Source organism: Bufo bufo, chromosome 5, assembly GCF_905171765.1.
Source record: "Bufo bufo chromosome 5, aBufBuf1.1, whole genome shotgun sequence".
NCBI lineage: Eukaryota > Metazoa > Chordata > Amphibia > Anura > Bufonidae > Bufo > Bufo bufo.
This window is the reverse complement of record NC_053393.1, coordinates 400,363,151-400,435,239: the sequence shown is the minus strand read 5'-3', so window position 1 is coordinate 400,435,239 and position 72,089 is coordinate 400,363,151. Positions and strand designations below refer to the sequence as shown.

Sequence of the window (72,089 nt, the reverse complement as noted above, 5' to 3'; positions counted from 1 at the left end):
AATCGGACTAGATGTGCTGTCCTGCATCTTCTTTTTCATGGACTTTTGAAGGTCACATCAAGCAATCACGCAGCCCGTTGATTTTCATTGCATTCTGGTATCTTGATGCTCTTGCAGTGTAACTATAGCAGTGTTCCATTCCTTCTCAGTTACTATTGTCACACAGTGTCACTTCATAGGGACTTGGATGTTTTTAAATTGGACAGAGCTGCAATGCTAGACAGCCCATGGGCCAGAAATCTGCTGTTTTTGGACAAAAAGAATACCTTTGGATTTGTTGTGTTCAAGTATTGAAAATTTTTAAATACTTCTAAGATTAGCAACTAAAGAACATTCAAAATTTTTAGAGGCGTGATCGAGTATGAACAAACTGTCTTGTGGTCATAGACAGTGGCTTACTACTACTCCAAGCATAATATAGCGTAGGTTGACGCATAAAAAAATAAAAACGATATCTACATAAATATCTCTCTCTTTTGTCTCTGTATGTGTATGCAGTCTTTGGTAAAGTGAACCAGCCCTTATGTATAATTCTGTTTTCTATAAGTCCTCAGTGACAGCACCTTTATATGTGATATCATCCCAGTGACATCATCACTTGAGGAGGGGCCAACACCCCTTATGATGACACAACCACTCCCTACCTGTGACATCACTTTCTGTTCTGAAGCCTTAACAGGACACATGAGCCAATGTTCCTGGCAGTACCCATTATAACATTTCTGTCATGTCACTACCCTTGTGATGTCATTAACCTTTTACATTGGTACTCTACAGGGAACCCACCAGCCCATTTTCTTTCCAGGTCTCTTAACATCAGTTGTGGCACTGTCCCCCAACTCTCACTCATGGCATCATCATCATTATTTATGAAGTCAAAGATGATGCATCATGCCCACCCACCTCTTTGTACAACTACAACACTGTCTAGCAGCCGTGGGTCCTAGCATTCAGTTTATTTATGCTGACATTCTTTGATGATGTCAACAGCCCGCTCCCTTTACATTATGATGTCATCAACCTTGTGACATCATCGTGTGCACTGCAGGGGACTAAATGAGTCAGTGACCTATGCCTCAATGACTTCACACCATTAGAGAAATAACCTACAAGGGGATTGCAGTGCCTCCAGCATGGGACACCGTTCCACACAGGTGCAGCTGTCAAGCAACAGCAGGTCCTGTTGCTCATTTTTAAAAAGTGACACCTGTTATGAGGTCAGTACCCACCGTACCCCCACCTATGACCTCACAACCTGATTCAGGGTCACTTTTGGAGCCTATGATGTAATTATCCCTGTTATGTCACCAACCTTTTGACTTCAGTAGCAGTGTGACATCATATGCCTTGTATGACACAATGTTACCTGTAATATAATCATCTGTAACCCCCCCTCTCATTCTGGAGCCTGGAACGGGGACATGTCAGGCAATATCACTGACTTTACCAATTGTGATGTCCTATAATGTAATCAACAGAAGAGAGAGAGATGCAGGGCGCTCCCCTAGTATTATAAAGCAAAGGTTAGGTGATACATCTACACCAATAATGGTTCCTTAATAAAGGTAGTTGTGTGCAACGAGCACAACACAGGATAACAGCATAAATCCTCCCAAACAGTGGGGAACCAGGCCGCTGCACCTACCTGCTGAAAACCTGAGGAAGGCTGCGGTTTGCCGCTGAGATGCATAGCTTGTTTTATCATTTTATTATTTTAATAAATATTCCATAGTGATACCAGTGCAGCGCCCATGTTATCCCTACTGTTTTACGCATGTCTCTTTGATAATGTCTTCAACAGTGACACCACCTTATAGAGAATGCACCATGCTACATCAACTGTCAGTTTTGGCACTCATTTTATAGGACTGAAATCCCTTTTGTTTTTGGGCTTTAAAGGGGACACTTCAGACAATGTTACTAGCAGTGCCCATAATGAGGCCGCCGCCCTTGTGAAGTAACCACCCTGTGACATCATCAGCCCTGTGACATCATCACATGGCCGGAATCCTATAATAGTAGTCATACACACTGCCTATGCTACAATAGGGTGCTTTGTGAAAGTAGTGTTATACAATATTAAAGTGCTGTGCAGTGCTGAGTCCCTAGGGGCGGACTGGATTTAGACCCTACAGCTGTCTAAAATGTGCGTTCAGCATATAAGCATATGTCAGAGGTTTCACAATTTGACCTCAATTTTTTTTTCTCTACTGTACGTAGTTGTTTTTTTAACCTTTGACCTTTACCTTTGACTTAAAGGGGTTGTCCGTGTTCAGAGCTGAACCCGGACATACCCATAATTTCACCTAGGCAGCCCCCCATGACTTCACCATCGGAGCAGTTCATGCTCCGATGCTCTCCCTTTCCCTGAGCAGGGCAAGGGTTCTTTTATTTACTATAACAAACTGCCGGGCGGAGGATAGCAGTGGGCCAAACGAGCGTTCTGCAGAAATAACCCAGTATAGTGCACTCATCTTACCTTTACCAGGAATCCTCAACATAAAGCCTGTATGAACATAGCCTTACATCCTTACATGCTGGCCTTGTGATAAGATTGGTAAGCTATGCTTGCTAGAGCTTACTTACAATACGCACTACATTATATTCTTTTCCTTGGACTGAAATTAGACCCGCATGGTCCAGTGTGTAAAGACACTCCAGGGTACTTGTATTCGAAAGCTCCTCAATCAACTCTTTGGAATCTAGATGCCCCGTAGGCACAGCTTAAAATTCTCTTGAGCTATTGTTGTTCAGAGTCAATTTAGCGTATCTCTTTAATCCAAGCAGAGGATGACTTAAATCACAACATACAGGGGCAGATTTATAAATGTGTCTACTCTACACCAGTTTTCGGTCGTAAATACAACAAATGTTCACTTTCTATAAAGCCCCCCTCCACTTTTCCAGACACATACAAATGGATCAGCAAAATAGTGCATCGCTTTATAGTCTCAATTAATTTATTTGTATTTTTTGCCACTTTTTCATTTACAAAAGTGATAATAAATCTTGTGCACACTGCATGGGAGTGGTGCAGACAGGGTGCACCGGTATTAACCCCTTAATGACCTGCGGCGTACATGTGCGGCGCAGATGTCTGTGACTTAAGGACCAGCGCCGTACATGTATGGCGCTGTGATCAGGCGGGTCCAGGAGATTTGCCCACCCGATCCGCGGCAGGGGTCCAGCAGTCACTGATAGCCGGACCCCTACTGCATGCGCCAGCATCGATGCGGCGCATTAACCCTTGATGTGCCGCGGTCACCGCTGACCGCGGCACGTGCAATGTCCTTGCGGGGATCGGAGCTTCCATCGGGCCCCGCGCTGCTGTGACGGGGACCCGATGGCAGGGAAGGCAGCCCGATGCCTTCCTTAGGCATCGTGGCTACCTTCCGTGACAGCCTGTGAGATCCAGCCCCCTGGATCTCACAGGCAAACAGGCTGTAAGTGTACTGTAATACACTTACAGCCAATGCATCACAATACAGAAGTATTGTGATGCATCATAAAGGGGATCAGACCCCCAAAAGTTGAAGTCCCAGAGTGGGACAAAAAAAAAAAGTGTAAAAAAAAAAAAAGTGTAAAAAAAAAAGTTTTACAAAAAAATGAAAAGTTTCAAGTAAAAAAAAACTAAAAAAACTTCCTTTTCCCAAAATCAAGTAAAAAAAAACAACATATTAGGTATCTCCGCTTCCGTATTGACCGGCTCTATAAAAATATCACATGACGTAACCCCTCAAATGAACACCGTTAAAAAAAAGAAAAAGAAAAACTGCTAAAAAAAAACATTTTTTTGTCACCTTACATCACTAAAAGTGCAACACCAAGCGATCAAAAAGCTGTATGCCCCCCAAAATAATACCAATCTAACCGTCACCTCATCCCGCAAAAAATGATATCCTACCTAAGACAATCGCCCAAAAAATAAAATAACTATGGCTCTCAGACTATGGAGACATTAAAACATAATTTTGGGGGTTTCAAAAATGCTGTTATTGTGTAAAACTTAAGTATATATAAAAAAGTATACATATTAGTACACCGCGTCCGTAACAACCTGCTCTATAAATATACCACATAACCTAACCCCTCAGGTGAACAAGCGATCAAAAAGTCATATACACCCTAAAATAGCAACAAACAGTCATCTCATACTGAAAAAAATGAGCCCCTACACAAGACAGTCGCCCAAAAAATTAAAAAAGCTACGGCTTTCAGAATGTGGAGAGACGAAAAAATATATTTTTTTCAAAAATGCTTTATTATGTAAAACCTAAACAAACAACCATATTTGGTATTGTCGCGTCCGTAACAACGTGCTCTATAAAAATACCACATGATCTAACCTGTCAGATGACCGTTGTAAATAACAAAAAATAAAAACGGTGCCAAAACAGCTATTTTTTATTGCCTTGCCTCACAAAAAGTGTAATATAGAGCTACTAAAAATCATATGTACCCTAAAATAGTACCAACAAAACTGCCACTATGTCCCGTAATTTTTAAAATGGAGTCACTTTTTTGGTATTTCTACTCTAGGGGTGCATCATATGGGACATGGCAGCTTAAAATCACAGTGAAATCTGCTTTCCAAAAACCATATGGCGTTCCTTTTCTTCTGCGCAATACCGTGTGCCAGTACAGCAGTTTACAACCACATATGGGGGTGTTTCAATAAACTACAGAATCAGGGCAATAAATATTGAGTTTTGTTTGGCTGTTAACCCTTGCTTTGTTAGTGGAAAAAAATGATTAAAATGGAAAATCTGCCGAAAAAGTGAAATTCTGAAATTTCATCTACATTTTCCATTAATTCTTGTAGAACACCTAAAGGGTTAACAAAGTTTGTAAAATCAGTTTTGAATACCTTGAGGTTGTAGTTTCTAAAATGGGGTCATTTTTGGTTGGTTTCTATTATGTAAGCCTCACAAAGTGACTTCAGACCTGAACTGGTCCTTAAAAAGTGGGTTTTGGAAATTTCAAGATTTGCTTCTAAACTTCTAAGCCTTGTAACGTCCCCAAAAAATAAAATTGCATTCACAAAATGATCCAATCATGAAGTAGACATATGGGGAATGTAAAGTAATAACTATTTTTGGAAGTATTACTATGTATTATAGAAGTAGAGAAATTGAAATTTGTAAATTTGCTAATTTTTCACAATTTTTGGTAAATTTGGTATTTTTTTTATAAATAAAAATAAATGTTTTGTCTCAATTTTACCACTGTCATGAAGTACAATGTATGACAAGAAAACAATCTCAGAACGGCCTGGATAAGTAAAAGCGTTTTAAAGTTATTACCACATAAAGTGACACTGGTCAGATTTGCAAAAAATGGCCTGGTCCTTAAGGTAAAAAAATGCCTGGGTCCTGAAAGGGTTAATAATTCTTCCCATTGTATACATATATTGGCCTATATTTACTAATTTGAGTGCACCTACTGTAGACCTTGTTGTAAATTGCGCCATAAATTTGCCGCATCAAGTTGTAAAAAAAAACATTGCGCCTTGCTTGATGAGGGGCACTGTTTAATGGAAAAGGATGTAACATTTTGCACCAAAATTGTGTTGAAATTCTGGTGTAAAATTGTATTGCAGAGTAAGTGAACATTTATCAATGTCTTTATGAAACAGTAGTGGCGATTATTATTTTTTTTATTATGGTGAATGCTCCATAATTTGCAACTTCTTAAGGGGTTGTGTCACGTCAGCAAGTGGCATTTATCATGTAGAGAAAGTTAATACAAGCCATTTACTAATGTATTGTGATTGTCCATATTGCTTCCTATGCCGGATAGATTCATTTTTCCACAGCATTATGCAATGCTCGTTTCCATGGTTATGACCACCCTGCAATCCATCAGCGGTGGCCGTGCTTGCACACTATAGAAAAAAGCACCAGCCTATGTGCGCTCCCATGGTCTCAGCCACCAGAGGTCGGGATAATTTAGCAGGAGAATGTTGGGAAGGAAGTGCTCCTTCCAGGCAATCACCTACTCGTCAGTGATTTAGATGCCTACACAAACGATTCAGTTACACTGCGAACGAGTGTTTCACTCATTCATTGGGTAATCGCGAGCACCTACACTGCCTGATAGATGCTAACAAGCCGTTCGCGATTATCTAGCAAATTCTCGGCTGGTGTAAAGGACCCTTTAAGTGTGTATAAAGTCAAAAAATAAAATACAAAAATTGCCTCAATTGTGAAAAAACTATAAAAGCTCATGCAAATGATTATATTATAACTCCATTTTGCCTGGTGATATGGCTTTTATAGAGGTGCATGAGGTCTCTGCTGTACCATTATATGCTTTCGATTTTATTCGGAGGTTCATGGAGGCTTGTAAGCTCCACCACACTTATTTTTTTTTTGTATGAACAGACGTATTTTGCCCCATAATAATTGCTCCTGGAGGAGAATACCTCTGTGCTGAGTCCAATGGGGTCTGTACAGCATAGTGCATGGAAGTTGTATGGAGTCCCACAGGCTCTTTTCACAGAACTCTGCCATGTATATGAAACCTTATCTTCATCACCACAGCCAATTCTATAGGCACGGGGAAGGCAATCCCACCAAATAACTACAATTACTATAAAGAAAAGCCACAACTTATATTATTGTCATTACAATGTCCTAGGTGATTGAGGATGAACACATTCATGCTTTTTTCTTCCTGTTTCTTCTCCTGCTGAGTTTTCCTTTTCTTTCATTTAGACTTTTGTTTTCACTAGCATTAAGAAGCTTTGGATAAAGGGACCTGATTTTACCATATCAGAAGAGCTCTCACTATGTGTTCTGAGTGCCCTCAAGGAGGCGATTAATTAGAATTAAATCCAGAGAACTGATCACTATGAAAAAAGTAGAAAGTTGACGTCATGTTCTTGTATGTAAGAATTTTCAGTAAAATAAAGTTAAGATACAAGCTGAGCCTGACACCTTAAACTTTAAGGCCCCCTTAATGGAAAATAATTGAATTCTTTAATACAGAATGCAACGTATAATGTCAATTGAGGGTTAAAAAATAATAAAAACATAACTCACCTCATCCACTTGATCGCGCAGCCGGGATCCTCTTCTTTGTTCTTCTTGAAGGACCTACAAAAGGACCTTCGCTGACGTCATCGTGCTCACCACGTGGTGAGCGCAATGACGTCAGCGAAGGTCCTTTTGCAGGTCCTTCAAGAAGAACAAAGAAGAGAAACTCGGCAGTGCGATCAAGTGGATGAGGTGAGTTATGTTTTTATTATTTTTTAACCCTCAATTGACATTATACTTTACATTCTGTATTAAATAATGCTATTCTTTTTCATTATAACCATGTTATAATGGAAAATAATAAAGTAAATGGGGTCCCGGGTCATACATCCCTTGTCTCCTTAGCAACCATGCGTGAAAATCGCACAGCATCCGCACTTGCTTGCGGATGCGATTTTCACGCAGCCCCATTCATTTCTATGGGGCCTGCGTTGCATGAAAAACGCAGAATATAGAACATGCTGCGATTTTTCATGCAACGCAAAAGTGATGCGTGAAAAACATTGTTTATGTACACAGCCCCATTGAAAGGAATGGGTCAGGATTCAGTGTGGGCGCAATGCGTTCACCTCACGCATTGCACCCGCACGGAATACTCGCCCGTGTGAAAGGGGCCTAAGGGTTTTCTGCTTTGAACAATCCATTTTTGTTATAAGGTATTACGAAGTTGTCGGTGATAGCACATGGGAATCAAGAGGATTACATCTGCTGTAGGGTCCGTATTTAGATGGTCTGGGCTGAGATCTGTATTTGTTTAGGATTTTTGCTCTGGGATCTGTATCTATTTAGGGGGTCTGGGGTTTATGCATTTTGGGAGTGATGAAGAGGGTCATATGAACTATTTTTGTAAATCAAATGGTGTAGCTTGGATGACCCAAAGCTCATGCATGGATGGGTATTAATCAGACAGTGGAAAATGTATATATGTGTTGTGTATTATTATGAAAGCAGCATTTATTCCAGGGTGCTGTACATATGAAAAGGGTATAAATACATAATACAGAAACAAGTACAATAGGCAGGAAGACGATAAGTTACAAACTAGTACAAAAGAAGAGAGGACCCTTCCCACAAGAGCTTACAGTCTGCAAGGGAGGGAGGAAGAAGAGAGTAGGTGAGAGTAGAAGGGTAGAGGGTAGTGTATAAAGATATGTACATTTGAAAATGATCTTGGTAGACATATCAATAAAGAAATAGATACTGTGATGTGGAGCAGTGATACTACACTCACTAGCAGAATAGCTTCAGGACTAGGAAGAAGGGCATTAGAAGCATTTCCTTGCTTCAGGTTGCTATAAAGTGGACATGTAAATAAGAAAGGTATGTGGTATTGTTTTGCTAAAGTGGCTGCTTGGTGGTAAAAAGGCTGTTTATTTAGAAATTGCATTCTCCTAACTCCTCCTGTAGAGCCATTGTAGTTACACAATGAGGTGTGATCTTCACCCTAAGATGATTAACGTAATAGAACAAAGGCAGTGAAATTCAGGGTCATTACCATTTAAAATAGCTGTATCTTACCTTTAGGGTGGTTTCACACATAATGTTTTGAGGGAAAACAATGTTTTTTGTAACATTTTTCCTTCACTTTACTTCATTTTTTTTATGTGCCGCAGCCAGATTTTTTTTCAAAATGCAAAACTCTTTAGATATGGCATAAACGTCTGTATGAAAATAAAAATGGCTGTAAAAAAATGCATGAAATTCAAAGTGTTTTTTTTTTTATAATCCAGAAAGAAACGTCACAAAAAAAGAGTGCGTGAAAACATCTTAGGGCCACGTTAGCCAAAACCAAAAGTGGATAAAAAAGCACAGTTTGCAGGGAAAAGGACAGCTAACTAGCAACAACTATTAGGAGCGGATGGCTGCCTCCCTCTTTGAACCACTAGAGGCAAGCAAGATTTTGCGGGAAAGTCTTGTGAGAGCGAGTACTTCCTTATGAATTTTTTCTCTGTGGTGGCATGATGGCTGTTCTCTTCTCGTTAACCTGAGACCAAAACTAGCAGTGAACAGCACAACTAGATTTAAAGGGTTTCAGACTGGTTTATTAAAGGGGTTGTCCCACGAAAAATATTCTACAGTTTTCAAACCAGCACGTGGATCTGAATTCTTTTGTAATTGCATGTAATTTAGCATAGCCACTGAGTTATTCAATAAAATGTATCTGTATAGCGCCTCCTGCAGTTCATTTCTTTTCTTATTTCTTTGACAAGCTCACTGAGAAGGCCGCACATGCTCAGTTTCATCATTCAACTGCCTCCTGAGCTGTGATAGGGAGAGCTGAGACACGCCTCCTGGGCTGCAGCAGAAAAGACACTCCCCTTGAGCTGTCAGCTTGATATAAATGTAGCAGAGCAATGAATGGGGAGATCTCTGGATCCATGTGAGGTACAGGGCTGGCTCGAGCTTTGTTAGAAAGAGGTTGTAGTGTACTCTATGATGTCTGATTTTCATTTTTTACATTAGTCATGGGATAACCCCTTTAACTGAAAACCATAAAGACCAGAACAGTGTAGCTCAATTAACAGCTAAACATGTAATCTGAACAAGTGGTATCTTTTTGAATTGGCAAGTTTGTTTAAAGTCATTTATCCCGAATGGTTCAGTGACTCCAACACATTGTTATTCTCCACTTCTTGGATTGGGGTTGAGGTTGAGGGCCTTGTTTCTGGCTCCTTTGTTGGCGTAAGAAGACACATATATATAAGTCCTAACTAATATTCCCTTCTACCAACAGGAAACATAGATGGGTAGGGTATTGGGAGTCTGATGCTAGATGGCAGTCCCTATCCCTAGAACAAATATAATTTGCAGATCATGTATTCCTGCAAACTGTGCTTTGTTGTTTGGGAAATCAGCCATATAGTAACAGGTATTAGGTAGAGTAGCACACACCTGGTGGTAGCTCTCATAAATATTAAGTGTTCAATTTCCAATTGAGAGTGTGTTCGGGAGACCATTTCGCTTCCTTTAATATTGTTGCTAAGGGAGCCCTTTAGGCAGCTGCTTGTGAAGAAGAAGATGCTCTAAACTTAGGCGTATCTATGTCAGCATTTTTCACGGTGAACAGGATCCACCACTGCTTTTAGCCTTGCAGCGTGACCTGACGTTCTCCCAAGCACACATGCACCCAACACTGCAGCACTTGACTGGGTCCTATCAATACCATCTATACAAGCAGTATGAGGCACTACAAATGATATATTTGGAGTCCTAATCCGCCTTAGGCTACTTTCACACTAGCGTTCGGAGCGGATCCGTCTGATGTTTCATCAGACGGATCCGCTCCGATAATGCAGACGTTCGCATCCGTTCAGAACGGATGCATCTGCATTAAAACTTAGAAAATTTTCTAATTGTGAAAGTTGTCTGAGCGGATCCGTTCAGACTTTACATTGAAAGTCAATGGGGAACGTATCCACTTGAAGATTGAGCCATATAGTGTCATCTTCAAGCGGATCCGTCCCCATTGACTTACATTGTAAGTGTGGACGGATCCGCTCGCCTCCGCACGGCCAGGCGGACACCCGAACGCTGCAAGCAGCGTTCAGGTGTCCGCTCACTGAGCGGAGCGGAGGCTGAATGCTGGCAGGCGGATGCATTCTCAGTGGATCCGCCTCCACTGAGAATGCATTGGGGCCAGACGGATGCGTTCGGGGCCGCTCGTGAGTCCCTTCAAACGGTGCGCACGAGCAGACACCCGAACGCTAGTGTGAAAGTAGCCTTATCTCTATATTACTGGAGCTGTTTTGCATACATTCAGAGAGCACATCCGCACTGGGATCTTCAGTGAATGCTACATATTGATGTATCATCTATATGTGAGTCTTCTATGGACCACCAAGAGTTCACATCTTAAGGCTCATCTATCTTTGGAATATGCTGCCACTGATGGATTAGCCTTTGGAGACAAGCTGACATACTTTATCATATATACCATATGGACACTGACATTAATGTGCACACAGAACCTGTCCTAATCACACACAGGACAAGTTACTTCAGAAGGCGGAGGTAAAGAGCCTCCTCTCTGCTCTGCTTGTCAGGGATTATCATCCTGAATACATCTGATAAGATCTTCAGCTGAATCTCTGGAGGAATGGAGTTCATGAAGTACAGAGAGGAGGAGGATGTGGCTAATGAGCAGCAGCTCTTGTATGTAGTTCCCATTACCACAGTCTGTACTTCATGTCTCCTCATGAATTCCATTTCTTCAGAGATCCCTGACAAGCAGAGCAGAGAGAAGGGTGAGGCAGCTCTTTAGCTCAGTGTTCTGAAGTAACTTGTCCTCCTGTGTGATTAGGACAGGTTCTGTGTGCACTAATAGGACAGCGGCCATGCTTTTTCTCCTAATGATTGCTCCTCCGACAAAACGGACTATAATAACTAATGAAAGGCATTTGGGAATATGTTTATAATAAAGTAATGTTTAAGTATTTTCCTTTTCTTAATTCCCGGAGAACCCCTTTAAGGGAGTTTTTTCAAATCAGATTTCAATCAGGTCTTTTAGAAAGCCCATATGTCACGGCGGACAGGATTTCAGATACACAGATAAACCAACCAACAAGTTTCTAGGCGAGAAGCTGGGGAACAGGTCACCTCCTAGTAAATCCCTAACTGCTCTCCCTATTCTGCTTTGCCCACATTCAGACCTTGAAGGTAGGAATAATGTGTCCTCGTGCCTGGGCTGAGAATACCCTAAAATCCCTGAGATGGTGAAAGGGGAAAAGGGGCAGCCTGCTCCCTCAGAACCAGGAGGGGACAGACGTAACACAAACAGCCTAGACAGCAAACCACAAAAAACAGAAACCAAACTTATCTTATCTGAGCCGGAACAGACAATCCTTCCTTCCTTGCTTCCAAGGCCAGACTGATCTCTATAACCCGCACGGAACACTGGGAGTGAGTATAATTTAAACCAATGACCCCACCCAGTGCACCTGAAGGGAGGCGGATCCAGCACGACTCCAAAACAAAACAAAAAACTAAACACGTGCTGCCAATCTGGCCGACCTCCGCACATAGTCAGAGCAGGGCATGACACCATAGATATGAGTGGGGGCCACATGCTCTTTACAAAATGGATGCTGTCTCGTGGTTTTTATCATCCTTGAACTGCACGGAGTATAGTTTTCCTATGTACTCATTGGAAAATAAAAGTCATTTTCTGTAATTGTTGACACTGTGTTGCGCACCACATACATAGTATTGGTTGACTAAAAAATGGCTAATGGATAAATTCTAAAACAAATTATTAGTTTATAGTCACATTGTGCAAATAATCATTATTATGACCTTATTCTGCAGGAAGGAGAGACACGGAATAAGCCTGTTGTACTTGCATACAAATAAGCAAACATTGCTGCTACAAATAATTTTGAACTAAGTATTTTTGTAACAATAGCCCACTCCTATTATCTCTGCTGACTGCCTTTCGAAGTTAATTAGGAAAGTCTATACAAGTCTAACATTCATTATTGCAATTCAAGTTCATGTAAATGAACAATGCAGTATCTAGTGAGACTACAAGGAATTCAGTATCTAGTGAGACTAAAATGCACTTTCTCCAGTACAAAAATGTCACTTGTACACAAGAGGCAGAGGTATGGGCTTTTTTCTAAAGGATTTAGCTAAAATGGTGAACATTCAAAAAACTCAGGACTGAATAATACTGCCATACATTAAACTCATATTATTTTTTTTTGTGTAATTATAATCCCTATCCTGCCATATTGCCATACATTATGTTATTAATAATTTTCGTTCAGTAGATTTAGCAAAAAACGTACTTTTATGATATGCTAATTATCGCACTGAGGGAGTGCTGAGGAGGCGAGCCTCCTTATCTAAGAGCGCCTGCGCTGAATCAACACAGGCGCGCGATTTTTGAAATGCTGACAGGGCTGGCCGGAGGAGGAGATCGCGTCTGGCTCTGTCAATCAACAGAAGGAGGGGGCGGTTTTCTGCGGCTGCTACCAGCAAGTAGACGCCCTACTTGCTGGTAGAAAGGTATTTAGCATATCATAAAAGTACGTTTTTTACTAAATCTACTGAACGAAAATTATTAATAACATAATGTATGGCAATATGGCAGGATAGGGATTATAAGTACACAAAAAAAAAATGAGTTTAGTGGGGTGACAGAAGGGCTTAGTGCTCTCTTCTCTGCCAGTCTAAGGCCTCTTTCACACTTGCGTTGTCCGGATCCGGCGTGTACTCCACTTGCCGGAATTACACTCCGGATCCGGAAAAACGCAAGTGTACTGAAAGCATTTGAAGACGGAACCGTCTTCCAAATGCGTTCAGTGTTACTATGGCACCCAGGACGCTATTAAAGTCCTGGTTGCCATAGTAGGAGCGGGGGAGCCGTATACTTACCATCCGTGCGGCTCCCGGGGCGCTCCAGAATGATGTCAGAGCGCCCCATGCGCATGGATGACGTCATCCATGCGATCACATGATCCATGCGCTTGGGGCGCCCTGACGTCACTCTGGAGCGCCCCGGGAGCCGCACGGACGGTAAGTATACTGCTCCCCACTACACTTTACCATGGCTGCCAGGACTTTAGCGTCCCGGCAGCCATGGTAACCATTCAGAAAAAGCTAAATGTCGGGTCCGGCAATGCGCCGAAACGACGTTTAGCTTAAGGCCGGATCTGGATCAATGCCTTTCAAAGGGCATTAATTCCGGATCCGGCCTTGCGGCAAGTGTTCCAGATTTTTGGCCGGTGCAAAAAGCGCAGCATGCTGCAATATTTTCTCCGGCCAAAAAACGTTCCGTTCCGGAACTAATGACATCCTGATGCATCCTGAACGGATTTCTCTCCATTCAGAATGCATTAGGATAATCCTGATCAGGATTCTTCCGGCATAGAGCCCCGACGACGGAACTCTATGCCGGAAGACAAGAACGCAAGTGTGAAAGAGCCCTAAGATAGTTGAGTAGTTAATACTTGCTTCTCTGGAAGTCTATGGTAGCAAATACCTGCTTACTTGGTGAGCTACAGTAGTAGAGGGGTAAATGATTGCGTCCCTGAGTTCTAGGATAGTGTAAGGGTTAATGCATACTTCCCTGGAGGTCTAGGCTAGTGAAGGGCTTAATGCCTGCTTAGTTTGAGGTTTACGTTAATGCCTGCTTTCTTGGTCTAAAGTAGTGGATGGTTATTGCCTGCTACCCTGGTGATCTAGGGTTGTGTAGTGGTATTTTGTATCACCTCATTTAAATGACCAAACTCTCATTCATCAAATGAAAGCATTGCTGCTGTAGAAACCTAAAATCATGGTTTCTAGGCAGCAGATTGTCCTGTGTAAACTGCGATCTGCTGCCAAAAAACAACAGTTTTCTGTGTGGATGAGTGATTGCAGTCACAATCACTTGTCTCCATACAGCTGACATGATTGTTGCATGTAAATGCGGCTCTCACCTCCTTTGATTATCAGGTAATGATTGGGAATGAATGTTTATTCCCAGTAATTGCTTGCTTGGCCGGCACGTGTAAAGGTACTTTCACACTAGCGTTTTTCTTTTCTGGCGCTGAGTTCCGTCCTAGGGGCTCAAATCCGGAAAAGAACTGATCAGTTTTATCCTAATGCATTCTGAATGGAGAGTAATTCGTTCAGGATGCATCAGGATGTCTTCAGCTCAGTCTTTTTGACTGATCAGGCTTTTCAGAAAAACGTAGCATGTGGTATTTTTACCTCCGGCCAAAAATCCTGAACTATACAGGCTAATTTATTGAGAATGAATGCTTGTTGCCAACAATTGGCCCAAAAAAACGTTCGGTCTACCAGGGCCCTCAGCCTCAGGCCTCTTGCACACCAACGTTGTGCATCCATTCCGTGCATTGGGGACCGCAATTTGCGGTCCCAATGCACGGGCAACATCCGTGCGGCGGCTGGGACGGATCGAAACCCATTCAACTTGAATGGGGCCGTGATCCGTCTGCACCACAAAAAATTAGAACAAGTTCTATTTTTTTGCTGTGCGGAGGCACGGACAGAAACACCACGGAAGCACTCCGTAGTGCTTTTGTGGGGTTCCGAGCCGTGCTTCCATTCCGGATCTCCGTGATTGCGGACCCATTCAAGTGAATGGGTCCGCATCCGTGATGCGGAGTGCACACGGGTCGGTGCCGTGTATTGCGGACCCACCGTATGCGGGTCGCAATACGGCCACAGGGACACACTGCTCGTGTGCAAGAGGCCTCAAAGTGTGCCAATTAGCAAGTCAGCCAAACCAGAGCTTTTCAAAAATGAGAGCTACAAGAAAGATAATACTGCCTTATACATTACAAACCAAAAGACAACACTGCCCCATATTGGTCATTCAAAAGAACTGCACCTAGCACTGCATTTTGGGATGCAAATTGGCTGAAAGTATGTACAAACCGGATTCCAAAAAAGTTGGGACACTAAACAAATTGTGAATAAAAACTGAATGCAATGATGTGGAGATGGCAAATGTCAATATTTTATTTGTAATAGAACGTAGATGACAGATCAAACGTTTAATCCGAGTAAATGTATCATTTTAAAGGAAAAATATGTTGATTCAAAATTTCACGGTGTCAACAAATCCCCAAAAAGTTGGGACAAGTAGCAATAAGAGGCTGGAAAAAGTAAATTTGAGCATAACGAAGAGCTGGAAGACCAATTAACACTAATTAGGTCAATTGGCAACATGATTGGGTATAAAAAGAGCTTCTCAGAGTGGCAGTGTCTCTCAGAAGCCAAGATGGGTAGAGGATCACCAATTCCCACAATGTTGCGCAGAAAGATAGTGGCGCAATATCAGAAAGGTGTTACCCAGCGAAAAATTGCAAAGACTTTGCATCTATCATCATCAACTGTGCACAACATCATCCGAAGATTCAGAGAATCTGGAACAATCTCTGTGCGTAAGGGTCAAGGCCGTAAAACCATACTGGATGCCCGTGATCTCCGAGCCCTTAAACGACACTGCACCACAAACAGGAATGCTACTGTAAAGGAAATCACAGAATGGGCTCAGGAATACTTCAAGAAACCATTGTCAGTGAACACAATCCACCGTGCCATCCGCCGTTGCCAGCTGAAACTCTACAGTGCAAAGAAGAAGCCATTTCTAAGCAAGATCCACAAGCTCAGGCGTTTTCACTGGGCCAGGGATCATTTAAAATGGAGTGTGGCAAAATGGAAGACTGTTCTGTGGTCAGACGAGTCACGATTCGAAGTTCTTTTTGGAAATCTGGGACTCCATGTCATCCGGACCAAAGAGGACAAGGACAACCCAAGTTGTTATCAACGCTCTGTTCAGAAGCCTGCATCTCTGATGGTATGGGGTTGCATGAGTGCGTGTGGCATGGGCAGCTTGCATGTCTGGAAAGGCACCATCAATGCAGAAAAATATATTCAGGTTCTAGAACAACATATGCTCCCATCCAGACGTCATCTCTTTCAGGGAAGACCCTGCATTTTTCAACAAGATAATGCCAGACCACATTCTGCATCAATCACAACATCATGGCTGCGTAGGAGAAGGATCCGGGTACTGAAATGGCCAGTCTGCAGTCCAGATCTTTCACCTATAGAGAACATTTGGCGCATCATAAAGAGGAAGGTGCAACAAAGAAGGCCCAAGACGATTGAACAGTTAGACCTGTATTAGACAAGAATGGGAGAGCATTCCTATTTCTAAACTTGAGAAACTGGTCTCCTCGGTCCCCAGGCGTCTGTTGAGTGTTGTAAGAAGAAGGGGAGATGCCACACAGTGGTGAAAATGGCCTTGTCCCAACTTTTTGGGGATTTGTTGACACCATGAAATTCTGATTCAACATATTTTTCCCTTAAAATGGTACATTTTCTCAGTTTAAACTTTTGTTCCGTGATTTATGTTCTATTCTGAATAAAATATTAGAAGTTGGCACCTCCACATCATTGCATTCAGTTTTTATTCACGATTTGTATAGTCTCCCAACTTTTTTGGAATCCGGTTTGTATTTAAGGATTATTTTATGTTTCCGATGTTCAGACTGATCTGTTTACAAACCTCTGGTATTCTCTTGACAAACTGAAATTGTCCTCCCTCTCGAAATATGGTCTTATTTTCCAAGATCGCATGAATGCCATCCAAGTCATCAACCTAGTAACAGAATTTATACCTCTGCTGGCATACCCATCTGTAACTGTAAATGTATGTGCATCAAAATTTTGCTTAGGCTACGTTAATTGTAGTTTAGTTGAATACTCAAATATTTAAAATGGAAAGTCTGACCACAAACTTTACCAAACCTCTGTATATCAGTTCATACAGTGATGGATTTATATTTTTTGAATCATGCTGTTTATTTATAAAGATTTTTCAAACCATTGGGAGGAGATTTATTATGGTTGTACACCAGAAACTTAGAAAAGCCACAAAATTAGCCTTTTTTTCTTTTTAGCTTTTTCTGATGCCCTTGGCACCTTAATGAAACGTGGGCAGGAGGAGGCAGCCCGTGGGAGGAGCTCTGCGGTTCAACCCATGTCCACCAGAAAACATCCACACATTACACCAGATATCTACTCCAGCTCCTGGCTGGAGTAGATTTAAAGAGTCTTTTTGAGATTCTTATATTGATGACCTATCCTCACGTTAAGTAATCAGTATCAATTCAGTGAGGGTCTGACATCCAGAACCCGCACCAATCAACTGTTTGAAGCGGGTCAGGCACGTCAATGAGCGTTGCAAATAGCACACTTGAAATGAACTCTGGACCTGCTCATTGTAATTGGGATAATGAGGGAATAACACACACCTGGCCATGGAACAGCTGGGAAGCCAATTGTCCCATTACCTTTGGTCCCTTAACAAGTGGGAGGCACATATGCAAACTGTTATAATTCCTACACCATTCACCTGATTTGGATGTAAATACCCTCAAATTAAAGCTGACAGTCTGCAGTTAAAGCACATCTTGTTCGTTTCATTTCAAATCCATTGTGGTGATGTATAGAGCCAAAAATGTTAGAATTGTGTCGATGTCCCAATATTTATGGTCCTGATTGTATTAGGCCTTTTTCACACTGGCGAGTTTTCCGCGCGGGTGCAATGCGTGAGGTGAACGCATTGCACCCGCACTGAATCCTGAACCATTCATTTCAATGGGGCTGTGTACATGAACAATGTTTTTCACGCATCACTTGTGCGTTGCGTGAAAATTGCAGCATGTTCTATATTATGCATTTTTCAAGCAACGCAGGCCCCATAGAAATGAATGGGGCTGCGTGAAAATCGCATAGCATCCGCAAGCAAGTGCGGATGCGATGTGATTTTCACGCATGGTTGCTAAGGAGACGAAGGATGAGCGACCCGGGTCACCATTTAGTTTATTATTTTCCATTATAACATGGTTATAATGGAAAATAATAGCATTCTTTAATACAGAATGCAAAGTGAAATGACAGTTGAGGGTTAAAAAATAATAAAAACATAACTCACCTCATCCACTTGATCGTGCAGCCGGGATCCTCTTCTTTGTTCTTCTTGAAGGACCTGCAGAAGGACCTTCGCTGACGTCATCGCGTTCACCATGTGGTGAGCACGGTGACGTCAGCGCAGGTCCTACTGAATGAAGATAGAGGGTCCTTCTATTTTCATTCAGCAGGAACTGCGCTGACGTAACCGTGCTCATCATATGATGAGCGCGATGACGTCAGCGAAGGTCCTTTTGCAGGTCCTTCAAGAAAAACAAAGAAGAGGATCCCGGCTGCGCGATCAAGTGGATGAGGTGAGTTATGTTTTTATTATTTTTTAACCCTCAAGTGTCATTTCACTTTGCATTCTGTATTAAATAATGCTATTATTTTCCATTATAACCATGTTATAATGGAAAATAATAAAATCTACACAACACCTAACCCAAACTTCAGTGAAGAAGTCCGGGTTCGGGTCTGGGTACCACAAAACGCATTGCACTCACGTGGAAAAAAACTGAACATCGGAACGCAATCGCAGACAAAACTGACTGCAATTGCGTGCCTACTCGCGAGGGTTTCCCGCAATGCACCCTGAACGCATCCGGCCCTCACCCGCGACGGCCATATGAAGGGGGCCTTAGAGTAGAGTGTCTGTTAGTATTACATTGACAGGCATAACACTGCAATAAAGAAGTTCTGTAGTTTATTAAGGACTTCAAGAAATAGCATGGTCAAGTCCCTGAGTGTTAATAAAAAATAATAGAAAATTGAATAAAATGTTTAACCCCTTGGTGACCAAGCCTATTTTGGCCTTAATGACCAAGAAAGATTTTGGAAATCTGGCATGTCACTGTAGCATAGAATAACTACGGTACACAAAGGCTTTGCAGATCCAAGTAAGGCTACATGCACACAACTGTTGTTTTGGTCTGCATCCGAGCCGCAGTTTTTTCGGCTTGGATGCGGACCCATTCACTTCAAACCGTTGCTCCTTTCCGTGGTCCGCAAAAAAAAAATAACCTGTCCTATTCTTGTCCGTTTTGCGTATCCAGCATGCCTCATCGGTGGCGTATTCGAAGTCTCGCGTATGGCCATTCAGAGCTGGAAGGGGCGGGCTTAAAGCAGCAACTCCGTGATTCAGTGATCGCACGGAGCCACCCCAGTGACTCCAGGTCACGAATTTCAGACATGTCAGGTACATTTCATAAAGCTGATTTCTTCAAAATGGCTAGAAATCCAAAAAAAATAGGAACTGTATGATGAGAGCAGTATTAACATGTATGTAATTAGTTACATAGTGCCGATCTGATGACAAGTTTCCTTAACGCTACATACACACGACCGTTGTGTGTTTTGCAGTACGCAAATCGCGGATCCGCAAAACACGGACAGCCTTTAACCCCTTAAGGACCGGGCTCATTTTCACCTTAAGGACCAGGCCATTTTTTGCAAATCTGACCAGTGTCACTTTATGTGTGAATAACTTTAAAACGCTTTGACTTATCCAGGCCATTCTGAGATTGTTTTTTCGTCACATATTGTACTTCATGACACTGGTAAAATGGAGTAAAAAAAATTATTTTTTATTTATAAAAAGATACCAAATTTACCAAAAAAACAAAAAAATTATCAAATTTCCAAGTTTAAATTTCTCTACTTGTATAATACATAGTAATACCTCCAAAAATAGTTATTAATTTACATTCCCCATATGTCTACTTCATGTTTGGATCATTTTGTGAATGCCATTTAATTTTTGGGGACGTTAGAAGGCTTAGAAGTTTAGAAGCAAATCTTGAAATTTTTCTGAAAATTTCTAAAACCCATTTTTTCAGGACCAGTTCAGGTCTGAAGTCACTTTGGGAAGCTTACATAATAGAAACCACCCAAAAATGACCCCATTTTGCAAACTACACCCCTCAAGGATTCAAAACTGATTTTACAAACTTTGTTAACCCTTTAGGTGTTCCACAAGAATTAATGGAAAATAGAGATAAAATTTCAAAATTTCACTTTTCTGGCCGATTTTCCATTTGAATCCATTTTTTCCAGTTACAAAGCAAGGGTTAACAGCCAAACAAAACTCAATATTTATGTCCCTGATTCTGTAGTTTACAGAAACACCCCATATGTGGTCGTAAACTGCTGTACGGGCACACGGCAGGGCGCAGAAGGAAAGGAATGCCATATGGTTTTTGAAAGGCAAATTTTGCTGGACTGTTTTTTTGACACCATGTCCGATTTGAAGCCCCATGATGCACCCCTAGAGTAGAAACTCCAAAAAAGTTACCCCATTTTGGAAACTACGGGATAGGGTGGCAGTTTTGTTGGTACTATTTTAGGGTACATATGATTTTTAGTTGCTCTATATTACACTTTTTGTGAGGCAAGGTAACAAGAAATAGCTGTTTTGACACAGTCTTTATTTTTTGTTATTTACAACATTCATCAGACAGGTTAGATCATGTGGTATTTTTTTAGAGCAGGTTGTTACGGATGCGACAATACCAAATATGAGTACTGTTTAAAGCATAAAAAAATAAAATAAATATTCTTTCGTGTCTCCACATTCTGAAAGCCATAGTTTTATGTATTTTTTGGGCAACAGTCTTGTGTAGGGGCTCATTTTTTTCGGGATGAAATGACGGTTTGATTGGCACTATTTTAGGGTGCGACTTTTTGATCGCTTGCTTGCTACACTTTTTGTGATATAAGGTGCCAAAAAATTGCTTATTTTACACTTTTCTTTTTTACGGTATTCACCTGAGGGGTTAGGTCATGTGATATTTTTATAGAGCAGGTTATTACGACGCGGTGATACCTAATACGTCTGCTTTTCTAAATTTATGTAAGTTTTAGGGCGAATGCACACGGCCGTGTAGTGCAGCGGCGGCATGAAGCGCACGGCGTCATAGCAACCAATGACGCCGTGCGCTCCTGCTCTGAACAGGAATCCAGCCCGGAATACCACGGACCGCTCTCGGCCGCGGAACACAGGCGTGTGCATTCGGCCTTACACAATGATTTCAATTTTGAAACCCCAAAAAAATTATGTTTTAGTGTCTCCATAGTCTGAGAGGCATAGTTTGTTCACTTTTTGGGCGATTATCTTGGGTAGGGTATGATTTTTGCGAGATGAAATGTCGGTTTGATTGGCACTCTTTTGGGGTGCGTATGACTTTTTGATCGCTTGCTATTACACTTTTTGTGATTTAAGGTGACAAAAAATTGCTTTTTTTTACACTGTTTATTTTTATCTTTTTTACGGTATTCACCTGAGGGGTTAGGTCATGTGATATTTTATTAGAGCAGGTTATTGCGGATGCGGTGATACCTAATATGTATAGTTTTTTTATTTATTTTACTTAAACACAATAACAGCATTTTAGAAAAAAAAATCATGTTTTAGTGTCTCCATAGTCTGAGAGCCATATTTTTTTTTACTTTTTGGGTGATTGTCTCATGTAGGGGCTCATTTTTTGTGGGATTTGGTGCCGATTTGATTGGTACCATTCTGGCGTACATACAACTTTTTTGATCACTTTTATTACCTTTTTTGGGAAGTAAGGCGGGCAAAATTTCAATTTCATCATATTATTATTTTTTCTTTTATGGCGTTCACCGTGCAGGGAAAGTAACATGACCGTTTTATAGATCAGGTCATTACGGATGCGGTGATATTGTCATGGTCTTACCTTCCTGCTGTTCTCCTTCGTTTGACATGTGCTGGCGGCCATCTTGGTTTCTGGGTTTCTTGTAGCCTTCCACCCTGCGGCTCCTCCTTCCCACTGGGAGGAGCTGGATGCCTAGCTCATATATATAGGAGGTCTGTGGCTTCAGTTCCTTGCTTGGTCCTCTTGTGTTCACATGCTTCTAAGACTGCTGCTGCTTCTGGTTCCTGATCCTGGCTTCGTCTGACTACCCTGCTGGTTCCTGATCCTGGCTTCGTCTGACTACCCTGCTGGTTCCTGATCCTGGCTTCGTCTGACTACCCTTCTGGTTCCTGACCTCTGGCTTCGCAAAGACTCTGCTCGGTTTCACCATCCGTTTGGACTTTTGCTTTACAGCTTTATTTTCAATAAAGCCTTCTTATTTTCACTTATCTCTTGTTGTACGTCTGGTTCATGGTTCCTTGACATTAGGACCAAGCCATGAATTCTGACGGTACAGGGCCATCCTCGCTACCCACGCTGGTTGCCAGACTTGATCAGCAGGATCACCTGTTGGGTCGGTTCGCTGTGGCGTTGCAAACCCTGCTTGAACGCACGGCTCATTTCGCTCCCGTTGCCGATGGGTCGGTTGTCGCTCCTGGGCCCGCTCCTACTGCCGCTCCGGTTGTTGCGCCAGAGTCTACCCCGACACCTGTGGTTGCGCCTGCGGTGTTTCGGGGTATGACCGGTTCTGCCCCTCTTCCACAGCGCTTTGGGGGAGAGCCAACTCAGTGCCGAGGTTTCCTTAACCAGGTGGGCATTTATTTCGAGTTGCTGCCACATGCCTTTCCTACTGAGAGATCAAAGGTGGGCTTCTTGATCTCGCTGCTCTCGGACAAGGCCTTGGCCTGGGCCAGCCCTTTATGGGAGAACAACAATCCGGTGGTTGCCGAGTTTTCCGGTTTTGTTGCTTCTCTTCGGAAGGTATTCGATGTGCCGGCTCGTGCTGCCTCTGCTGCGAAGCTCCTTATGTCCATCAGACAGGGTTCACGATCCGTAGCTGAATACGCCATTGAGTTTCGTACCCTGGCAGCAGAGGTGGGCTGGAATAATGAGGCTCTGGTCGCTGCTTTCTCTCATGGTCTCTCGGATGCCTTGAAGGATGAGGTTGCAGCTAAGGACCTACCAGTTGAGCTCGAGTCTCTTATTTCTTTCCTGATTTTGATTGACACCAGACTCAGGGAGAGACCTTCCTTTAAGGAGAACCTGCGGAGGTCTTCAAACAGATTGGTGCCTACGTTTGCTGTCCCACCCGTGCCTCCCTCTCCTCCCACGCCTCCTGGGGATGACTTGTCTGGGGGTGAACCCATGCAGCTGGGGTTTGCTCGCCTGTCCGAGGGGGAGAGGGCACTCCGGAGACGCGAGGGCCGATGCATGTACTGTGGTCTCGGTGGGCATTTTCGGTTGGCATGTCCGAACCGTCCGGGAAAACGCTCGTACCTGAGATCCTGTCGGGGGCAGATCTTGGGTGGAGTCTCCTCGTCCCCGGTTTCCCGTGTTGACAAACCACTGATCACTGTTGTCCTCTCCTGGGTCGGGGGCTCGGTGACGACCCAGGCGTTGGTGGACTCTGGTGCTGGTGGTTTGTTCATTGATAGTGTGTTCGCTGCCGCCAATTCCATTCCTCTGCAGGCTCGAGGTTCCCCACTGGCTCTTGAGGCGATAGACGGCAGACCCCTTCTGCCGCCACACGTGACTCATGAGACCCTTCCAGTGGGGATAGCCATTGGTGCCGTTCACAGAGAGTCGGTCTGCCTCCAGGTTATTTCGTCTCCACACTACTCGGTGGTCTTGGGGTACCCCTGGCTCCAGAAGCATAATCCGACTTTCGATTGGAGATCGGTCGAGATCCTCTCGTGGTCACCGCAGTGTGGGGCTAGTTGCATCCATGGGACTGTCAAGTTGCTGTGTACTTCCTCGGACTCTCTGTTGCCTCCTGAATACGAGGAGTACCGGGATGTATTCGATAAGGTGCGCGCGGTTGCCCTACCTCCGCACCGCCCATACGATTGTGCCATAAAGTTACAATCTGGTGCCGTTCCTCCTCGTGGCAAAGTCTATCCACTGTCGGTAGCGGAGAATGAGGCCATGGAGGAGTACGTGAGGGAGGCGCTTTCACGCGGACACATTCGCAAATCTTCGTCCCCGGCAGGGGCTGGATTTTTCTTTGTGAAAAAGAAGGGCGGTGAGTTGAGGCCTTGCATCGATTACAGGGGTCTCAATCGCATCACGATCAAGAACGCTTACCCGATACCCTTGATTTCCGAGCTGTTCGATCGCCTTAAAGGGGCCACGGTCTTTACCAAACTCGACCTGAGGGCGGCATATAACCTGGTAAGGATCAAGGCGGGCGATGAGTGGAAGACCGCGTTTAACACCAGGACCGGTCATTATGAATCCTTGGTTATGCCCTTTGGGTTGTGCAATGCGCCCGCAGTCTTTCAGGAATTCATCAACGATGTTTTCCGTGACCTGTTGCAGCAGTGCGTGGTGGTCTATTTGGATGACATCTTGGTATATTCTGAATCCATGGAGGCCCACATTCTGGATGTCAGACGAGTGTTGCAACGGTTACGAGAGAACAAGCTGTTCGGTAAGCTTGAGAAATGCGAATTTCACCGATCCCAGGTAACCTTCTTAGGTTACATCATTTCCGCTGAGGGGTTCTCCATGGATCCTGAGAAGGTTTCGGCTGTCTTACAGTGGCCCCAGCCCAGTGGTCTTCGTTCCCTGCAGCGCTTTTTGGGCTTCGCCAATTATTATCGGAAGTTCATCAGGGACTTTTCCATGCTGGCCAAGCCTCTCACGGATCTGACCAGGAAGGGCAGTAATTCCCAGGTCTGGCCGCTCGAGGCCATCCGAGCTTTTGAGGCCCTAAAGTCCACCTTTGTGTCGGCTCCGATTCTGTCGCATCCCAACCCTGGGTTGCCCTTTGTCCTCGAGGTGGACGCGTCTGAGACGGGAGTAGGCGCCCTTCTGTCTCAGCGTAGAACACCAGAGGGTCCTCTGCTTCCCTGTGGGTTTTACTCCCGGAAACTGTCTTCCGCGGAGTGCAACTATCAGATTGGTGACAGGGAGTTATTGGCCATCGTGCAGGCCCTTAAAGAATGGAGGCACTTGCTCGAGGGTTCGGTGGTTCCGGTTCTCATCCTGACGGACCACAAGAATCTGACCTACCTTTCTGAGGCCAAGAGATTGACACCACGTCAGGCCAGATGGGCTCTGTTCTTGTCACGTTTTAATTACGTGGTCTCCTACCTACCCGGTTCCAAGAACATCAGGGCGGATGCCTTATCACGGCAGTACTCCGAGCTGTCCAGGGAGGAGTCGATTCCGACTTCGGTCATACCTTCGAATCAGATCCTGGCCGCCATTCGCACCAGCCTGACCTCTCCCCTGGGTGAGCAGATTTTGGCGGCTCAATCTGGTGCTCCCTCTGGGAGACCCAACGGCAGATGTTTTGTGCCTGAGGAGTTGCGCACTCGGTTGTTGCGAACCTACCATAACTCCAAGACCGCGGGGCATCCTGGAAAGAATCAGCCGTCCTGGGCTGTTTCACGTCTGTTCTGGTGGCCTTCCCTACGTTCCGACATCGCCGCATATGTAGCGGCATGCTCCGTTTGTGCCCAGAGTAAGTCCCCTCGGCACCTTCCGTTGGGCCTTCTGCAACCCATAGCCACCGGGGAGCGCCCATGGTCACACCTGGGGATGGATTTCATTGTGGACCTCCCTGCATCCCGAGGCCATACGGTCATTCTCATGATTGTGGATCGGTTTTCCAAAATGTGCCACTGTGTTCCTCTCAAGAAGTTACCCTCTGCACAAGAGTTGGCCACGATTTTTGCCAGGGAGGTCTTCCGGTTGCACGGTTTGCCCAAGGAGATTGTGTCGGATCGGGGGAGTCAGTTTGTGTCCAGGTTCTGGCGCGCCTTTTGCTCCCAGTTGGGGATTCATCTCTCCTTCTCCTCGGCCTACCACCCTCAGTCCAATGGGGCCGCAGAACGATCCAATCAGGCCTTGGAGCAATTCCTTCGTTGCTATGTCTCCGATCACCAAGACAATTGGGTTGACCTCCTGCCTTGGGCTGAGTTTGCCAGGAACACGGCGGTGAACTCTTCCTCTGGGACGTCTCCCTTCATGGCCAATTATGGGTTCCAACCTGCCGTGTTACCGGAGGTATTCTCTCCCCAGGATATTCCGGCTGTGGAGGATCACCTTTCCGTCCTACGTGCTTCTTGGGTACAGATCCTGAAGTCCCTTGAGGTCTCTGCGCAGCGCCAGAGACTCCAGGCTGATCGCAGACGAGCGCCTGCTCCTTCCTACCAGGTCGGAGACCGTGTATGGTTGTCCACCCGCAACCTCAACCTTCGAGTGCCCACTCCCAAGCTGGCGCCTCGCTTTGTTGGTCCCTTCCGAGTGCTTCGCAGGGTAAACCCGGTAGCCTATGCCCTTGCGCTTCCTCCTGGCATGCGGATCTCCAACGTGTTTCATGTCTCCCTGTTGAAGCCACTGGTGTGTAATCGTTTCACTTCCTCGGTTCCTCGGCCTCGTCCGGTCCAAGTGGGCAATCGTGAGGAATATGAGGTGAGCAATATCCTGGACTCACGCCTGGTCTGCGGTCGGTTGCAGTTTTTGGTCCATTGGCGTGGTTATGGTCCAGAGGAGCGTTCCTGGGTTCCCTCCGCAGATGTCCATGCTCCTGCCTTGCTCCGAGCCTTCCACGCACGCTTCCCTCAGAAACCGTTTTGTGCTCCGCGGAGGAGGGGCCCTTGAGGGGGAGGTACTGTCATGGTCTTACCTTCCTGCTGTTCTCCTTCGTTTGACATGTGCTGGCGGCCATCTTGGTTTCTGGGTTTCTTGTAGCCTTCCACCCTGCGGCTCCTCCTTCCCACTGGGAGGAGCTGGATGCCTAGCTCATATATATAGGAGGTCTGTGGCTTCAGTTCCTTGCCTGGTCCTCTTGTGTTCACATGCTTCTAAGACTGCTGCTGCTTCTGGTTCCTGATCCTGGCTTCGTCTGACTACCCTGCTGGTTCCTGATCCTGGCTTCGTCTGACTACCCTGCTGGTTCCTGATCCTGGCTTCGTCTGACTACCCTTCTGGTTCCTGACCTCTGGCTTCGCAAAGACTCTGCTCGGTTTCACCATCCGTTTGGACTTTTGCTTTACAGCTTTATTTTCAATAAAGCCTTCTTATTTTCACTTATCTCTTGTTGTACGTCTGGTTCATGGTTCCGTGACAGATATCAAACATGTGTAGTGCATTTTATTTTATTTTAATTAGTGATAAATGTGTTTTTTTTATTTTACTTTTTTTTTCTACCCAGACCCATTTGGTTCTTGAAGATCCAGTGGGTCTGATGTCTGTATAATACAATACAGTACACTATATAGTGTACTGTATTTTCATTTTACACTTAGTCTGATCAGTCTTCTGCCTTTAGCAGAAGTCTGATCAGACTTAGCCTTACCATGGCAAGCCGGAAGCCTGTGAAGGCTTCCGGTTGCCATGGTAACCATAACCTGCTGCCACAACAGAGCAGCGGGTGATGGGGAGGGAGGGGGGCCCCCTCCCTCTGTGATCCCGTCAAGAATCGGGGGCTGAAATGGCACTGCAGCCCCGATGGGAGAGGGAGGGAGCTCCCTCCCTGTTAACCCCTTCCATCCAGCGGCATGGAAGGGGTTAAACGGCTGACATCTGTGAGCACACATGTAAGCCATTTCAAGCAAAGTGTCAGCAATGTGCTGCGGATCCATTGTAACAATGAGTAAAATGGACAAGAATAGGAAATGTTCTATTTTTTTTGCGGGGCTACGGAACGGACATACAGATGCGGACAGCACACGGTGTGCTGTCCGCATTTTATGCGGACCCATTGAAATGAATGGGTCCACATCCTATCCGAAAAAAAAAAATGGAACGGACACGGAAACAAACAACGTTAGACAATCTAAAAAAGAGAAATAAAAAAGTTATGGCTCTAGGAGACCTGTCTCTCACCTGATTTTCCTGGGAGTGACCTGGGTTTTGGGCCCCTTTTCCCATGCTCCCTAACACTGGGCCAATTCCCCTGTTTATAGAATGTGTGTGCACTGTATACAAGGGGCACAGCAGGCAAGAGGCACTATATACAGGGGGCACACAGCATGTGGCACTATATACAAGGAGCCCCCTGTGGTGCCTATACGTATAATGTGTCCCCTGTGGTTGGTGCTTCAGCCTGTATGCCCTCCTGTAGTGGTAGTATATATAATTCTTTGCCCCGTAGTATAATACTCCAATGTAGTGGTAGTAGACATAATTCTCCCCCCCCTCCCCCGTAGTGGTAGTAGATATAATGCTCTCCCCCTGTAGTGGTAGTAGATATGATGCTCTCTCCCATGTAGTATAATTTCCCCTATAGTGGTAGTATATATAATGCTCTCCCCCTGTAGTGGTAGTAGATATAATGCTCTCCCCCTGTAGTGGTAGTACACATACTGTTCTCTCCCTTGTAGTATAATTCCCCCCCCCCCCCCCCCATCCTGTAGTGGTAGTATACATAATGCTCCCCCCTGTAGTGGTAGTATATATAATGATGTCATCTCTGTAGTCCCTTTGTAGCATAATGCCCCCTGAAGTGGTAGTATATACACTGCTCAAAAAAATAAAGGGAACACAAAAATAACACATCCTAGATCTGAGTTAATTAAATATTCTTCTGAAATACTTTGTTCTTTACATAGTTGAATGTGCTGACAACAAAATCACACAAAAATAAAAAAATGGAAATCTAATTTTTCAACCCATGGAGGTCTGGATTTGGAGTCACACTCAAAATTAAAGTGGAAAAACACACTACAGGCTGATCCAACTTTGATGTAATGTCCTTAAAACAAGTCAAAATGAGGCTCAGTAGTGTGTGTGGCCTCCACGTGCCTGTATGACCTCCCTACAACGCCTGTGCATGCTCCTGATGAGGTGGCGGACGGTCTCCTGAGGGATCTCCTCCCAGACCTGGACTAAAGCATCTGCCAACTCCTGGACAGTCTGTGGTGCAACGTGACGTTGGTGGATAGAGCGAGACATGATGTCCCAGATGTGCTCAATTGGATTCAGGTCTGGGGAACGGGCGGGCCAGTCCATAGCATCAATGCCTTTGTCTTGCAGGAACTGCTGACACACTCCAGCCACATGAGGTCTAGCATTGTCTTGCATTAGGAGGAACCCAGGGCCAACGGCACCAGCATATGGTCTCACAAGGGGTCTGAGGATCTCATCTCGGTACCTAATGGCAGTCAGGCTACCTCTGGCGAGCACATGGAGGGCTGTGCAGCCCTCCAAAGAAATGCCACCCACACCAATACTGACCCAATGCCAAACCGGTCATGCTGGAGGATGTTGCAGGCAGCAGAACGTTCTCCATGGCGTCTCAAGACTCTGTCACATGTGCTCAGTGTGAACCTGCTTTCATCTGTGAAGAGCACAGGGCACCAGTGGCGAATTTGCCAATCTTGGTGTTCTCTGGCAAATGCCAAACGTCCTGCATGGTGTTGGGCTGTAAGCACAACCCCCACCTGTGGACGTCGGGCCCTCATATCACCCTCATGGAGTCTGTTTCTGACCGTTTGAGCAGACACATGCACATTTGTGGCCTGCTGGAGGTCATTTTGCAGGGCTCTGGCAGTGCTCCTCCTGTTCCTCCTTGCACAAAGGCGGAGGTAGTGGCCCTGCTGCTGGGTTGTTGCCCTCCTACGGCCTCCTCCACGTCTCCTGATGTACTGGCCTGTCTCCTGGTAGCGCCTCCATGCTCTGGACACTACGCTGACAGACAGAGCAAACCTTCTTGCCACAGCTCGCATTGATGTGCCATCCTGGATAAGCTGCACTACCTGAGCCACTTGTGTGGGTTGTAGACTCCGTCTCATGCTACCACTAGAGTGAAAGCACCGGCAGCATTCAAAAGTGACCAAAACATCAGCCAGGAAGCATAGGAACTGAGAAGTGGTCTGTGGTCACCACCTGCAGAACCACTCCTTTATTGGGGGTGTCTTGCTAATTGCCTATAATTTCCACCTGTTGTCTATCCCATTTGCACAACAGCATGTGAAATTGATTGTCACTCGGTGTTGCTTATTAAGTGGACAGTTTGATTTCACAGAAGTGTGATTGACTTGGAGTTACATTGTGTTGTTTAAGTGTTCCCTTTATTTTTTTGAGCAGTGTATAATGCCCCCCCTGTAATGGTAGTATTGGGTGGCCCACGAAAAAGGAGACCTGTAGGAACTGAAAGCTGATTGGTTGCTGTGGGCAACTAAAACAGATTTACTGTTAGGCAGTTTGATTTGAAGATATTGGAGGCGTGCTAATTTTTCATGGGCCATCTTATATATATAATGCTTTCTCTCCTGTATTAGGCTCATTGCACACGAATGTGTGTCCTCCGTGGCCATATTGCGGACCGCATTTGCAAATCCGCAATACACGGGCACCGTTCCGTGTGCATTCCGCATCATGGATGCGGACCCATTCACTTCAATGGGTCCGCAAATCCGGAGATGCGGAACGGAACCCTACGGAGTGCTTCCGTGGGGTTTCGTCCCGTACTTCCGTTCCGCAAAAAGAAAGAACATGTCCTATCTTTTTGCGGAGCGTCCGGATCGATGACCCATTAAAGTGAATACGTCTGCGAGCTGCTGCGGCTGCCCCACGGTGGGTGTTCATGCATTGCGGCCCACAAGAGACTTTATACTGCCTCCCTATAGTGCAGGGATGGCCAACCTGAGGCTCTGCAGCTGTTGCAAAACTAGAACTCCCAGCATGCCCAGATTTCCTCCAGCTATCAACCTACAAAAAGGCATGGTGGGAGTTGTAGTTTTACAACAGCTGGAGAGCCATAGTCTGGCTATCCCTGATATTGAGGTAGTATTTATAATGCCCCCTGTAGTGGTAATTTATATGTAATGATCCCCCCCGGTAGTGATAATATATACCTATAATGCTCCACTCTTGTAGTATTATGCCCTCTTATAGTGGTAATATACATATAATGCTTTCCCCTCTGTAGTGCTCCCAATAGCGCTAAATAAATACCTGTGTCCCTCTACATGCCACCGTCTATGATGACTTTGATCAGTGCTCTAGTCACTTGTATGGTCTACTGAGTGATAATAGGTGGTTGCACTCTCTTTTGAGAAACCTTTTTTTGTTTTTGTTTGAGAAACCACTACTCCTAGCATACCATTAAACCTGTTCAGGCGATACTGAGGGCTTTAGTTTAATGCTAAACATGGCAGAGGCTAACCTGACTATGCAAATGGTATCTGTATTGAGCTGGTTCTCTATATGCACTGTTGCGTCACCAGCTAAGATCCAGAGTAACCATTATGTGCAGCACGGACAGCAGCTAGACAGGCTGGGAGTGACTTAATAAGGTCTTGGTAGGCTGTCACAGGTATCTGGAGCCATGCTGACTGCAGTGCATCCCTCAGCTGCTGGAGGGTGCGTGGAAGAGGATCCATACAGCGAACACGATGATCAAGGTCGTCCCACAAGTGCTCAATTGGGTTCAAGTCTGGGACATGGGACATTATATGGTCCACAACAGGGTACATCCACCATTAGGGTGTTTCCCTGTATTCGGGGTTAGTGAGGGTTTCATTACGGATATAATTTACCCTCCTCCCCCTTGTTTGGACTACCTCTGACTTGATTTCTGATCCTTTGTTGACCTATAGTTATTTTTGTTTGTGAGTGCTAATTTTTGTTATCCTTATAATTTATGTATTAATCTACTTATATTAAGCCCTTCAAGAGACAGCCAGTTCGGACAAAATGCCGGAGCCCCATTTTTCAAATCGGACATGTGTCAGTTTATGTGGTAATAACTTTGGAACGCTTTTACTTATCCAGGCCATCCTGAGACTGTTTTCTCGTGACACATCATACTTCATATTAGTGGTGAATTCGAGTTGATCCGTTTTACCTTTATGCATAAAACCCCCAACATTTGTAGAAAATTTGGAAAAATTCGCTTTTAAGACAAATAGTGACACTTCATAAAATAGTTATTACTTTACATTTCCATATGTCCACTTTATGTTTGCATCATTTTGTTTTTAAGAAGCAAATTTAAAAAAATTGCCAAAACCGACTTTTTTAAAGGGGCAGTTCAGTTATGAAGTGACTTTGTGGGGATTACATAATAGAAACCACCCATAAATGACCCTATTTTAGAAACTACACTCCTCAAGTTATTCAAAACTGATTTTACAAACTTTGTTAAGCCCTTAGGTGTTCCACAAGAATTAAAGCAAAATGGAGAGGAAATGTTAAAATGAATTTTTTTGTGCATATTTTTCATTTTAATAAATTTTTCCTGTTACACAGTAAGGCTGGGTTCAGACGGGCGTTGTGGGTGACGTTCGGGAACAGATGCGGGTGCGTTGCAGGATTTTTTTTTCCACGCGAGTGCAAAGAGTTTTAATGCGTTTTGCACGTGCGTCAGAAAAATCGGCATGTTTGGTACCCAAACCCAAACCCGGACTTCTTCACAGAAGTTCGGGTTTGGGTTAGGTGTTGTGTAGATTTTATTTCATGGTTATAAGGGAAAATAATAGCATTCTTAATACAGAATGCTTAGTAAAATAGGGATCCATGGTGATGGATCATGTGACGGACCATGTGATGAGCGCAGTGACGTCACCACAGGTCCTTTTCCTCACAGATCATCAAAGAAGAAGACAGAAGAGAAGCCGGGCTGCGCGAACAAGTGGATGAGGTGAGTTACATAATTTTTTTTAACCCCTCCATCACTATTTTACTAAGCATTCTGTATTAAGAATGCTATTATTTTCCCTTATAACCATGTTATAAGTGAAAATAAAAATGATCGGGTCCCCATCCCGATCGTCTCCTAGCAACCATGCGTGAAAATCGCACCGCATCCGCACTTGCTTGTGGATGCTGGCGATTTTTACGCAGCCCCTTTCACTTCTATGGGGCCTGCGTTGCGTGAAAAATGCACAATATAGAGTGATGCGTGAAAATCACTGCTCATGTGCACAGCCCCATAGAAATGAATGGGTCCGGATTCAGTGCGGGTGCAATGCGTTCACCTCACGCATTGCACCCGCGCGGAAATCTCGCACATGTGAAAGAGGCCTAAGGGTTAACAGCCAAACAAACCTCAATATTTATTACCCTGATTCTGCAGTTTGCAGAACCACCCCATATGTGGTCGAAACCTGCAGTATGGGCACACTGCAGGGCGCTGAAGGAAAGGAGCGCCATACTGTTAACGGAGGGCAGATTTTGCTGGAATGGTTTTCAGGTGTCATGTCACATTTAAGGAGGCCCTGAGGAACCCCTAGAAAGACAACCCCCAAAAGTGAATGCTTTGACCCAACAAGCAGGTCATAGAATTTAGAAACGCATGGCTGTGAAAATGAAAAATTAACTTTTATTTTCAATATAATGTTGCTTTAGCCCCAGAAATTTTATTTTCACAAGGGCTAACAATCAGAGTGGTCCCTTGCCAGCTTCCCCGGTGTCTCTGATCTCCAGGAGAGCAGAGACTCCAGGGCTGTGACACTTTAGGCCCCTTGCAGACGAGCGTGTCTGGATTATGTCCGGATGCGTTGCGTCTGCGATCAGGGAAAATCGTGCGAGCAGGTACGCAATTTCAGTCAGTTTTGACTGCGATTGCGTTCCGATGTTCAGTTTTTATCGCGCAGGTGCAATGCGTTTTGTATGCGCGTGATAAAAAAACTGACTGTGGTACCCAGCCCCGAACCCGGACTTCTTCACTGAAGTTCAGGTTTGGGTTAGGTGTTCTGTATATTTTATTATTTTCCCTTATAAAAGGTCCTTTTGCAGGTCCTGAAAGAAGAATAAAGAAGAGGATGCCGGCTGCGCGATCAAGTGGATAAGGTGAGTTCATTTTTTATTTTTTTTTAACACCTCAATCTACATTTTACTAAGCATTCTGTACTAAGAATGCTATTATGGTTATAATACATAATACAGTGGATACATTTTAATGGGGTCCGGGGTTGCTTTCATCCCTATCATCTCCTAGCAACCATGCGTGAAAATCACACTGCATCCGCACTTGCTTGCGGACGCTTGCGATTTTCCCGTATACCCATTCATTTCTATGGGGCCTGCGTTGCGTAGAAAACGCAGAAATTCAGAACCTGCTGCGATTTTCACGCAACTCCCAAATGATGCGTGAAAATCACCGCTCATGTGCACAGCCCCATTGAAGTAAATGGGTCCGGATTCAGTGCGTTCACCTCACGCGTTGCACCCGCACGGAATTCTCGCCCGTGTGAAAGGGGCCTTATAGTATCACAGCCCCGGTAAGCAGTTTGGACGTGACTGTACGTCCAAATGCACTAAATTACTTGAGATTTGGACGTGCAGTTAAAGCCAAATGCGTGAAGGGGTTAAAAGTTAAGTTTTAGAGCCCATGCCCTCTGTGCTTCATTCTGATCTAGCATGACTCCAACTACCTTAGTATTATGTTGTCAGTGATTTTATATATATTTGCAGACAGCCTATCACACCTATACACCCACCAAGCCAGCTCACGTGACTTCTTTCATGAGCTGCATGCTGATGTCGAAAGTAGGAACTGGTCATAATAATGTGACTGGACTATGGAAGTACTGTGCTTGTTTCTGGTGCTAATTTATGTCATGAGCTTGGTTCTAGCGCTGAATATATGTATCATGTTTGGTTCCAGTGTTATATTTATATAATGAGCTTGGTATGACATCATACGTTTGCTACTACTGTATTTTAAAGGGCATCTTTCAGCAGGCTCAACTCTCTAGGGCTGACCTTGCTGATTAAAACCATACCTTTCATCCCCAAACTGTTCCTTTGTTTAGGATAAAGCAGAGCAGAAGAGCTAAAGTGATGGAGTGCCTGCCATCAGTGCACTTAAATCCTGATTTAAATATTTTTAGAAACATGTATTTCTCCTAAATGCAGCAACAGATTGGACAACAAATGCTACTGTTCATACAGCAGGATCAACCCTACCAAGCATTATGGCTGGTTTAATAGGGTCGGTCCTGCTTGCAGATGTTCGACTATATAAACCACATCCCTAAAAGGCCACTCCTATTTTAGCCATTGGAGTATCACCAGATAAAGAGGTGTTCAAGGTTGACATCTCTGCTTGAAATGTCACGACCCAAAAATGATATTTTTTTCCCCATAACATTTTTATTTTGCAAAAGTATTAAAACATTTTAAAAAAAACTCTTAAAAGGGGTTCTCCGCAAATACTTTATTTTTAGCAACTGCACGCAGCTTGCCTCTGTAAATAGCAGATACATACTTATGGAGGGAGATTTATTAAACTGGTGTAAAGTAGAACTGGCTTAGTTGCCCATAGCAACCAATCAGATTCCACCTTTCATTTTCCAAAAGAACTCTAAAAAAATTAAAGTTGGAATCGGATTGGTTGCTATGGGCAACTAAGCCAGTTCTACTTTATACCAGTTTGATAAATCTTCCCATGAGCTCCACCACTCTGAGAGGTCTGTCTTACTCTTGGATAACGCCTTTAACCGCCTCCGGACCGCCTAACGCAGGATCGCGCTCCGGAGGCGGCAGCCCTGCGCACAGTCACGCATATATGCGTCATCTCGCGAGACGCAAGATTTCCTGTGAACGCGCGCACACAGGCGCGCGCGTTCACAGGATCGGAAGGTAAGCGAGTGGATCTCCAGCCTGCCAGCGGCGATCGTTCGCTGGCAGGCTGGAGATGCGATTTTTTTAACCCCTAACAGGTATATTAGACGCTGTTTTGATAACAGCGTCTAATATACCTGCTACCTGGTCCTCTGGTGGTCCCTTTTGTTTGGATCGACCACCAGAGGACACAGGTAGCTCAGTAAAGTAGCACCAAACACCACTACACTACACCCCCCTGTCACTTATTAACCCCTTATGAACCCCTGATCACCCCTGATTACCCCATATAGACTCCCTGATCACCCCCCTGTCATTGATCACCCCCCCTGTCATTGATCATCCCCCTGTAAGGCTCCATTCAGATGTCCATATGATTTTTACGGATCCACTGATACATGGATCAGATCCGCAAAACGCATACGGACGTCTGAATGGAACCTTACAGGGGGGTGATCAATGACGGGGGTGATCACCCCATATAGACTCCCTGATCACCCCCCTGTCATTGATCACCCCCCTGTAAGGCTGCATTCAGATGTCCGTATGTTTTTTACGGATCCACGGATACATGGATCGGATCCGAAAAACACATACAGGTGTCTGAATGGAGCCTTACAGGGGGGTGATCACCCCATATAGACTCCCTGATCACCCCCCTGTCATTGATCACCCCCTTGTAAGGCTGCATTCAGACGTCCGTATGATTTTTACGGATCCACTGATACATGGATCGGATCCGCAAAACACATACGGACGTCTGAATAGAGCCTTACAGGGGGGTGATCAATGACGGGGGTGATCACCCCATATAGACTCCCTGATCACCCCCCTGTCATTGATCACCCCCCTGTAAGGCTGCATTCATATGTCCGTATGATTTTTACGGAACCACTGATACATGGATCGGATCCGCAAAACACATACGGACATCTGAATGGAACCTTACAGGGGGGTGATCAATGACGGGGGTGATCACCCCATATAGACTCCCTGATCACCCCCCTGTCATTGATCACCCCCCTGTAAGGCTGCATTCAGATGTCCGTATGTTTTTTACGGATCCACGGATACATGGATCGGATCCGAAAAACACATACAGGCGTCTGAATGGAGCCTTACAGGGGGGTAATCACCCCATATAGACTCCCTGATCACCCCCCTGTCATTGATCACCCCCTTGTAAGGCTGCATTCAGACGTCCGTATGATTTTTACGGATCCACTGATACATGGATCGGATCCGCAAAACACATACGGACGTCTGAATGGAGCCTTACAGGGGGGTGATCAATGACGGGGGTGATCACCCCATATAGACTCCCTGATCACCCCCCTGTCATTGATCACCCCCCTGTCATTGATCACCCCCCTGTAAGGCTGCATTCAGATGTCCGTATGATTTTTACGGATCCACTGATACATGGATCGGATCCGAAAACACATACGGACATCTGAATGGAGCCTTATAGGAGGGTGATCAATGACAGGGGGGTGATCACCCCATATAGACTCCCTGATCACCCCCCTGTCATTGATCACCCCCCTGTCATTGATCACCCCCTGTCATTGATCACCCCCTTGTAAGGCTGCATTCAGACGTCCGTATGATTTTTACGGATCCACTGATACATGGATCGGATCCGCAAAACACATACGGACGTCTGAATTGAGCCTTCATGGGGGGTGATCAATGACAGGGGGGTGATCACCCCATATAGACTCCCTGATCACCCCCCTGTCATTGATCACCCCCTGTAAGGCTCCATTCAGACATTTTTTTGGCCCAAGTTAGCGGAAATTATTATTTTTTTCTTACAAAGTCTTATATTCCACTAACTTGTGTCAAAAAATAAAATCTCACATGAACTCACCATACCCCTCACGGAATCCAAATGCGTAAAATTTTTTAGACATTTATATTCCAGACTTCTTCTCACGCTTTAGGGCCCCTAGAATGCCAAAGCAGTATAAATACCCCACATGTGACCCCATTTCGGAAAGAAGACACCCCAAGGTATTCGCTGAGGGGCATATTGAGTCCATGAAAGATTGAAATTTTTGTCCCAAGTTAGCGGAAAGGGAGACTTTGTGAGAAAAAAATATAAAAAATCAATTTCCGCTAACTTGTGCCAAAAAAAAAAAATTCTAGGAACTCGCCATGCCCCTCATTGAATACCTTGGGGTGTCTTCTTTCCAAAATGGGGTCACATGTGGGGTATTTATACTGCCCTGGCTTTTTAGGGGCCCTAAAGCGTGAGAAGAAGTCTGGGATCCAAATGTCTAAAAATGCCCTCATAAAAGGAATGTGGGCCCCTTTGCACACATAGGCTGCAAAAAAGTGTCACACATCTGGTATCGCCGTACTCAGGAGAAGTTGGGCAATGTGTTTTGGGGTGTCATTTTACATATACCCATGCTGGGTGAGATAAATATCTTGGTCAAATGCCAACTTTGTATAAAAAATGGGAAAAGTTGTCTTTTGCCTAGATATTTCTCTCACCCAGCATGAGTATATGTAAAAAGACACCCCAAAACACATTGCCCAACCTCTCCTGAATACGGCGATACCACATGTGTGACACTTTTTTGCAGCCTAGGTGGGCACCTTTCGGATTTTACAGGTCATTTACCTACTTACCACACATTAGGGCCCCTAGAATGCCAAAGCAGTATAACTACCCCACAAGTGACCCCATTTTGGAAAGAAGACACCCCAAGGTATTCCGTGAGGGGCATGGCGAGTTCCTCAAATTTTTTATTTTTTGTCACAAGTTAGCGGAAAATAATGATTTTTTTATTTATTTTTTCTTACAAAGTCTCATAACTTGTGACAAAAAATAAAAACTTCCATGAACTCACTATGCCCATCACGAAATACCTTGGAGTGTCTTCTTTCCAAAATGGGGTCACTTGTGGGGTAGTTATACTGCCCTGGCATTTTGGGGGCCGAATGCGTGAGAAGTGGTTTGAAATCAAAATCTGTAAAAAATGGCCGGTGAAATCCGAAAGGTGCTCTTTGGAATGTGGGCCCCTTTGCCCACCTAGGCTGCAAAAAAGTGTCACACATCTGGTATCCCCGTACTCAGGAGAAGTTGGGCAATGTGTTTTGGGGTGTCATTTTACATATACCCATGCTTTGTGAGAGAAATATCTTGGCAAAAGACAACTTTTCCCATTTTTTTATACAAAGTTGGCATTTGACCAAGATATTTATCTCACCCAGCATGGGTATATGTAAAATGACACCCCAAAACACATTGCCCAACTTCTCCTGAGTACGGGGATACCAGATGTGTGACCCTTTTTGCAGCCTAGGTTGGCAAAGGGGCTCACATTCCAAAGAGCACCTTTCGGATTTCACCGGCCATTTTTTACAGATTTTGATTTCAAACTACTTCTCACGCATTTGGGCCCCTAAAATGCCAGGGCAGTATAACTACCCCACAAGTGACCCCATTTTGGAAAGAAGACACCCCCAGGTATTTCGTGATGGGCATAGTGAGTTCATGGAAATTTTTATTTTTTGTCACAAGTTAGTGGAATATGAGACTTTGTAAGAAAAAAAAATATATAAAAATCATCATTTTCCGCTAACTTGTGACAAAAAATAAAAAATTCTAGGAACTCGCCATGCCCCTCACGGAATACCTTGGGGTGTCTTCTTTCCAAAATGGGGTCACTTGTGGGGTAGTTATACTGCCCTGGCATTCTAGGGGCCCAAATGTGTGGTAAGTAGTTTGAAATCAAAATCTGCAAAAAATGGCCGGTGAAATCCGAAAGGTGCTCTTTGGAATGTGGGCCCCTTTGCCCACTTAGGCTGCAAAAAAGTGTCACACATGTGGTATCGCCGTACTCAGGAGAAGTTGGGGAATGTGTTTTGGGGTGTCATTTTACATATACCCATGCTGGGTGAGAGAAATATCTTGGCAAAAGACAACTTTTCCCATTTTTTTATACAAAGTTGGCATTTGACCAAGATATTTATCTCACCCAGCATGGGTATATGTAAAATGACACCCCAAAACACATTGCCCAACTTCTCCTGAGTACGGAGATACCACATGTGTGACACTTTTTTGCAGCCTAGGTTGGCAAAGGGGCCCACATTCCAAAGAGCACCTTTCGGATTTCACCGGCCATTTTTTACAGATTTTGATTTCAAACTACTTACCACACATTTGGGCCCCTAGAATGCCAGGGCAGTATAACTACCCCACAAGTGACCCCATTTTGGAAAGAAGACACCCCAAGGTATTCGCTGATGGGCATAGTGAGTTCATAGAAGTTTTTATTTTTTGTCACAAGTTAGTGGAATATGAGACTTTGCAAGAAAAAAAAAAATCATCATTTTCCGCTAACTTGTGACAAAAAATAAAAAGTTCTATGAACTCACTATGCCCATCAGCGAATACCTTAGGGTGTCTACTTTCCGAAATGGGGTCATTTGTGGGGTGTTTGTACTGTCTGGCCATTGTAGAACCTCAGGAAACATGACAGATGCTCAGAAAGTCAGAGCTGCTTCAAAAAGCGGAAATTCACATTTTTGTACCATAGTTTGTAAACGCTATAACTTTTACCCAAACCATTTTTTTTTTTACCCAAACATTTTTTTTTATCAAAGACATGTAGAACAATAAATTTAGAGAAAAATTTATATATGGATCTCGTTTTTTTTGCAAAATTTTACAACTGAAAGTGAAAAATGTCATTTTTTTGCAAAAAAATCGTTAAATTTTGATTAATAACAAAAAAAGTAAAAATGTCAGCAGCAATGAAATACCACCAAATGAAAGCTCTATTAGTGAGAAGAAAAGGAGGTAAAATTCATTTGGGTGGTAAATTGCATGACCGAGCAATAAACGGTGAAAGTAGGGTAGGTCAGAAGTGTAAAAAGTGGCCTGGTCATTAAGGGTGTTTAAGCTATGGGGGCTGAGGTGGTTAAAGAGGCCCCCAGCGATTCCCATGTACGTCACAAAAAACTGTCTGCCTTCCTATCCATAGTGTCTTTTAACTGACCCAAATCATCAAAGGGGAGGGAGAATCTACGGGATACCTTTGTTATAGGAACATTAATCTTTGGGGCCAATCCCAAGATTGACTATCTGACTCCTCAAAAGGGATACTTCCGCTTCACAGATGACAGAATAAAACTCAGTTTAGAATGTCATATGTCCCCGTACATACCCTCCATCCATACCACAGGCGCAGGGGTAGACGGCTCTTTCTGGTCACCAGTACTCTCCACGGCCTTCAACAGCCTGGATCCGGACCTTCCCAAAAAAGATCTCGGCTTGTGGCTGGGTATCTAAATTTAATCTGGTCTGCAGGAACAAATCTCACATGCTCTCGCGTGCACATAACCCACCCGGCCCGTCCTCTTATTATAATATGACTCCACCCCCTCCCGGCTTAGCGTGCCGCACGGGGAGCCTGTCTGGACTGCCGGAGATGCCCGCAACAGCAGGAGGCATTTCCACCCGGTTAGTACACGGGGTGAGGGAAGAGTGAGGCGGAGGTGGACTAGGCAGCTCATCGCGTGTCTCCTCGGCACGTACTGAAGTCAGGCTACAAGCGGGAAGATGAAGGCACAGCCGCTCAGTACAGATGCCCTGCTTTCCAGTATAGTGTCCAATGGTGCCATGTCTTCGGGGTGTGTGGAGCGGGAAAGTCCCCCGGTGCCCCCAGCTAATAAAAAAAACATCTCTCAGATGCCCAGGGAGAAACTACTCCCCTCTATGGCCATACCTGTAGGATCCACTTCCTAGGACAGGAAACAAAAAAAAAACACACACACCACATAGGGAAAAAATTATAATATATCGCGTTTATAAAGTGACGGATTATTAGCCTAAAGTTACAAAAAACATCAAAAGGTGCCGGCTATTTTTAAAATAAGGTGAGAGAAGTCACCACTTTTGACTCGTGATGCAAGGATTTTTCTGGTGTAAAATACGCCATTATTGATAAATATCCTCCATTATATATTAAAAAGAGCCTCACCTATAGAAGGAGCTATATGTAAATGACTGGAGAAGAGTCCGCAGAGCAGTGTACCGGCTACAGCTCCTTCTGTACACTGGACTCAGAATCAGACCCCCCCCTTCCCCCCCAAATCGATCTTATATTAACGACCTGGGGATAGGTCATCAATAGCCAAGTACCAAAAAATCCTTTTCACAAGTTGCCGAGGTTCTTAAAGGGAAACTGTCACCATGAAAATGCTAAATAATCTACAGTAAGGCAGCATGTTATAGAGCAGGAGGAGCCGAATTACATTGGTTTTAGCGCCGGATCCGGTTTGTTAAATTTCGCTTTAATAAGCCGAACAGAACAGACGCATCTAGATATATTAAATCAAACCAAAGCGTTTTACTCCAGTTTTGACATCCTCTGCCGGATCTCAAAACCGGAATGCAAAACGCATATGCAAAAGGAGCCTAAGCCGGTGAACTCTGGCAGAACAGCTTGCATGATCCGTTTAACCCTTTACATGTACGGCACTGGAGCGATTTGCGAACATGGCTGCCGCTCGCACATGCAGCGAGCGTCATGGCCGGGATGTCTCTTCTGTTTCAAACAGCAGAGACCTGGGACTAATTACCGTGACAGCAATAATGCCGATCGCGGTAATTAAACGGTTTAGATGCTGTGATAAAGCGAGATCACGGCATCTAAATGCGCAAAAACGCGGAAGCTACCAATGCCCCGTGCGGCCAATGGAGGCATCAGTAGTTGAGCTGAACACTATGAGCCTCGCTGACTAGGCTGATCGTGTTCATGCTGCAATTCTTATATGGTGAGTACGTTCCAGCGAGTCGAGTGTTTCACTGACTCCGTATTCTCTATCCACCACTCCCCCTTCTCTGGGAAAGTGGTTATGCTGGCACTCTGGTTTAGCTGCTACAGCTTGTTCTCCTCCACAGGTGCAGCTTTTCGCTAATGCTCGAGTTCGTGGTCGCTGCAGTGGGACATCCCCCTCAGGTAGGGTCCCTACCCTGGCGCTAGCTTGGCAGTTGTGCCTGTTCAGCGCCCTTCCAGGTAAAGTTTTTAAGGTTAGCTCTACTTAACTGGGGCCGTATGGTACGTGGCTTCTACGGATAGCCTCAGGCCTCCCCCTCAGTTTTGCGCTGACGGGGCAAGAGTTGGCTATTTCTGTGGGAGAGGTATTGCGTTACCACTACATGCTTGGGTTATTACTGCAGCTCTTTCGTCAGGCGGTGGACTCTTTTATCACTGAATTCGGTGGCCTCTGCAGGTGGCCCCCTCCTCTGCCGGGGTATGAGGCTAGCAATACAGTGTGACTCCCCTTGCCTGGCTTCCTCCTCAGGCGGAGTTGTTGCACTTCCACTTAATCCTTGGCTACTTCTGTATAGCGCCAGTCTCAGACGGGCAATGAGCTTAGACCTAGCCTATTCTTCTGTCTTTTCCTCCTCTGGCTCATGGTTCATAGCCACCCCGCATGCCTTGGTAGTTCCTATGATACTACCTTCCCTCATCTGCATTTGCACGGGGTATTCGTTTGGTGGCCTTCCATTCCAGGCACGCACCGGTCCCGACTAGTGGGCTGTGGCGCCCTCCACATTCCTCCTTCTACAGGGAATCTTCCATTGGTCCGGGTGTGCTAACGGTATCTACACAAAAGCTTCCCACCTTTCTCTCCAGAGCCAGAGTTCCGGAAGCATGCGACGTGGATGCCCTGATTTCTCCTTGGTGGGAGTTCTCCCTTCCCCCATGTGTTTCTTTCCCTCCTTTCCAGGGTTCTACGGAAGATCAAGATGGAAGACATTCCAACAAATCCTAGTCGCTCCGAATTGACCCCATCGCGCGTGGTACACCGACCTCGTTCTCCTTCTCGGAGACGTCCCTTGGTCACTGCCACTCAGAGACGACCCTTATTCTCAGGGTCCGGTCTTACATCAGCATTTAGATGACGGCGTGGCTATTGAAACCACCATTCTGACGTGGAGAGGGTTTTCGGCGGATGTCATCCGCACTATGATTCAGGCCAGGAGCCTGCATCGCCCAGGATCTATGATGGGACCTGGAGGTCCTTCCTGGGCTTCTCTGAAAGCCGGGACATCCCCTTTTTTCTCTCCCCACGGTCCTATCCTTTCTACAATCAGGGTTGGACCTTGGTTTAGCCCTTAGTTCCTTGATGGGTCAGGTGTTGGCGCTTCTGTCCAGGGGTTCCTCCGTACCGTCCTTACCGCCTGGAGATCTGAATATCTCTCAGCGTTCCAGTCTTCTCCCCTTGAGCACTTGCAGGAGTTCTCACTCCGGCTCCTGTCCTAGTAGGTAGTTTTTCTTGTAAATATCACATCCATCAGGCGGGCACTTGCAGGAGTTCTCACTCCGGCTCCTGTCCTAGTAGGTAGTTTTTCTTGTAAATATCACATCCATCAGGCGGGTGTCTAAGTTGGGGGTGCTCTCTTGCAAAAATTCCCTTCCTGGTTCTTCACAAGGATAAGGCGGTTCTCCGGCCCATTCCTTCTTCTCCCGAAGGTGGTCTCTGACTTCCATATCAATGAAGAAATTGTCCTTCCTTCACTGTCCCTCTCCTTCACACCCTACGGAAGCTAGTTACATTATTGGACGTTGTCAGAGCTCTAATCCTAATTGGCAGCCTCGAGTCCCTACCGGCATACGGAACCCCTTTTGTCTTCTGGAAGGTCCTCGCTAGAGATTGGCGGCCTCCAAGGTGGCGACTGCACGTTGGATTCGGTCTGCAAATGCTGAAGCATACCGCGCCCGGATCAGGGTTACGCCCTTAGGTGTCAGGGCTCACTCTCTCAGAGCGGTGGGCGCTTCTTGGGCTAGGAGGAATCGCGCTTCGGCTGCTCAGTTGTGTAAGGCAGCTGCCGGTCCTCCTTACACATGTTCACAAGAAATTACCAGGTGCATACTTATGCATCGACAGTTGCTGCTTTGGGCCACGTGGTCTTGCAGGCGGCAGTTTCTTAGATGCCTGCTTCCATGGGTTTCTTCCCTCCCTGTGGACTGCTTTTGGACGTCCCACGGTTCCGGTGTCCCCCAATGAATATGGGCGAGAAAAGGAGATTTTTGTATAACTTACCAGTAAAATCTCTTTCTCGCTCTTCATTGGGGGATACAGCACCCACCCAGTATTGTTGTCTGGCCACAGTTGTGGCTGTTGCTGGTTAGAACCTCGTTGGGTCCTTTGACATGGTTGGTGTTCCACGCAGGGTCGGTGCAAGGATTTTTGTCAACACAAGCGAATCTACATTTTGGCGCCCCCACCCCCCAATAATTTCAAATTTCTGCCCCTCATGATTCATGTCCATTTCTTGCCGCCCCCCCTCATTTCACATTTCTGCCCCTCATGATTCATGTCCATTTCTTGCCCCCCCCCCATCATTTCACATTTCTTCCCCTCGTGATTCATGTCCATTTCTTGCCTCCCCCCATCATTTCACATTTCTGCCCCTCATGATTCATGTCCATTTCTTGCGCCCCCCCATTATTTCACATTTCTGCCCCTCATGATTCATGTCCATTTCTTCCCCCCATCATTTCACATTTCTGCCCCTCATGATTCATGTCCATTTCTTCCCCCCATCATTTAACATTTCTGCCCCTCATGATTCATGTCCATTTCTTGCCCCCCCATCATTTAACATTTCTTCCCCTCATGATTCATGTCCATTTCTTGCCCCCCCCCATCATTTCACCTTGCTGCCCCTCATGATTCATGTCCATTTCTTGCCCCCCCCCATCATTTAACATTTCTTCCCCTCATGATTCATGTCCATTTCTTGCCCCCCCCCCATCATTTCACCTTGCTGCCCCTCATGATTCATGTCCATTTCTTGCCCCCCCATCATTTAACATTTCTGCCCCTCATGATTCATGTCCATTTCTTGCCCCCCCCCATCATTTCACCTTGCTGCCCCTCATGATTCATGTCCATTTCTTGCCCCCCCATCATTTAACATTTCTGCCCCTCATGATTCATGTCCATTTCTTGCCCCCCCCCCCATCATTTCACATTTCTTCCCCTCATGATTCATGTCCATTTCTTGCCCCCCCCCATCATTTCACATTTCTGCCTCTCATGATTCATGTCCATTTCTTCCCCCCCATCATTTAACATTTCTGCCTCTCATGATTCATGTCCATTTCTTGCCCCCCCATCATTTAACATTTCTTCCCCTCATGATTCATGTCCATTTCTTGCCCCCCCCATCATTTCACATTTCTGCCCCTCATGATTCATGTCCATTTCTTACCCCCCCATCATTTCACCTTTCTGCCCCTCATGATTCATGTCCATTTCTTGCCCCCCCCATCATTTAACATTTCTGCCCCTCATGATTCATGTCCATTTCTTGCACCCCCCCATCATTTCACATTTATGCCCCTCATGATTCATGTCCATTTCTTGCCCCCCCTCATCATTTCACATTTATGCCCCTCATGATTCATGTCCATTTCTTGCCCCCCCCATCATTTCTGCCCCTCATGATTCATGTCCATTTCTTGCCCCTCCCATCATTTCACATTTCTGCCCCTCATGATTCATGTCCATTTCTTGCCCCCCATGTGCTAATATCATAGTGCCTTCCTCTCCCCCTGCCCCCTAATGTGCCAGTATCAAGTGCCTCTCTCCTCCCCCCTCCATGTGCCAGTATCATGGTGCCAATACCCCCCCCTACCCCGTTGCAGTAAAGTCCGATATTTAAAAAGAAAACAGAAAACACTTTTATACTTACCTCCATGTCAGCGATGCGATGCAGGCCTCTTCCGGCCTGTGTTCCCACCAGCCTCTAGTGTTGAAGATTTGGTGCTCATGTTCTTCTTTAGCCTGTCTTTCAGAACAGTTTATGCTGGGATTCAAACAAATAACCTTCTGTATCAGAGGCAAGACACTTACCCACACAGCTATGAGAGCTGTATAGCCAGTTACTTAAAAAAAATATATAAAAAAATAAGACTTCTACTGTAGATAACTTTGATACCTAGTGTATACCCATACACATGACAGCTGCCCCAGTACACTGTGTATGGATGTAGCAGAGCTGGGTGTGTTGGGGCAGCTGTCATGTGTATGGATGTACACTAGGTATCAAAGTTACCTACAGTAGAAGTCATATATATATATATACACTGCTCAAAAAAATAAAGGGAACACTTAAACAACACAATGTAACTCCAAGTCAATCACACTTCTGTGAAATCAAACTGTCCACTTAGGAAGCAACACTGAGTGACAATCAATTTCACATGCTGTTGTGCAAATGGGATAGACAACAGGTGGAAATTATAGGCAATTAGCAAGACACCCCCAATAAAGGAGTGGTTCTGCAGGTGGTGACCACAGACCAGTTCTCAGTTCCTATGCTTCCTGGCTGATGTTTTGGTCACTTTTGAATGCTGGCGGTGCTTTCACTCTAGTGGTAGCATGAGACGTAGTCTACAACCCACACAAGTGGCTCAGGTAGTGCAGCTTATCCAGGATGGCACATCAATGCAAGCTGTGGCAAGAAGGTTTGCTGTGTCTGTCAGCGTAGTGTCCAGAGCATGGAGGCGCTACCAGGAGACAGGCCAGTACATCAGGAGATGTGGAGGAGGCCGTAGGAGGGCAACAACCCAGCAGCAGGACCGCTACCTCCGCCTTTGTGCAAGGAGGAACAGAAGGAGCACTGCCAGAGCCCTGCAAAATGACCTCCAGCAGGCCACAAATGTGCATGTGTCTGCTCAAACGGTCAGAAACAGACTCCATGAGGGTGATATGAGGGCCCGACGTCCACAGGTAGGGGTTGTGCTTACAGCCCAACACCGTGCAGGACGTTTGGCATTTGCCAGAGAACACCAAGATTGGCAAATTCGCCACTGGCACCCTGTGCTCTTCACAGATGAAAGCAGGTTCACACTGAGCACATGTGACAGACGTGACAGAGTCTGGAGACGCCGTGGAGAACGTTCTGCTGCCTGCAACATCCTCTAGCATGACCGGTTTGGCATTGGGTTAGTAATGGTGTGGGGTGGCATTTCTTTGGAGGGCCGCACAGCCCTCCATGTGCTCGCCAGAGGTTGCCTGACTGCCATTAGGTACCGAGATGAGATCCTCAGACCCCTTGTGAGACCATATGCTGGTGCGGTTGGCCCTGGGTTCCTCCTAATGCAAGACAATGCTAGACCTCATGTGGCTGGAGTGTGTCAGCAGTTCTTGCAAGACGAAGGCATTGATGCTATGGACTGACCCGCCCGTTCCCCAGACCTGAATCCAATTGAGCACATCTGGAACATCATGTCTCGCTCTATCCACCAACGTCACGTTGCACCACAGACTGTCCAGGAGTTGGCAGATGCTTTTGTCCAGGTCTGGGAGGAGATCCCTCAGGAGACCGTCCGCCACCTCATCAGGAGCATGCACAGGCGTTGTAGGGAGGTCATACAGGCACGTGGAGGCCACACACACTACTGAGCCTCATTTTGACTTGTTTTAAGGACATTACATTAAAGTTGGATCAGCCTGTAGTGTGTTTTTCCACTTTAATTTTGAGTGTGACTCCAAATCCAGACCTCCATGGGTTGAAAAATTTGATTTCCATTTTTTTATTTTTGTGTGATTTTGTTGTCAGCACATTCAACTATGTAAAGAACAAAGTATTTGAGAAGAATATTTAATTAACTCAGATCTAGGATGTGTTATTTTTGTGTTCCCTTTATTTTTTTGAGCAGTGTATATATATATATATATATATATATATATATATATATATATATATATATATATATATATATATATATATATATATATATATATATATATAATTTTTTTTTTTTTAAGTAACTGGCTATACAGCTCTCATAGCTGTGTGGTTAAGTGACTTGCCTCTGATGTGAAAGGTCGTGAGTTTGAATCCCAGGAGAAACTTTTCTGAAAGACATGTTAAATGAGATTTAAATACACCAGGGTCTCGTGGGGCTGCGTGCCGCTCGCTCTGTGACTGAGACATTGAGGGGCTGCGTGGCACACAGGCTCAGCGGGGTAAGTTAATTGTTTGCTGCCCCCCTTCTCTGCGCCCTCAAGCAGCCGCTTGGGCTGCCTTATGATAGAGCCGGCCCTGTTTCCACGTGTTTTCTCTTTGGTGGGCTTGCTTCTCCTACAGGGCTGCGTGCCGCTCGCTCTGTGACTGAGACATTGAGGGGCTGCGTGGCACACAGGCTCAGCGGGGTAAGTTAATTGTTTGCTGCCCCCCTTCTCTGCGCCCTCAAGCAGCCGCTTGGGCTGCCTTATGATAGAGCCGACCCTATTTCCACGTGTTTTCTCTTTGGTGGGCTTGCTTCTCCTACGGCTTGTACACAAACTGAAGCTCTCTCTCCAGGCTGGAGGGGGTATAGCTGCCAGGGGAGGAGCTAACAGCTATACCCAAGGTTCCTGTGTCTTCCAGTGAAGAGCGAGAGAGATTTTACTGGTAAGTTATACCAAAAATCACCTTTTTTGGGTAGAGACGCCTAGAATCCTTACATTATGCAGTATCTTATTGCTTTGGTATCGGAAACAAGAAGACCCTTCACTATGGTGGCTGCAGTTGTGATCAGTTGTTTGCCTCAGTTCCTGTCACCCCTGGAAGCAGATGATTTTGCTAGGAGAGAACATACAGCAGGGGTCAGTAACCTTTGGCTCTCCAGCTGTTGTGAAACTACAACTGCCAGGATACACATTTGCTTGGCCGTTCTCATAACTCCCATATAAGTGAATGGAGCATGCTTGGAGTTTTAGTTTCACAACAGCTGGAGAGCCAAAGGTTGCAGGCCCCTGCATTACTGCACCCTATGGAGAATCACTTTTTTCTATGGCAGGGATGCCCAACCTGCAGCCCTCCAGCTGTTGTAAAACTACAACTCCTAGCATGCCCAGACAGCCTACAGCAGGGCATGATGGGAGTTGTAGATGTACAACAGTTGGAGGGCCACAGGTTGAGCATACCTGTTCTATGGGATTTGCATAACACACCTTGAAGTGTAGTGTCCCACTACGTAAGGGTTGGCACTACACAAGGGTCAATTGGGTCACGTTGTTCTCCACCTCCTGTGGAACATGGTCATTGTATTTTATATTGCATTTTGATGTATATTGTCATATTGTCTCCTGTGCACCAGGCCTGTTAGGGGTGTAGTTCCTCCTCCTAGGCAGTAGAGGGAGCTAGGGATCCCCCTAGTATAAATAGACAGGACTAGTTCAGAGAGGAGTTGAGTGTTCAGAAGCCAAGTGTGCACCTTAGTCAGAGAGTAGCTGAGGAGCAGCTTCTGACATGCAGCTAGATAGCCCAGGCTCCTAGCTTGCCTCCAGGAGAAGGGTTTGCCTCCTGAAGATATCTAGCACCTTAAAAAGTACAGAGCAGAGCAACTGCATTCCAGCCAAGTAGAAAGCTGAAGGGCAGAAAGATATTTACAGCAAGAGGATTTATAACAGAGGGAGAAGCACCGCCGGCCTATACTCCGGGACTGGAGAGGCGACCCTGCTTTCCACCGCGGTCGCAGTCCGAGCCGTGCCTTGGCTCGCGGAATGGATTTGTAAAGCCCTCTGCGCAATGGCCCTTGTTGATGGCCGAGATACGCGCTGCGCAATACAAAAAACGACCAGAAAGAAAATCTACTTCGAGGAGCTTGCGAAAACTGTCTACGAGCGTCACGCGAATACTCAGCCCCGTCTGGAGAGAAGGATGGGGGTAGTGGTGGCGTTCAATAAAAACCGGGGGTTCGGATTCATTAAAGACTACTCCACAGGCCGAGACCTTTTTGTGAACCGGAGGTCTGTAAAGCGCAGCTACCTACCTAAACATTTGCACATCCTCCGCGAAGGAGAGGAAGTGGAGTTCACCCCCTCTGAGGGCCTGAGAGGTCCGTATGCCACAGCCGTAGCCCGTCCCAAGCCGGGACCAGAGGATTGGGAGGAGCCCACCAGTCCGGAATGTGAGCAAGAGAGACCGGTGGAACCTGCTCACAATACGTACCAGGAGAGGGGTTCCTTCACCGGCCCTAATATCTTCTGGCAGCCTACAGTGCTGGAGAAAGGGGTGAGTCCCTTTCCCTCACCTGAATTGCCCTGCAGGGAGAAGACACGAGCGGAGATGGAGAACATGCAGAGATTCCACGAGACCCTTGATGTCCTGCCACGAGGAAAAAGTTGCGGCCTTGCACCTGAGCCTGCTGTGACAGTGCCGGTTCCCTGCAGCGGAGCATCACCCGAGAAACTGGAGGATCAGATCGCCAGGTTAGAGATCCATCTTCATGGCCTGCACCAACTTGTTGCGTCCAGTGTGGCACCGATACCACCGGACAATAGTGATCCGCCAAATTAATCTGACGTCCCCGAGCCTGCAGTAGAAGTTCCCGTCACCACCAGCTCGGCGACCCCCAACGCTGTGCCCACCATTGCTGTACCTGAGAAACTCTGCTATGCCAGGAATCGGGTCCGTTGCCTAAAGCCGGCGCCACCCAGACCTATGGAGCCTCCTGCAGCATCAACCCCCAGGCTTGCGGAGCCTATACCAGTGACAGGCCCATTTATTATACAGTTGCCTGCTAATACCATTTTGTGGGCCCAGCCAAGTATTGATCCACACAGGCCACGACTCAGAGCAGAGCCAGGATGCACCACATCTGATGACCAGTATGAATTGGATACATACCTGTGAGTAGGCCTGCTAGGCCATAACTGCTGAAGGACCCATATATGTTGAATTTAACTGTTTCAGGACAGGAGTCCTATGTTTTGGCCCAAAGAGCTGCTGCCAGTTACCCACGGCCCAGTGGTAGTTGAAAAACCACTGAGGATACCAAGTGCTCTACTGCCATACTGTTTACCAGGACATCCTGCCTGCTTTAAAGTGCCAAATCCAAGTTTTGCCTGCTTTTTCTGTTTTGCACCTTACCCTTTTAACCCCCTTTTCAGGTTGAATAGGGATATTACAGCACTACTTTTATCTACCAGGACTTGCCAGGGGAAAGTATCCCTGAAATGTAGAGTTCTGTGCTTTGACTTTAATTCAAGAACTGTGCCCAGAGATGACCACAGTGCTTATGGGCCTCTGAGATGCTGTTTTATGGGACTATTGTATTTTATTATTATGGACTATCCTGGTTATCCCTGATACGCTGTGCCAGGTCAGCACCTCTGTTCCCTATACTATCCTGCGTGAAGAGAACAACGCCCCTTTTCACTGCACTTGTTCCTTTGCCAGCGGAGCCGCCTGATATTTTTTCATTGCAAATGTAGATGTATGTGCCTGCTTTGCATTTTTGTCTTTCAGGTCGAAGTTTCCAGCTGGGCGAGCCCCCTGTGTTGCGCCAAGGATGGGCAACTTCAAAGCAACGGAGTATGTAGTATCCCACTACGTAAGGGTGGGCACTACACAAGGGTCAATTGGGTCACGTTGTTCTCCACCTGCTGTGGAACATGGTCATTGTATTTTATATTGCATTTTGATGTATATTGTCTCCTGTGTACCAGGCCTGTTAGGGGTGTAGTTCCTCCTCCTAGGCAGTAGAGGGAGCTAGGGATCCCCCTAGTATAAATATACAGGTCTAGTTCAGAGAGGAGTTGAGTGTTCATAAGCCAAGTGTGCACCTTAGTCAGAGAGTAGCTGAGGTGCAGCTTCTGACATGCAGCTAGATAGCCCAGGCTCCCAGCTTGCCTCCAGGAGAAGGGTTTGCCTCCTGAAGATATCTAGCACCTTAAAAAAGTACAGAGCAGAGCCACTGTATTCCAGCCAAGTAGAAAGCTGAAGGGCAGAAGGATATTTACAGCAAGAGGATTTATAACAGAGGAAGTTTTCCCTACCCAAGGATAAAGCCAGCAATAGGGCATACAGGCCTTGGAGAAAGCCAGACAGGATCTGAGGAAAAGTGCAGCCTGATCTGTAAGTGTTATTCCCTCTGAATATCTTGGAAAGACTTTGCCTGCCATTTATGTGAAGCCTGCCTGTTACCAACCTTTTACCTATGGAACTAACTAAAGACTGTATATAGTTGAACTGTTCAGTTAAAAGACGTTCTGGTTCACTGCAACTTTGTGTACCTCAATTATTCCTACAACAAATCGGTGTGCCACCGTTACCGGCGTCACGAACTTTAAGGGATCTTGCCACAGGCACACTAAACCTACAACACCCAGGGCACCTCACCTACCACCTGGCCTGGTCCCTATACACAGAGAGTGCCCCAGAGTATCCATGTGCCAGCTTCTCCATCACTGCTGTACGTCTGCCCGGGGTATATAAAAACTGAGTACCAAGAGCAACCCTCAGTTTGTTAACTACCCCTGTGACCTCACATTCGCTCACCCTGCAGGGCTGCGTACTGCAGAAGCCAGCCTGCATCAAGAGTCTGTGTGCTAGGACCTGGTATGGCCCCCAGGACTGAGGCCCAGTTGTAACCCCTATAGTTATACCACCAACTAAAGTAATATTGCCCCATAAAGAAGTTAGTCTCACATATTTGAAGTTGTTACGACAGGACTTAAGTGTCTTGATAAAAGCTATGCCCTTTACCAAGGTCCCATACCTGGAAATAATTTTAAATATGGGTTTACAGAAAAGACATAGCTAAAGACCAATTTAGTAAATAATTTTTTCCGTTTCATCCAGTACCCATTTGTTACAGTCAAACCCTGTGAAATAGGACATACATGTGTAGTCAGCATCTACAAGCAGAGGTGAGTGATGCTCCCCTTCCTGCTCGTAATATCTAGTTTTTATTTTATTCACTTATACAGCGCTGACAGACAACAAGGCTTTACAGACTTACTTGCTGTTTCAAAGGATGCTCACAATTTAAGTTCCCTATCAATATGTCTTTGTATGGGTTTCCTCCCACGCTCCAAACATGTGGAGAACACCCAAACTCCATGCAGATGTTGCCTTGTAGGGCTGGTCTTTGGTTTGAATCTGACCAAGGTCATCAGTGCAAACTACTGAGCTGCCCGGGTGGATGGGTCCTATGTAGTATCGCCTCAGATATGTGCTGATGTATAGGCGCAGAAAGGAGCATACTGCTTGTATATACACTTTAGAAGACAAGAAAGAAGAAAAATCAATTTTCTTTCTTCCTGGGTGTGCCGAGAGCATGGTTCCTCATCTTCTATCATTTATAATGCATTTTTATACTATTTACAGCCTATAAAAACTTTTTTAATTGGATGTTGTGAACTGCAGAAGAGGAAAAAAATATAAAAAATACTGCACCAAGCTCACCAAAGCGTCATGTCCAAAGATACAAAATCTACATGAAATATTGCTGCAAAGTAAGCCAACCAATAGTTGATAAAGTTAGAGGGAAAAAAAGTGCCTATCCCTGCACCACATTTGTCATCTAGCCTGAGCCCCTGGGATGAATTTGGTGCGTGTCACTGACAGTTTCCACCGTCTATAGGATTAGTAAACCGCTCCTATGTGCTCTCGACATACATCTCAGCCTTCTGTTTATATAAGAAAGTGCAGCCTGCCGTGCTTTACTATACAAGTGAAAAAAAGTAAGCCGACATACCACCCCTCTTGGCCTCCACTGGCTGAACTAGGGGCCAATGGCTAACTTTTCTCAGCATATACATTAAACGTATGGTTCGGTGCTAGTAACTATGCCAGTGTTTAAACAAACCCATCTAAGGGTCAAAAAGGGCTACTGTGACTGACTATCCTGTTGAGTGCCTCAGGTTGTGCATGTACATGAACAGTCACACAACATGGTCAATACAAAAATATTTAGTGATGCCACATGGTATAAATACAAATTGTAGATTTTTCTGCATTGAATGGTACAGTTGGCTGTATCCTACGTAGTAACAACTCTAGGACGTTAATGCTTTCCGTGCCATCTCCAGAGCACCTTCCTGTGTCTCGTTTCCACCAATGAAACCGCTGGCATGAACAAAGATGCAACCAGGAATGCCACTAATTGAGGAGAGATCATCTGCTCGAAGACCACGCCAATCCTCTGGTAGAGAAAGCCTAGAGAAGAGTACAAGAAAGGATTTGCCAATTTTCCCCAAAAAGAACAAGGAAACAGTACATCTGATTCTTCTAGAAAACCATCAACTATTCTCTTACATTTCAATGAGACTATCATCTAGAAACAAAAATGTCAATTACACCAAATGAACATAAATATCTAACAATGTGATTTTTAGAATAAGTAAAGCCCATTTTTCCCTCTTAAAGGACCCCTCTGTGAACAGTATACGTGCTCAGACACAGAGAAGGTCATAAGTGTGTGTGTGTGTGTGTGTGTGTGATATAAGGTAGTGTATTGCGGACCCCTAATACACCCGGCCGGCAACCCCCCATACAACTGCCTATTCTTGTCCGCAATTGCGGACAAGAATAGGACATGTTCTATTTTTTTGCGAAGCCGCGGCCCGGAAGTTCAGGGCCGTGGCACGGAAATGCGGATGCGGCCAGAACACTGTGCTGTCCGCATCTTTTCTGTCCCCATAGAGAATGAATGGGGACAGATGTTGACATGTGAATGGACCCTTAAGGTAAGTTATTACGAGTATTTGTGATCCTGTTATTTATGCAATTCCTTTATCTAGAAGAATATAATGCCCCATAACCAAATAGGATAATTCATATTACTACTAACCGATTTTGAAAGGTGTTGGGACCTGTGGGAACACACTGCACCCTCCACTTAGCGCTCTGATCTGGATAGATCACATATTTAATTTGTTTCTCCAGATTGATTTCTTTTTCCACTTGGAATAAGTGCTCCTTCCATGGGCATCCACCTTGGGCCAAGATCACCACTTCTCCACTGCCATCCGCCTGTAAGAGACAGCAGTTGTCACTGCACATTACTGCCCCTAGAGGCAGACCAGAGACAAGTACACTGTCACTATGCTCAGGATTGGTCTCTGTTCCAAAATGCTGAGGCTAAAAATCAATCATGGCTACTGAACCTGGAATCGCTGTCTGATGGCTTCTTCCACCAAAGACCGAGCCGGCAGCCAAGAACGGTGGTAAAAGTCCAAGCGTGACACAAACTCTGTCCCTGCCAGTTCCATCGCCTTCTTAAATCCAGCCTACAAAAGTAAATTTGTGAGAATACACATTACAATGCGAGCTGCATGTTGAAAGTTGTACAATTTATGCCATTTCCTCCACATAAGCGCCATGTACATTAAAAAGAAACCAGTCCCAAAATACTGCCACAGCTTAGAATACAACACGATGTGTAGAAAATACTGCCATGTTCTCATCTACATCTCCGAGATCCGCCAGGACATTATTAGTAAGTCTTACTGAGAAACTTAAAGGGAACCTGTCATCAACTGTACACTGACCGTACTGAGGGCAGTATAAAGTAGTGACAGAAATGCTGATGTCAGCGGGGTGTCACTCATGAGCTAAATGTAAGTGGTTACTGAGAGCCAGCATCATCATCATTGCAGACTGGGCCTTGAAAAGAGTCAAATCTACCTGAGAAGAGTCATGGTTATCCATAATCTCCTGCTCTCATCGCCCATCTGCTGATGATTGGCAGTTCTCTCCTAGAGAGAAAGGGAGACAACTAGGTAGAAGACTGTCAGTCATCAGCAGGAGAGCAGGATAGCAGGAATTCATGAATAACCAGGACTACTGATGATGATGATGCTGGTTCTCGGCAACCACTTACTTTTAGGTAATGAGTGACACACCGTTGACATCAGCATTCCTGTCACTACTTTATACTGCCCACAGTACGGCCAGCATTAAGTTGATGACAGGTTCCCTTTAAAGGAGTAGTTCTGTTATATAAAGTTATCCCCTATTCACATGAATGGGGGTTTCATACACAGTGGAGACCCTGAAATGATCAGAACAGGCAGTCGCACGGCTACTCCATTAATTTCTATGGCAGTTTTGAAGATGGCGGAGTACAGCGCTCAGCTATCTCTAAAACTACCACAGAAATGAATGGCGCAGCTGAGCACAAGCCCAACCAACCTGTCAGTTCATCTGAACCAATTGTTATCCCCTGTCCTGTGTATAGGGGATAACTTTATATAACCAGAATACCCCTTTAAATACCAATAGCCTCCCGATCCCTTACCGATAAGCACAATGAAGAACATGCAGGGACCCTGTAGGCCCTTCACTGCACTGACCACTGGAAGTCCTGGAGGCCTTTAAAGGGGTTGTCTGAGTGATCCTTAAATTTGACCAACGCAGAATAGTAAATGTCTTAAAGGGGTTGTCTATCCCTGCGTGGATGGACCTGTGGAGGTAATCACACTTGTCTGATTCTCAAGGCAGATATCAGGTCTCCCCCAATTATTTTAAAGAGGTTGTCCCACAAAAAATATTGTACAGTTTTCAAACCAGCACCTGAATACTTTTGTAATTGCATGTAATAATAAATGTAGTATAGCCACCGAGTTATCACTGCAAAAGGTGCACCACAATGATATGCAGCTGACAACACTGGCTAATCCCTCAGGCTGATGTTAAAAACTGAGACTTTAGCCAATGTATTCCAGCCAGGAACACATCGGAGCCCTTTTTGCAACACAGTCAAGGTATCTCAGTATGACATGGGTCCTACCACTAGGCTACCTACGGTGTGTGAACACTGAATGGTGCTAAGATCTAACTCACAGCCAAGCTCCCACATACCTCCATAGTGAGATCACTCATGCAGTGGGAGAAGGGATAGGGCTGCAAGCCCCCCCTATAACAGGCCATGTGACACAGGCTACCAGGTGCAACAGAATGCTACCAGCAGTACACAATGGCACATTCTAAACATATCAAGAAAAATTACTGAAATAAAGTGGCCCAATATGGGAGGAAATGCTCAAAAACCCCAAACACTGTGGCGTGTTTATAAACGGGAGCAATTCCTCCGCATGTGATCCGTTGCTAGCGGCAATCCCCAGTTATAGGGGGGGGGCTTGCAGCCCTATCTCTTCTCCCACTGCATGAGTGATCTCACTATGGAGGTATGTGGGAGCTTGGCTGTGAGTTAGATCTTAGCACCATTCAGTGTTCACACACCATAGGTAGTCTAGTGGTAGGACCCATGCCACACTGAGATACCTTGACTGTGGTGCAGAAGGGCTCCGTTGTGTTCCTAACTGGAATACATTGGCTAAAGTCTCAGTTTTTAACATCAGCTTGAGGGATTAGCCAGTGTTGTCAGTTGCATAACATTGTGGTGCACCTTTTGCAGTAATCTATGTATTTGTATATTTTCATCCACACACTACTCCATCTTGTGTAGGATGCCTTGTGGTTCATATGGTCCGCTGCCGACATCCTCCACTGTAAGCATTTTTTGCTGGGGATTACCGCTAGCAATGGATCACATGCGGAGGAATTGCTCCCCCGGTTATAAACACGCTACAGTGTTTGGGTTTTTTTGAGCATTTCCTCCCACTTAGGCCACTTTATTTTAGTGATAGCCACTCAGTTACTCAATAAAATGCATCTGTATAGCGCCACCTGCAGGTTTTTTTTTCTTATTTCTTTGACCTGCTCACTGAGATGGCCGCACATGCTCAGTTTCATCCTTCAACTGCCTCCTGAGCTGTGATAGGGAGAGCATGGACACGCCCCCTGAGCTGCAGCAGTAAAGACACTCCCCTGAGCTGTCAGCTTGATATAAATATAGCAGAGCAATGAATGTGGAGATCTCTGGATCCATGTGAGGTACAGGGCTGGTTCTAGCTTTGTTAGAAAGAGACTGTCGTGTACTATAGGATGTCCGATTTTTATTTTTTACATTAGTCATTGGATAACCCCTTTAAGGTATTATTGGCAGCTTTTAGGATAACTAGCACAACCCTTTTAACATTTAGGCTCCAGGGACATCTTTTAATGCTCCCCTATGCCAAGTGTAACGGCCCTTAGTGATAAAAGATTTCCCAAAAAAAACATTATCTTTTGATATGGATACAACCAAAACTGGATTTTCCAGTGTCTACATGTTGACGACTTATCCTCTGGGGTCCCTGGCAACCCCACCGAGCACCTGTCTTCAGCAGCAATTTTTGTATAATGCACTACAGGGGAAGTAATTATTTTGTGGGGTGTACATCTCACAAAAACACCTAAAAATAACTACAACTGAATGTTTTTTGGCAAAAAAAAAATTCACACAGAAAAAAGTACATGTGGCAGCAATCTAAAACACTGCACATACAATGGCGATTTTGAGCACACAGTGAATGATACGCTCAAGGCATGTGAACAGATGCTAAAGGCACTCATTGCAATGAAGACAGAATAGAGAATATATATATCGAGGAATGCAGCATCCCAAATACACACTAGAGAGATTCTAGGAAACGTAACCACAATCGCAGGTCCTTAGTGGTATCTGTCTTATTGCTCAATTAACCAAAGCAACCCCATGAGCCATTACTTCTGTGTCCTGATCAGGTTCATTCCAGCGTGGGTTGAGATGTCCAACTCGGGAGCTCAGGTTGGTGGTAATGTTGTATCTCTGCTCCCCATCAAACTGGGATACTCCATTGTCTATAGCATCAATTTCTTCAACAAAGTTCTCATACATCTAGGAAATAGAAATATTAAAGATTTACACAATACATCCACGTATTGACTTCTTTAAAGAGTACGGACACTTTTGGGGCATTTTCTTTACTGAAAGGCATGTAGTTTCTCTACAAAAGTCATATTTGTAATTTATTTATTTTAAACACATTTTCAACCTCTTGGCTTCTGTAGCTTCTATGTATTACAATACACAGCCAGAGCTCATCTGATGGCTTGGTCCCCAAATGGGTCCATAACTTGCAAGAAAAATTCAACTCATATGTCCAAAATCAGGAAACCTCAGACAGACACTGCAGGATGGATTGTAAAGACTGCCTTGGAGCTCATGCACAAGCTCGTTGCCAGTTTTGCAGTCCGCAAATTGCAGATCAGCATTTTGCGGAACGGAAGGTCCAGACCATAATAGAACAGTCCTATCCTTGTCGGTAATGTGGACAAGAATAAGACATGTTCTATAGTTTTGAGAATGCCCTGGAATGGACACAGAGTACTGTCCACATCTTTTGCAGCCCTATTAAATTGGACCGCATCCGACCTGTAAAAAAAAGTAAATCAGATACAGGAAAAAAATTAATAATAATATATATAAAAAAAATTCATAGGTTTCTAGTTAGCCGTGTACCAGAAATCTAGATGACCACTTCTGGTCGCAGCACCACCCATAGCTGAAAAGCATGCTATTAGTTTGAAGAGCCTGAAATGTTCATTAAAACTAGGAATCCCATAAAAGTCAACTTTCTACAAGATTTATGGTTAACAGAAAATGGTGGGAGATCTAGAAGAAGATCGCCAGTGATGGCTAACCTCCGACACTCCAGCTGTGGTGAAACTACGACTCCCAGCATGCTCTATTCATTTCTATGGAGTTCTGAGCACAGCCAAGCAGGTGTACATCTTGGGAGTTGTAGTTTTACCACAGCTGGAGTGCCGGAGGTTAGCCATCACAGCTTTAGAAGAAAAGCAGCTTTTGCTGTCCATAAGCAACCAATCACAACACAGCTTTCACTTCCTATTCTGGATTTCTAAAATAAAAGCTGTGCTGTGATTGGTTGCTTTGGGCACCAGAGAGTTACTCTTTCAAACAGCTTCATAAATCCTCCCCTGCTTCAGTTTTGTGTCACTTGCCTTGTCATATAGGACTGGTATAATAGGGTCCTCCTCATCGGTTCCCAGGAGCGTGGCTAGTATCTGTGTGCCAAAGTGGGCATATACCAGGCCAGCGCTGCTCAGCTTGGTAACCCACGGCTTGTCAGGATATAGGCTGTTCATGGTTTCACAGAAAGATCTGCAAGATTTCAAAACATGCAGATGTTACAAAGGCAAGAAAAAAAAGGACAAAACAACAAAGACATATAGATAGATGTAGTCTCACCTTTGATGGTGGTCGTAGCGGTTCCGGGAAGGGTCATACTCGCCGCCCACATCGACAACTACATCACACTGCGATAAAAGCTGCGGGTCCCGGGTTCTAACAATCTCTGCATCCTGATAAAGGGCAATATATATATATTATATTCTTCATTTCATCTCAGAGGCTTCATGTACATTACATAGCAACAAGCTAGTCAGCGGTTAAAACAGTGAGGGTCCTACTCGCAAGAGCTTACAATCCATCTATCCACATGTACACAAACACGCACATTTCACTCCACTATTCCCTTTGAGTAGGTGGTTTTCGGGATATAATTTGACATCACTCCGTGTATACGACTTCCTGTCCTGGATCTTTACCTTCCTCCTTTCTTTGGACTTTGACCACAACAAACAGTTTTGCTTGACTTTCTCATTCATTCCATTCACTGAGAGGGAAGCGGGTGAGAGACTCCATTACAGGATCACACATGACACGGATAAGTTCAGAACTCTTCTGTGGACATCTTTATCTAGGCCTATTAAGAGAACAATACAGCTGTCATCCTAAATCTACTACTATTCTACTATTATACTACCAGATAACACCTCACAGCAGCAATAAACTGACCATGGATCACCCATCTACAGTTGTGTTCAAAATTATTCAACCCCCACTGAAATTGAGTGTTTTGGCCAGTTTGACATTGATTTTGATCTTTTCAGTCATCTTGTTTACAATTAAATCAAAGAGGCACTTGTAAGTCAGACAAATATAACATAACATTTATAATGAAATAACCACAAATGTATTTTCTGTGCTCACATCATTATCAGTTTTATTCAACCCCCAAGTGACATTCAATCTTAGTACAGTCGTGGCCAAAAGTTTTGAGAATGACACAAATATTAGTTTTCATAAAGTTTGCTGCTAAACTGCTTTTAGATCTTTGTTTCAGTTGTTTCTGTGATGTAGTGAAATATAATTACACGCACTTCATACGTTTCAAAGGCTTTTATCGACAATTACATGACATTTTTGCAAAGTCAGTATTTGCAGTGTTGGCCCTTCTTTTTCAGGACCTCTGCAATTCGACTGGGCATGCTCTCAATCAACTTCTGGGCCAATTCCTGACTGATAGCAACCCATTCTTTCATAATCACTTCTTGGAGTTTGTCAGAATTAGTGGGTTTTTGTTTGTCCACCTGCCTCTTGAGGATTGACCACAAGTTCTCAATGGAATTAAGATCTGGGGAGTTTCCAGCCCATGGACCCAAAATGTCAACGTTTTGGTCCCCGAGCCACTTAGTCATCACTTTTGTCTTATGGCACGGTGCTCCATCGTGCTGGAAAATGCATTGTTCTTCACCAAACTGTTGTTGGATTGTTGGAAGAAGTTGCTGTTGGAGGGTGTTTTGGTACCATTCTTTATTCATGGCTGTGTTTTTGGGCAAAATTGTGAGTGAGCCCACTCCCTTGGATGAGAAGCAACCCCACACATGAATGGTCTCAGGATGCTTTACTGTTGGCATGACACAGGACTGATGGTAGCGCTCACCTTTTTTTCTCCGGACAAGCCTTTTTCCAGATGCCCTAAACAATCGGAAAGAGGCTTCATCAGAGAATATGACTTTGCCCCAGTCCTCAGCAGTCCATTCACCATACTTTCTGCAGAAGATCAATCTGTCGCTGATGTTTTTTTTTGAGAGAAGTGGCTTCTTTGCTGCCCTTCTTGACACCAGGCCATCTTCCAAAAGTCTTCGCCTCACTGTGCGTGCAGAGGCGCTCACACCTGCCTGCTGCCATTCCTGAGCAAGCTCTGCACTGGTGGCACTCCGATCCCACAGCTGAATCCTCTTTAGGAGACGATCCTGGAGCTTGCTGGACTTTCTTGGACGCCCTGAAGCCTTCTTAACAAGAATTGAACCTCTTTCCTTGAAGTTCTTGATGATCCTATAAATTGTTGATTGAGGTGCAATCTTAGTAGCCACAATATCCTTGCCTGTGAAGCCATTTTTATGCAACGCGTTTCTTTGCAGGTCACCATGGTTAACAATGGAAGAACAATGATTTCAAGCATCACCCTCCTTTTAGCATGTCAAGTCTGCCATTTTAACCCAATCAGCCTGACATAATGATCTTCAGCCTTGTGCTCGTCAACATTTTCACCTGAGTTAACAAGACGATTACTGAAATTATCTCAGCAGGTCCTTGAATGACAGCAATGAAATGCAGTGGAAAGGTTTTTTTGGGATTAAGTTAATTTTCATGGCAAAGAAGGACTATGCAATTCATCTGATCACTCTTCATAACATTCTGGAGTATATGCAAATTGCTATTATAAAAACTTAAGCAGCAACTTTTCCAATTTCCAATATTTATGTAATTCTCAAAACTTTTGGCCACGACTGTACTTAGTACAACATCCTTTTCCAGTTATAACAGCTTTTAAACGTGAAGCATAGCTTGACACAAGTGTCTTGCAGCGATCTACGGGTATCTTCGCCCATGGGCAAAAGCCTCCAGTTCAGTCACATTCTTAGGCTTGCGCGCTGCAACTGCTTTCTTTAAGTCCCACCAGAGGTTCTCAATCGGATTTAAGTCTGGTGACTGCGATGACCACTTCAAAATGTTCCAGCCTTTAATCTGCAACCATGCTCTAGTGGACTTGGAGGTATGCTTGGGATCATTATCCTGTTGAAAGGTCCAACGTCTCCCAAGCCTCAGGTTTGTGACGGACTGCATCACATTTTCATCCAATATCTCCTGGTACTGAAGAGAATTCATGGTACCTTGCACACGCTGAAGCTTCCCTGTACCTGTAGAAGCAAAACAGCCCCAAAGCATGATTGACCCCCCGCGATGCTTCACAGTAGGCAAGGTGTTCTTTTCTTCATAGGCCTTGTTCTTCCTCCTCCAAACATAGCGTTGATCCATGGGCCCAAACAGTTCTAATTTTGTTTCATCAGTCCACAGAACACTATCCCCAAACTTTTGTGGTTTGTCTACATGACTTTTGGCATACTGCAGTCGACTCTTCTTATTCTTTGGAGACAGCAAGGGGGTGCGCCTGGGAGTTCTGGCATGGAGGCCTTCATTACGCAGTGTGCGCCTTATTGTCTGAGCTGAAACTTCAGTACCCACATCTGACAAATCTTTTTTCAGTTCCTCAGCAGTCACACGGGGACTTTTCTCCACTTTGCGCTTCAGGTAGCGCACAGCAGTCGAAGTCAGCATCTTCTTTCTGCCACGACCAGGTAGCGTTTCAACAGTGCCCTTTGCCTTGAATTTGCGAATGATGCTTCCTATGGTGTCTCTTGGTATGTTTAACATCTTTGCAATCTTCTTATAGCCATTGCCTTTCCTGTGAAGAAAAATCACCTCTTCTCTTGTCTTCCTGGACCATTCTCTTGACTTCACCATGTTTGTAAACACACCAGTAAATGTCTAGAAGGAGCTGAGTATCACAGTCCTTTTAAATCTGCCTAATTGGTGCTTATTATGCTTGATTGCTGCTCCTTGACATCCACAGGTGTTTTCAATACCTGATCGAAAACACTTGAATGAACCTCTGTTCTTAAGAGTGGTAGTCTTTAAGGGGTTGAATAATTGTGTCAATGAAGAAATCACAAAAAAAACATTTAATACTGTATTACAAAAACAATTGATGTCATTTTAGTTGCATTTGGTTCTTTAAAAAGTCCTTGTAAGATTTCATTCTGAACACAATTACAAATGTACACTAAATTCCCTAAAACCCTTTACAGCATTGAGGGTTGAATAATTTTGAACACAACTGTATATAGGAGTTTTATCTCTGTGCCGACTTCTACAAAAGGACAGTAATTTTGCATATAATTTTTTAGGGCATAGTACTGCTTAAATAAAAAACACAGCCAAATAAAAAAAAAATAAAAAAATAGTTTTCTATGAATATTGAGTAAAACTAAAAGAAATAAAATAATTATGGAAGCGTCCCTTTAAAGTTTGGGCGTCAGAAAGGAGGCCATGGGGGGTGCTCTATCGTCAGGACACTGCCCTGTCACATACAGTTGTGTCTGCACATTACATCCCACATTGACCCTTTTATACTTAATGCACTCTTAAGGGGTTTGTATGTCAGATAAGCTCGGCTATTTTATGGCAGGAGAACCCCATTACATATCCCTCGGCATGGTGCCTACTGGGTTGGGTACTTTCACACTTGCGTTAAAGTTTTCTGGTATTGAGTTCTGTCCTAGGGGCTCAATGCCGGGTAAAAAAATGATCAGTTTTATCCTAATGCATTCTGAATGGAGCGGAATGCATCAGGATGTCTTCAGTTCAGTCCCTCTTACGGTATTTGGCCGGAGAAAATACCCATTTTCTCAGTCCAAAATTCTGGAACACTTGCCGGAATGCCGGATGCGGCATTCTTTTCCATTGAAATACATTAATGCCGGATCCAGCACCAAGTGTTCTGGCAAAACGGATCCGGTTTTCCGGTCTGCAAAAATAAAACAAATTATATAAAAACACACACACTGGATCAGTTTTTCCAGATGACACTGGAGAGACAGATCCGGTGTTTCAATGCATTTGTTAGACTGATCCGCATCCGTCTACAAATGCTATCTGTTTGCACACAGACTTCTGGATCCAGCAGGCAGTTCCAACAAAGGAACTGCCTGCCGGATATTTACAACGCAAGTGTGAAAGTACCCTTAACTTACTGCAACAGCCAGATGTAAGGCTGATAATGTATGACAAGTTATGTGGTTTTCTGATACAGTGCTACATGTATGCATGACCTGTGCACTGAAGCCAAAGAGCGCACTCTGCTGGTAATGCAGCATATTAAATCATGCAGCGTGGTCCTGTCTCTACAGAAGTCCTTAAAAGGGAATCTCCAGGAATAAAATAAATAAATATGACGTTATTATAAATATATTCCCAAATACCTTTTATTAGTTATAATGGCTCATATTGTCTGGGGAGCAATCATTAGGAGAAATAAAATGGCTGCCGTCCCATTAGTACTCACAAAACCTGTCCTAATCAGACAGCAGGACTTCAGAACACTGAGGTAAAGAGCTGCCTAATCCTCCTCTCTTACTTGTAAGGGATTATTATCCTGAATACAGATAAGACCTTCAGCTGAATCTCTGTGGGAATGGAGTTCATGAGGAGACAAAGTACAGACAGGAGGTGGGGAAAATGATCAGCAGCACTTGTATGCAGTCTCCATTACCATAGTCCCACATTACCGCAGTCTGACTGTCCTGTCCCTCATGAACTCCATTTCCCACAGACATTCAGCTGAAGATCATATTAACTGTATTCAGGATCACAATTACTGACAAGTAGGAGAGGATGAGGCATCTCTTTCCCTCAGTGTTGTAAAGTAACTTGTCCTGCTGTGCAATTAGGACAGGTTGTGTGTGTCCTAATAGGATGGCGGCCATTTTATTTCTACTAATTGTTCCCTAGACAAAATGAGTCATAACTAATGAAAGGTATTTGGGAATGTATTTATAATAAAGTAATATTTAAGTATTTTCATTTTCTTAATTCACAGGTAACCCTTTTAACGAAGTGCCTGTGCAACCTACACCTAAGGTGGCAGTGGAGGCACAGGGAAAGCATAAATAGCTAAATAGCCTGTATGACAAAGTGCATAATTCCTTTGTTCCTATGGGAGATAAGCCCCATCCAGAGTGGTCCATCAGCTACATAGTCCACTCTTCCCCTTGTCTTCTGGGTTACATTTCTGTATGTTGTTTTTCAAACTTTATTAAAAAATATAAAACTTTTGAATGAAAGAATTTCTGGCACAGACCTTTACGCTGTTGGCACTGCTAAACCAACAATAGCTTTATTTTTTAAAGGGAACCTGTCACTAGATTTTTGTGCCCTAGACCACCAGCATTGTGTAATACTGCTGGGCTAAAGGGGTTCTCCGTAAGTTCAGTAGTGATTATCTATCCTTACTGGATGTTAATGTCAGATGGGCGCCACCCCGCTAATATGCTGTTTTCAAGAGCTGCTGTGCAGGTGTAGTCACCATATCTGGTTACTGCAGCACTGCTACTGTTCACTTGAATGCTGCAGTAACCATGCATTGTCACAAATACAGATAAATATCTGATCTTAACACTTTGGCATAAAAAATAAAATAAAAAAAGGGGTGAGGAGCCTCTCTCTTCCTCTGTGGTTTTCAGAGTCGAAAAGCCCCCCCCCCCCCCCTTCATCATCCATTCCTCAGACTTTCCTCGCTTGCTTGGCTGAAGGCATATGCTCTCTTCACGTTTAATTATATCTTCAGTTTTTTTTGCATACCTCGTGACCATACCTAAGAACAGTCACCAACACCGAAGTAAAAAGGGTGGGAAATTTAGGGGTGCTGTCATGGACTCTTGAAAATCAAATTACCGCTAAGTGTAATTATTATTTTTCCCCTATCGTCCATGACAGCACCATGAGAGATCCCAGAAAAAAGTAGGGTGGGACCACGGCCTGGAGAACCTTGCGACCAAAGTCAGAAGGAGGAGAAGAAAGATCCAATCTATATTGCTTAAAGGGATTCTGTCATGAGATTTGAGGCCAATCACCTAAACATATGGCCAGGTCCCTACTAATACCCTGAATTTGAAACATACCTTATTAAATGTGCCTGTGGCTCTATTAGCATATAAAACAGGTTTTTATAACCTGTCATTCACGTACCTAATGTGTCCAAGGGGACGTCTCATCATGCAGGGTGCCCAGCGCCACCTTCCGACTAGAAATCGCCGCCCTCCCTTTCAATAGAGCCGCCTACCTCACCTCATCGCTGCCTCCCTCACCTCAGCGCCGCCTCCGAAATCGTCCGCTCTCCTCAGCCAGATCCCGCGCGTGTGCACTAGGCATAACCTGAGGGACCGGACGATTGCGGAGGCGGGGCTGAGGTGAGGAAGGCGGCGATTTCAACTGGGAAGGCGGCGCTGGGCACCAGACGGAGATGGCTGCAGCCGGGCACCCTGCATGATGAGACGTCCCCTTGGACACATTTGGTACGTGAATGACAGGTTATAAAAACCACAGGCACATTTAATAAGGTCTGTTTCGGATTCAGGGTATTAGTAGGGACCTGGCCATATGTTTAGGTTATAGGCCTCAAATCTCATGACAGAATCCCTTTAAAGAAGGTCAAAGGAGAGGACCAAGTTGCAGCTTTGCAGAGGTCTTGGATTGAAGCTTCTGCTCTCTCTGCCCAAAAAGTTGCCACCGCTCTTGTTGAGTGAGCCGACCATCACCGGGGGAAATCGGCTTCCATAGGGAAACATAAGCTAAACAGATAGCCTGCCTTATCCACCTAGCTAATAAACTTTTGCTAGCTGATTTTCCTCTATTAGGGCCTGCAAATTGTATAAAACAAAGAAATTGTCTTCCTCCACCCCTTGGTAGCCTCTAAGTAAGCTAGTACACATCTCCTAAAATTCTAATGATAGAGCTCAGCTTCCTTAGGGTGATCACAAAAGGAAGGGAGAAACACTTCCTGGCCCTTGTGAAAATCTGAGACTACTTTGGGGAGAAATGCTGGAGCGCAGAGTAATCCTGTCCTCCTGAATGGATGAACGTATATGCCTGTAGTTACTTCTTTCCTACTTTTTAATAAAGTAGAGACTACCGACCCCGATAGCCCCTTTTTGATCAGTTGCGACCTTTCAAAAACCAGTCCTTGACACAACAGATCAGGAAGGACCCATGGCTCCCTGACAGACAGTAGTTTTAACCAGGTGAATCATGCTCAACGGGGCCAAGAGGGGGGCTATCAAGATCACAGAAGCTCTGTCTTCCCTTATTTTGTTCAACACCCTGGGAATCAATTGTAATGGAGGGAAAGCATACAGAAGACCTCTGCCCCAGGGCTAAAGGAAGGCATCTACTGCTGAGAGAATCCCCTGTACAAAGGGAATATAATTTTTTCACCTTCCTATAGCAAACAGGTCTATGTCTGGCAACCCCCACAGGCTTACCATCTTTGCAAATATGTCCTGATTCAAGGACCACTCCCTCTGGTCTAGTCTGTATCAACTTAGGTAGTCTGATTTCCAGTTGTCTATACCCCTGATATGAAGGACTGATATTGGAAGGGAAGGTGTTGTCACTAAGGGAAATATTTGATTTGTAATTCCCATCAACTCCTTGGATCGGGTTCCCCCCTGATGATTTAAGTAGGCCACCATGGAACCATTGTCAGACAAAACCCTTAAATGCCGGTTCTGAAGCCAATCCAGGATCTTCTGCAGAGTCTTCAGAACTGCTGTCAATTCCTTTGCATTGGAAGAAATCTCCCAATCTGCACTGCCCAGGATCCCTCAAAGACTCTGTCCAGAACATGGGCCCCCCACCCAGACGGACTGGCGCCTGTAGTGATTACTAAAGGGTTTACCACCTTCCACAGGACCCCCTGATCTAGATTCTCCTGTATCAACCACCATTCTAGTGACCGACAGGTCTTCCTGGAGATTAGAATCTTGCTGTTCAGCTCCTCTGGTCTCCCTGACCATGACTGGAGAATCTCCCACTGGAGATCCCTGGAATAAGCTTGAGCCCACAGAACTGCTGGAATGCATGATGTCAAGGTACCAAGGACGGACATAGTTTCTTGACTGAAACACAAGGGCATAGAATTAGATCTCGCACCACTGACCTTATTTTGTTCACTTTGTCCAAAATCAGAAAGGATCTCTGGGAGGTTGAGTCGAGCAAAATCCCCAGGAACCTCTGCGACTGCAGGGGGATCATCTTGGACTTCTCCATGTTCACTATCCAACCCAATGATTCCAGGATCTGAATTACTTGGTCTGCCTTTGAAAGACAACTCTGCCTGGATGGGGCTACTATTAAAAAAAAAAAAATTGTCCAGGTAGGGAACAAACAAGATGGCTGCTCACATAGGAGAGGACATCTCCACCACCAACTTGGTAAATATGCAGGGAGCCATAGAAATCCAGAATGGAAGCACCTGGAACTGAAAGTGTCTGACTCTCCCCATGTAGCTGGCCAGCTAAGACCTGTCCTAGGTTGCTAGTATAGCTTATATGAGTCCTAATATGTGTTTAGTACTGCTAATAAAGCTTATTTGAACTGAACTGACTCCAGACATCATAGGAATAGCTATAGACAGATCGTACAGACAGAAAATTAGGCAAATCGATCAATCAAGAGAATGGGGGGGCTTGTGCTCCTCAGTATGAATGTAGCAGAGGTCATACATGCGCGCTGCCTCTCATTCATCTCTATGGAGATAGTTGAGCTCTTGTACTTCTCCGGATGTCCCATAGTCTTAAAAACTGCAGCATGCATGACAGTCTGCAGCTCCATTCAATGGGGATCACGGGCCTCTGTTCTTGTGATTGAGAACTGGACCCACGCCTAGGAGTGAGGCATGGATGGGAATGATTGCACTTCCTACACATGTTCTAATAGACAATAAGGGGCAGTAATATTTTTAGGAAAGCGGTGAGATCCCTTGCCTGCAGGGCTATTGTGCAGTTGTGCTGTTTTGATTTTATATTATATCAGGGATAGAGATCCTTCGGCACTACAACCGATGTGAACCTACAACTCCCAGCATGCACACTTGCTCAGATTTTTTCAGAAATTTCAAAGAAGTCAATAGGGCATGCTGGGAATTGTAGTTTCACAACAGCTAGTGTGCCGATGGCTGCTGACCCCTGTGTCATGGGTACCATTGCTGCCAAAAAAAATAAAAATAGGTGGTGGTCTTATACTGTATTCCACATGGAGATGATTAAAGGGGTCAGTCACTTTTTGAAGCCCCCTTTACAATACCATAAACAAGTAGGTGCTGGGAAACCTGCTGTCCATGGACTCCATGTACAAACAGTGGCCACCAGCAGCAGCCACGTCTACAGCAATCAAGATGGCGGAGGTCACGTCATTTACCCGTGTGCCCGGCTGTGTCTTCTTCTGTGCCGGCTCAGACAGCATTCAGCGCATGCGCAGATGCAGGGGGTCCTGCCGCGTGTCTGCACATGCGCTGAATGCTTTCAACTGCCATTTTCATTACTATGGACGGGATGCTGGAGTCAACTGTTTACACACAGAATCCATGCGAGGGCCCAAGAACTGGTGAGCTGCACTAAGAGATGGGGGAGGGATGGATTTCCTATGTAAGCGCCCCGCAGTGTACGGCATAAAGGGGGTCGCCCATTCAATCCACTGAAAATAAATGCCGGCACGCTCCGCTGGGTGCCATATAACCAATGTATTCTCTATGTAACATGGACCCCACAGAGCACCATACAGCCACACAATGAGGGCCTACACTGCACAGTCCTGAGCGGCAGGGACTCTGTGCCCGGATTCATCCAGACTGGAGATTCCTACGTCAGACCTGATCTTCTGGGCCCCGGAGTGAGATGGACCAGATATATGAAGAGGAAGACAATTCTTAATAAATCAGACATATCTCAGGCCCACCGTGCGCCACAAAGTCAAATCCATGTCCTCTAGGAGCTGGATTAGACACGAGTTATAATTTATGCCGGTTCCTGGTGTAAATTATAGTAAATCCGGGGGAAGCTTCGCTCCTCACATTTTTGAACCACTTTGCTAAATTGTCGAGAAGCACAAAAAGGTTGCATATTATGGTGTAAATACAGCATGTGCCACAACCTGACTTTTTTCCGCCACTATTGTACACACAAACTTAATCATGCGGTTTCCCTACAGACAAAGCCGGGAGGGCATCCAAAAAGAAGAAAAAGTTTAATAAAATATCAGGGAAGTGAAAAAAATAAGAGACTAATAAACTAGAGGAGATAACAACCATTGTAGATACTGAGCAGTTGGCAGGAAGCATCATGGTGGCCAGGCTGTGGTGATGTCACAAAGCACTGATCTACAGCAGGTTCCTCTGTATGACATCACAATGTTCAGGAACCTAGAAGACACCTCTGCACAGTCAGCTCAGCGCCATTTTCTTGAGTTCACACCTCGGTGTAAACTGCATTTTGGCTCCGGAAGAGAGAACTGGATTTTTCTTCTAGTGTTTGCTTCCGATTTTTTTCTCCTTTGATTTTTTTCCCTCAAGGCCCAATAATATCGGGGCCACTTGAGCACATTTTCATCAGGTCCGGCTCGGGAAACCAGAGATGGGATCCCGGGAATTACGACAGCTAAACGCCGATAACAACTCCTGGCTCAGTCGGCCCGAGAACGAGGGTAAGTGATGCTCTGAAGAAGAATTGGGCAGACTTTGATTTCATTATCTGTAGTGGGGACAACCAGTCTAAACTCCAACAGGACACATGGGTGCAACTATGTCATCTGGTCATAACTGAGATGTAAAAGGGGGT

General features: G+C 44.9%; 1 protein-coding gene across 1 annotated transcript; it reads right to left on the bottom strand.

The window, feature by feature from the left end:
• Positions 1 to 54,682: 54,682 nt before the first annotated feature.
• LOC121002542 (MYG1 exonuclease-like) lies at positions 54,683 to 71,743 on the bottom strand. Its single transcript, XM_040433985.1, has 9 exons — positions 71,727 to 71,743; positions 69,416 to 69,605; positions 69,155 to 69,374; positions 60,763 to 60,883; positions 60,516 to 60,675; positions 59,239 to 59,388; positions 55,793 to 55,915; positions 55,477 to 55,658; positions 54,683 to 54,842 (listed from the first exon to the last, which is right to left on the bottom strand). Exons 1-9 carry the CDS (start codon positions 71,741 to 71,743, stop codon positions 54,683 to 54,685), a joined length of 1,323 nt encoding a protein of 440 aa, XP_040289919.1.
• Positions 71,744 to 72,089: the final 346 nt, after the last annotated feature.

Excerpts from the sequence above, each read along its gene's own strand:
- LOC121002542 (XM_040433985.1), bottom strand. Across the intron at positions 60,676-60,762 it reads CGCTACGACCACCATCAAAG|ATCTTTCTGTGAAACCATGA; the intron begins GTGAGACTACAT and ends GAAATCTTGCAG. Across the intron at positions 55,659-55,792 it reads CCATCAGACAGCGATTCCAG|GCGGATGGCAGTGGAGAAGT; the intron begins GTTCAGTAGCCA and ends TGTCTCTTACAG.